This window comes from Anolis carolinensis, unplaced genomic scaffold, assembly GCF_035594765.1.
Source record: "Anolis carolinensis isolate JA03-04 unplaced genomic scaffold, rAnoCar3.1.pri scaffold_12, whole genome shotgun sequence".
NCBI lineage: Eukaryota > Metazoa > Chordata > Lepidosauria > Squamata > Dactyloidae > Anolis > Anolis carolinensis.
In genome coordinates this window covers 8,900,046-8,972,134 of record NW_026943823.1, presented here as the reverse complement: position 1 = coordinate 8,972,134, position 72,089 = coordinate 8,900,046, and the positions used below count along the sequence as shown (strand labels likewise).

General features: G+C 39.9%; 2 protein-coding genes and 1 long non-coding RNA gene across 6 annotated transcripts in view; 2 read left to right on the top strand and 1 right to left on the bottom strand.

Moving 5' to 3' along the window:
- The window catches only part of LOC100561702 (non-histone chromosomal protein HMG-14A), a 10,576-nt gene extending 5,480 nt beyond the window's left edge, over positions 1-5,096 (top strand). For all 3 annotated transcript variants that reach the window (XM_062963771.1, XM_062963772.1, XM_008114631.3), the window contains exons 3-6: positions 584-613; positions 2,778-2,828; positions 2,934-3,077; positions 4,373-5,096. In XM_062963771.1, the coding sequence (XP_062819841.1) occupies positions 584-613; positions 2,778-2,828; positions 2,934-3,077; positions 4,373-4,420 (273 nt within the window). In that variant the 3' untranslated portion in view covers positions 4,421-5,096. The remainder of the gene's footprint in view (positions 1-583; positions 614-2,777; positions 2,829-2,933; positions 3,078-4,372) is intronic.
- A 15,682-nt stretch (positions 5,097-20,778) lies between these two features.
- On the top strand, positions 20,779-63,391 carry brwd3 (bromodomain and WD repeat domain containing 3). Of its 2 annotated transcripts, none has more exons than XM_062963731.1 (40): positions 20,779-21,087; positions 21,165-21,223; positions 21,334-21,363; positions 23,428-23,487; positions 28,588-28,738; positions 29,277-29,375; positions 29,612-29,772; positions 30,702-30,923; positions 33,363-33,463; positions 34,391-34,461; positions 34,901-35,001; positions 35,733-35,773; positions 36,492-36,596; positions 37,450-37,603; positions 38,561-38,695; positions 38,890-39,018; positions 39,709-39,934; positions 40,780-40,947; positions 41,567-41,750; positions 41,955-42,048; positions 42,696-42,845; positions 43,762-43,838; positions 44,463-44,640; positions 44,968-45,084; positions 45,966-46,073; positions 47,303-47,427; positions 47,976-48,058; positions 48,481-48,592; positions 49,005-49,066; positions 49,172-49,327; positions 49,938-50,058; positions 51,539-51,664; positions 52,236-52,314; positions 53,004-53,060; positions 54,601-54,741; positions 55,229-55,381; positions 55,596-55,765; positions 56,103-56,200; positions 56,527-56,685; positions 57,962-63,391. In XM_062963731.1, the coding sequence occupies exons 1-40, from the start codon at positions 21,057-21,059 to the stop codon at positions 58,726-58,728; spliced, it is 5,361 nt and encodes a 1,786-aa protein (XP_062819801.1). In that variant the 5' UTR covers positions 20,779-21,056; the 3' UTR covers positions 58,729-63,391. The 2 variants fall into 2 exon arrangements, with proteins under 2 accessions (XP_062819801.1, XP_062819800.1); XM_062963730.1 differs by having other exon boundaries at positions 41,564-41,750.
- On the bottom strand, positions 50,205-51,333 carry LOC134294042 (uncharacterized). Its single transcript, XR_010001020.1, has 2 exons — positions 50,802-51,333; positions 50,205-50,718 (listed from the first exon to the last, which is right to left on the bottom strand). It is a non-coding gene; the product is annotated as an uncharacterized LOC134294042 (long non-coding RNA).
- Positions 63,392-72,089: the final 8,698 nt, after the last annotated feature.

The following is a 72,089-nucleotide window of genomic DNA, read 5'->3' as shown; positions in this document are numbered from 1 at the left end:
GTCAGTGTTATAATGTCATTTTGTTTATTTTATACCACATTACTACCCAATCAACTCTCAAAGCTTACTTTAGGCTGGATCTACAGTGCTATATAATCCAGTTTTTGATCCCATATTATCTGCTTTGAACTGGATTATATGGCAGTGTAGACTCAGATAACCTAGGATCCTATACTGGGATATATAGCAGTGTCGATCCAGCTTTACCGTGATATTAGGGCCCCTTCCACAACTGAATAAAATGCCACATTATCTGCTTTGAACTGGATTATATGGCAGTGTAGACTCAGATAACCTAGGATCCTATACTGGGATATATAGCAGTATCAATCCAGATTTACCGTGATATTAGGGCCCCTTCCACAACTGAATAAAATGCCACATTATCTGCTTTGAACTGGATTATATGGCAGTGTGGACTCAGATAACCCAGTTCAAAGCAGATATTTTAGGTTATATAGCTGTGTGGAAGGGCCCTAAGTATGCATACATTTTATATTGTTGCAGATAATCTCTGAATGTTTTAAGGGTGCTGTGTTACAATTATATTGATTTCTTGTTGTTGTTGTTGTTGTTGTTGCAGCCAAAGAGACGATCAGCCAGACTATCTGCTGTGAGTAACTCTTGTTTCTTTTTTCTTTTATCCCTTGTTATGCTCCCAGTATACTCAGAGTAATGATGACTTCAGAAATGACAAACAATTTGATTTTAATAATATCTGTGGAACAAAGGATAATTTTGCGTCTGTAGGATGTCTCTTGAAAATGGATGTCCTGCAGTGATAAAGAGTATAGGCTGGTAATTATAATCTGTACTAAATGAAAGTTTCAGGGTTATTTCCAAAGAAATCCCATGCATAGTGCATTACAATAATGCAACTAAATGCAACTACAACAAAACTGGATGGAACCAGGTCATAGTTAGATAATGTAGACCTAACACATCACAAATAGTTGTGCATTCTTAGTATAACATAAAATGTGTTCTTAGTATAATATAATCTATACTTTTATTAAGAAATAAACCTTATTCACCAAACTAAATAAAATATTAGACCAAAAAAATACAAAGAAGACATCATACCAATCTGAGAGCCAGGAAGATAGTTCCATCTTGTTTCCTGTGCCATAGCAACATACTATGCTATTTTATATGCATACATACACACACACATATAATTTATAATAATTTATAAATACAGTAGAGTCTCACTTATCCAACATAAACGGGCCAGCAGAACGTTGGATAAGCGAATATGTTGGATAATAAGGAGGGCTTAAGGAAAAGCCTATTAAACATCAAATTAGGTTATGATTTTACAAATTAAGCACCAAAACATCATGTTATACAACAAATTTGACAGAAAAAGTAGTTCAATACGCAGTAATGCTATGTAGTAATTACTGTATTTACGAATTTAGAACCAAAATGTCACGATGTATTGAAAACATTGACTACAAAAATGCGTTGGATAATCCAGAACGTTGGATAAGTGAGACTCTACTGTATATAATATATTGTATATACATATAATATTGATAATAATATAGAGTAATACAATATTATACTAATAATACAATATAATAATATTAATTATATATTATATATTAAATGTAATATTACATTTAATATGTGGCGCAGCTGGCTAGTAACCAGCTGCAATAAATCACTACTGACCGAGAGGTTATGAGTTCGAAGCCCGGGTCATGTTAAGCCCCCAACCATTAAATAGCCCGGCTTGCTGTTGACCTATGCAGCCCCGAAAGACAGTTGCATCTGTCAATTAGGGAAATTAGGTACGCTTTATGCGGGAGGCTAATTTAAGTAATTTACAACATCATAAAACGGCCAGCAAAACACGAGGAAAGGAATGAGGAAGTACAGCCACTAGTGGACAGTGAAGCAACAGCTCCCCCTATGGCCAGAATCGTGAAGCTGGAAAAAAATGTTAAATGCCTCTGTGTCTGTCTATATATGTTGTTTGTCTGTTGGCATTGAATGTTTGCCATATATGTGTTCATTGTAATCCGCCCTGAGTCTCCTTCGGGGTGAGAAGGGCGGAATATAAATACTGTAAATAAATAAATAAATAAATTACTAATAATATTACCATATAATGATATAGTACAATATAGTAATTTAATGCTTATATTGTGCTGTCCTATTAATATATTGTATGTACATTTGATTTGTAAGCTGCTCTGAGTCCCTTCGGGGTGAGAAGAGCGGGATATAATCTTATAATATAATCTTAATCTTGGACATGCTTAAAATTTTATATAATGTGATTTTATTTTGCAGTGGTATCTGTTTTATATGAATTGTTGTTTTGTAGATTGTTTTATATGAATTGTTGTTTTTATATTGTTTTTAGGCATTGAATTTTTGCCTATTTATTGTAAGCCGCTTTGAGTCCCCTCGGGGAGAAAGGCAGGGTAAAAGTGATGTAAATAAATAAATAAAATAAATAATAAATATAACTGTAATAAGTAATGTAATCCCAAGCTTTGTGTTAATGATGCACACCTTTTATTTATTTTAGACCTTTTCCCAATGAAATAAATCATCCAAGACCCACTACTGACTTCTATCACTTCACTAGGCCTTCTCTATATATTTTGAGTCAGTTTCGTGACCATACAGATGATACTATGTTTTGGAAAAAGAGAAAGAGAGTGAACCATAGGCTTCTGAATCTTATTAAAGCAGCCCAGAGAGCTAAAACACCTATGTTTCTTGGATGGTGTTTGTTAAATATCCAAATGCTTTCTTTGCAGAAACCTGCTCCACCGAAGCCAGAGCCAAAACCCAAAAAGGCAGCACCGAAGGTAAACAAATGGGTGTAATATTAGTGCGGGTTCAAAGTACCGTAGATACGTTTCTTTTGTTAACAATAATGTTCACATAAGCTCACATGTAAATCCTCTTAACAGAAAGAAAAAGGAGCAAATGATAAGAAAGAGGACAAAAAGGTAGCAGCGAAAGGGAAGAAGGGGGCCAAAGGAAAAGAGGAAACTAAGCAAGAAGACGCTAAAGAAGAAAACCACTCTGAGAATGGAGATACCAAAACCAACGAGGTACTTTATCCCTTGTTGTCCTGATAGTTTATAATGTGATCATCTTGGAAATCTGGACAAGACATTTAGTTTTCAATAATTATTTGTGATCGTCCCTGTGATTACATAAGAAATGTTTTTCCTCCTTGGTGGAATGATGGTGATGGGAAAAAATAATGCTTCATCAGTTTTCTTTAGGAAGCTTGGACACTTCTCTTTCCTAAGCTCACCGTTTTGTCCTTGTGCTGGCTGAACTGCTGACCTGAAGGTTGCTGCTTCGAATCCGTGAGACGGGATGAGCTTCCATCTGTCAGCTCTAGCTTGCGGGGACATGGGAGAAGCCTCCCAGATATCACATCTGGGCGTCCCCAGGGCAGTGTCACTGTAGATGGCCAATTCTCTCACACCAGTAGTGACTTGCAGTATGTTCTCAAGTCACTTCTGACACAATAAAAAAATATTAAATGACACATAAACATTCTGTATCTTTGGCCTTGATTTACTGTTTGCCACAGATCTGGTTCATTTCATCCCTTCAATTTCTGAAGCTCACTTGTGTTACCTTGTGAATTTCTATCAAGCGATTTGCCTGACAAATATAATTTTATTCAAATGCACTAATGCCATTTCCATTTATACTTGAGAAATCCCCATAAGCTTTGGGGAAGGGAAATGAAAGTGTTTCTCTCCCAAATAAGAACTCTACCCTCCCTATGAATTTTTGTGGGGTGCCGATTCAGAAAATTACATGGGATAAATTGCATGTGCTCTAGTTTCTTAGGCATGGTTATCATGGCTTTCTATGGGCAAGCATATGGCAACTGGTAGGTGGATATGTTTTGTATCTCAAAAACTAGAGTTGGGGAATCAGTGGGTCAAATATACCCAGAACTAGATCTAACATTTGGGTCATCAAAATGTGTGTTGGCCAGTGTTGTTGTTAATTTACTACCCACTTCTTGTGGTTCAAACTGGGGTCCAACATGGTTAAAACAGAGATAAAAAAACAGAAGCCACTATCATATTTTTGAGTGATCTTGCTATTCTTCCAAGTTGATAGGCACTGAGCTGTTTTGAATTCAATGTTAGTAACTATAAAGTGTGGCAGATAATGCGTGAAATACATTTGGGAGGATAAACAGCGTTCTGTGCAACTGAATTCAGATACCTTCTGAAGGTTATAATTTCTTGGTCCTTTAGGTTTAGATATTTTTGTTTTTAAGGAAAAAAATAGAAGTATTTCCCCCCTGTAAAATGGAATATTTTCCTTGTATAACAAATGTATAGCATAATTATTATTTTTGTAAATGCTGCAGGCACCAGCCGACGAAGTAACTGATGACAAGGAAGCCAAGTCCGAGTAACCAGCTTAGCTCTCTACATTTTCCATCGTTTGGTATCCGTACCTCCATACTGTATTGTTAAGAGAGGAATATTTTTATCAACTATTTTATAAATGCAGGTTTTTTTAGCATGAATTTAATTCTGGAACATCTTCATCTCGGCGACTTGGGACTTGAACCAACAAAGGCAAAACAAAAATCATTGTTTTAAAATTTTCTGTGATTGTCATAGTTTGTATGGTACCTGGAAAGAATCAGTGGTGGTAGCTATTGACCTCTGTCAGTATATAATCCCTTTGTGTGTAAGTCATACAGGCTGCAGATTGTAATTTTCACCCTTGTTCTGTGTTGTACGTTTTCTTAACGTGGGGAGGTCTCAAAATAACGGAAAAAAAAATCACACACAAAATAATTGCGTCAGACATTCCGGTGGTTCTGTGGGTTGCTTTTATAACGAAGGTGAAATATTTTCTTGAAAAAAAAAACCTTAGAAGCTGGAAATCTTGTTGTATCCCAAATGTAGTTTTATTTTGTCACATTTTGGAGAATAATAATAATAAAAATAAAAATGTGTAATCGTGTTTTTAAATGAAATACAAAAAAATCTTTTAAAAAAAGAGACGGCAAGTTGATAGAATATACCCACTGTTAGGAATTTTGCTGGATTTATCTTAATAAAAAAATGGACTCCTCGAAAGATGCCTTGTCGTCTGCTTTTCTTGTGTTATGGCTACGTATTTCTGAAATTTTACTGTTTTCTCTTGTGAAGGCAAAGTAGAGGAGAAAGAAATCTAGCAGGTTGAGTTTGACACTATAAACTGCCCTTTGTTCTGTTGTCTTCAAAAGCAGAAAAGATAAACCTGGGGTCACATGAGATCCTCTGTGTATATAATAATAATAATAATAATAATAATAATAATAATAATAATAATAATAATAATAATAATATACTTTATTTTTATTCTGCCCTTCTCCCTTAGGGAGCGGATTACTGCATTTACATACATAGGCAAACATTCAATGCCTTTACAATCACATGAGACACAAACAAAGGCAAAGGCTTCTCCTTTCATTTCCGGCTTCTGGAGGTGGTGCTCATCTTGTAGGTGCTTTTCTCCATTTCCAAGCTGAAGAGCCTGCGTTGTCACCTCCTGGTCATGTGGCTGGCAAGATTGCTTGTAGCATCTCTGCCTTTTCCCACCGAAGCAGTACCTATTTATCTACTCACATTTGCATGTTCTTGAACTGCTAGGTTGGCAGGAACTAGGACTGAGACAAGAGCTCACCTCGTCTCATGGATTCGAACTGCCAACCTTCAGCTCAGCAGCACAAGGGTTTAACACATTACACCACCGAGGCTGACGACAAGGTTCAGCCTTAACAAATACGTTCGTAATCTGTAGCTTTCTATTTTACCATTTTATTATTTATAGTTTTGGAAAACATTGTAAACGCATCTATTTTTATCCATCCTGATTTGAACGCTCAACATTAGTATGTAAATACGACTAATAAAAATAATGCTGGCAATTGCATCCACAACACTGTCTTACCCTTTGGACAGTGTTGCAAACTTGGGAAAACTTCGGCCCTCCAGATGTTTTGGACTTCAACTCCCACAATTCCTAACAACTTCAGCTTAAGCGGATTGGGGGGGGGGGGGGAGAAGGGGCTTGAGGCTGTTAGGAATTGTGGGAGTTGAAGTCCAAAACACCCAAAAATTTGCCCATGCTTGCTTTGGACCCCGGAATGTATAACACTTTGCTGACAGTCAGGTTTTCAAGTCTTACAGTGTTCCTTTAAATGCATTTTAATGGTATGCCAGTTTGGGAGGAATTCTTAATAAATAAAAAAATACAAGTGGTAAATGCATAAGTTAACAATATAATAATACATACTGTATATACTCGAGTATAAGCCTAGTTTTTCAGCCCTTTCTTTAAGACTGAAAAAGCCCCCCTCAGCTTATACTCGGGTGAGGGTCCTGGTTGGCTTATATTTGGGTCAGCTTATACTCGAGAATATGGTACATTTATTATTTTTCCCTATTATTATTGTTGCTACTATTACATTTATTTTACTCTATTTTTATTTTTATTATTAATACATTTATTATTTCACTCTGATATTATTATTGCATTTATTATTTCACTCTTTATTATTACATGTATTATTTTCCTGTATTATTTATTATTATTATTCAATGTATTATAATGATTATTAAAAGGATACATAAGCACATTGACATTGAAGAAGATGAGAATAATGATTTGATCAGAGTTGGACAGTCTTATCTTAAATTTAAGCTTTGTTTAAATAGTCAAAAACATTTAGCCTACTGATGCCTCAATTCATGTAATTTTATTGGTATCTATTTTTATTTCTGAAATTTACCACCTTCGGCTTATACTGGAGTCAATGTTTTCCCAGTTTTTTTGTGGTAAAATTAGGTGCCTCGGCTTATATTCGGGTCAGCTTATACTCGAGTATATACGGTAATACTCATACTATACTAATATAATATATTGTAAATACATATAATATTGATAATATTCTAATGTAATACAGTATAATAATAATACATTATTCTCTATATATATAAAAGTGTAATGAAATTTCGACCTAGGACAAAACAACAAAACTACACATCCCAGAAACACTAAACGTAGCAGCACAACCCCTCATCCATGCCTCTACGCTCATACAACAAAAAGAAAAGAAAATTAAAGTCCTAATTAGAGGGAGAGGAATAATGGTTTTTATCCAATTGCTGCCAGTTAGAAGGCTAAGCTCTGCCCACTTGGTCTCCTAGCAACCCACTCAGTCCAGGGGACAGGCAGAGTTAGGCCTCACTTAGGCCTCTTCCACACTGCCTATAGAATACAGATTATCTGATTTGAACTGGATTATATGGCAGTGTAGACTCAAGGCCCTTCCACACAGCTATAGAACCCATTTATAATGGACTTAATGCCAGGGGAAAACCTTTACTCTTGACCTTAACTACCACCAATTCCTCAATACTTTATTTCCCATACCACCAGACTTCGCCACAGCAACGCGTGGCCGGGCACAGCTAGTAATTGTATATATTACATGTAATATTACTAATAATATTGCAATATAGTTGTATAGTACAATATAATAATATATTATGCTTATATAGTGATTACATTGTGCTATACTAATAATATAATATATTGTATATGTATATAACTTGTAAGCCGCCCTGAGTCCCCTTCGGGGTGAGAAGGATGGGATATAAATGTCGCTAATAATAATTATTATTGTCAAACAAACACAATATAGATCAATGACATGCTTTTTGCCTTACGGTTCAAAAATGTCTGCTAATAGACAGTATTTGCATTTACAGTGTGGAACATGCACACATCCCTATGAACACGCCTGCAGATTAATGTAGGGCGAGTAACCTTTAGTATCCGCAGCATGTACAAAACATACAGAGCCTCAAATCTGCTTAACTTTCTAAACAGCAAGATCAGGCTTCTTCGGACCCTTTCGGCCATCTGTCTCCGAGAGGGCAGCTGCTGCTGCTGCTCCAGTAAAAGCAATGGATGGTCCTATCATTTATTCATCCCAAAGCTTCAAAAGTATCCGCATTTCTGATATTAATGTGTCTTGGAGATAACACTATTTTAAATGCCGTTCAAAAAGTAACATACCAAATAGATTTTTTTAAAAAAACATTACTAAGAAACAGTATTGCCTGAGTGTGCTAAGGTATGAAATCCAATCAATGCCAATTTTTGGAACCCAGACATCTATTCCAGGCTTTTTATATTTTTGTAGATTTAACTGATGTATTTTTTGTTTTCTATCATGGTTAGGGTGTTTTTCAGAATCAATCAAACAGAAAATGGGATGCCATGGCTCACAATGGGGCATACTATGTGTAAAGACAGACCATCTCTGCTCTAAGCTGTTGGAATTAAACCAAGGGATTTATAAATGTGATTGCTTTGCTGTCCTCATGGCAAGGCAACATGCATTTCGAAATGAAAAATAATATTTCCAGAATCTCTTAGTGGAGGTTTCTGAATCCACACTGAGGCAGTTTAGGATGTATCTTCACTGTAGAATTAACACAGTTCAGCAGCACTTTTAATTGCCATGGCTTATAAAATCCTGGGAGTTTTAGCTTTTAAAGGTCTTCTCTGCCAAAGAATGCTGGCGCCTCACCAAACTGCACCTCCAAGAATCCCATAGCATTGAATCAAATATTATACTCTGCCATGAAAAGTAATACTGGCATGTTGCATTTGCTTATGGAAATAAGTCTATATAAACAGAATGAAGTGTGCACCGGATAGGAAGAGCCCACTCTTGGCTGATGGACACAATGAGCTCATTTCTTTGATTGTCTTTCAACTTGTTCTTTGGGCATTTGAAGGGTTGTTTTGTACAGGCCTTTGTGAAGATAATGACTCCTGGGCTTTTGTCATGTCATTCACTGCCACCCAGCTGCTATTCTCCTTAGTCAATGTATTGGGAGGATGGCAGGCATTGCTAATGATGCAACCATGGTAACATATTTCCCCCTCTTTCTTCCATTTATGAAATGTTGCTCACCGAGAGGCAGAAAATGTTTGGCTTAAAAAAAAGAAAACATGGTTCTTAAAGAGTTATGGCATCAGAAAGGTAAATGGATCAGACTTTCTAATGGGTCATATCTACCTTTCAAGAGAAAGGATGGATCACAATTATGCATGGAGTTGATCTGGGGTAACAAGGGGCAAGACTACCTTAATATGGCTTTGCTCTGTCTTACCCAAAGTCAAGGAAGAGTCTGAATTCTGCCCCAGAATTTGCACAATTCCCTACTTTGGGTCTGTGGGAACAGTAGGGGTGGTTCCAAAAAGGAATGGGCGGCAACTGTCCCCACTGCCATCCCATGTCTCTTCTAGGTTTGCATTAGAGGACCTAGACATCCCTAAAAAGAACATTGCAATCAAAGCCACCAATAATCAAATCTGTAAAAACCAGACCCGCAAATGCAAGGGGCAGGATAATGCAAAAATGCAAGATTTATAGGGATCAAATATGTAGAAGGATAGCTCCAAAACATAGCATTGGCAGGCATTGATTTGGGATTGAAATAAATTAGAAGACCACACTCAATTATTCTGTTGTTGTATGTTTTCCGGGCTGTATGGCCATGTTCCAGAAGTATTCTCTCCTGACGTTTCGCCCACATCTATGGCAGGCATCCTCAAAGGTTGTGCCTGCCATAGATGTGGGCGAAACATCAGGAGCGAATACTTCACTTCACTTCACTTCACTTCACTTTATTTCTTAATTAGTCGCTCTACACCTGAGTGCTCCAAGCGACTTACAATTTAAAATATCGTTCCACAATATAAAAAACATTCATCATAAAAACATTCAACATAAAAACATTCAACCTGAAAATATTCAACAGTGACTATTTGGCAAATTAGATCTGATTTACTTAAATGCACAACCAAACAGTCAAGTCTTGAGCGCTTTTCCAAAAGGTCGCAACTCCGACATTGTTCTAAGATATGGAGGCAATGAGTTCCACAGAATTGGAGCATCGGCTGAAAAGGCTCTATGCCTTGTAGCTTCCAGGCGTACCTCCCTAGGGCCCGGCACGTATAGGAGATTTTCCTGGGAGGATCGAGGTGACCACTGATGAAAAAAAGGAATGAGGCGGTCCCTAAGATATAATGGTCCTTGGCCATTTTGAGCTCTAAATGTCAGGATCAGTATCTTGTAAGAGATCCGATGTTCTATTGGTAGCCAATGCAGTTGTTTCAGAATCGGTGTAATATGGGATCTTATAGATGATCCCGCTAGCAGCCTGGCCGCCGCATTTTGGACCATTCGGATCTTCTGGGTTTTTGTCTTCGGAAGGACCATTCGGATCTTCTGGGTTTTTGTCTTCGGAAGGACCATTCGGATCTTCTGGGTTTTTGTCTTCAGAAGGCCATTCGGATCTTCTGGGTTTTTGTCTTCGGAAGGACCATTCGGATCTTCTGGGTTTTTGTCTTCGGAAGGACCATTCGGATCTTCTGGGTTTTTGTCTTCGGAAGGACCATTCGGATCTTCTGGGTTTTTGTCTTCGGAAGGACCATTCGGATCTTCTGGGTTTTTGTCTTCGGAAGGCCATTCGGATCTTCTGGGTTTTTGTCTTCGGAAGGCCATTCGGATCTTCTGGGTTTTTGTCTTCGGAAGGACCATTCGGATTTTCTGGGTTTTTGTCTTCGGAAGGACCATTCGGATCTTCTGGGTTTTTGTCTTCGGAAGGACCATTCGGATCTTCTGGGTTTTTGTCTTCGGAAGGACCATTCGGATTTTCTGGGTTTTTGTCTCCGGAAGGACCATTCGGATCTTCTGGGTTTTTGTCTTCGGAAGGCCATTCGGATCTTCTGGGTTTTTGTCTTCGGAAGGACCATTCGAATCTTCTGGGTTTTTGTCTTCGGAAGGCCATTCGGATTTTCTGGGTTTTTGTCTTCGGAAGAACCATTTGGATTTTCTGGGTTTTTGTCTTCTGAAGGACCATTCGGATCTTCTGGGTTTTTGTCTTCGGAATACTTAAGGAACATAGCCGTACAGCCCGGAAAACATACAGCAACCTGTGATCCCAGCCATGAAAACCTTCGACAACACACTCAACTATTCTGCTTGACTACTCCGAAAAAGTCCAGCACATAGTTTAGCCATGTTGCTAAAGCATTCTAATCTCCAGGTTAATTCAAGTATTTGCTTTCATTTTAATCCAAAGACCTGGAACAGCAACATGCATGGATTCATTTGCTCCATCTCTTCCACCTGAAACAGTATGGATGCATAAAAAACACCCTTGGCTGGACTGAGGAACTAAGGCTTTTTTCCCAGTCATTCACTGGCCTCACAAAGGCCCCGTTACGTCACTCATTTGGAACATAAAGCTGCTACTGCAGCTGCTTGTGTCAAGAGATGGAGATTTGGGTTAGTATCGTTATTATATTTACATAATACTTGAGGGGGATTCATTCTTTCAGGGCAATTTTCTTTTTAAATTGTGGGGAACTGCATGGAGGAGTGCAGAGAACAGAATGGTGCGGTTTCATCCCCCATGACTTTATTTCTCATCCAAAACAAAAAAGAGAGAGGGGGAAATGAATAAAGACCTTTGCGGAAGAAATTGCCCTGACTATTTTCTACTTACTGTAGTGAAGCATGAAAAGCAAAGCAGATTGCCACAGTAATGGCAGATGGCATATATACACATATACACACACACATATAGTAACAATAAAAGGCAGGACAGGTCAGGCTCACAACGTTCATTTCATTCCTGACCTCAGAGCAGACCACTGTCCTAATTAGTTCCAATAGCGGCATGCAATTAAACTGATGGTTAGGAAAATGAGCACATTTCCTCGGCCAGCGGACATGGAGTGCCAGCAAATTTGTTATTTATTTGCAGCTGAATGAAAGCGTGCCGGTGGCTTAACATCCTGTTTCCTCCAGTTGAGTGTCTGGAGCTTTATACCCCAGACAGATTCCTATTTGGAGGCGATTTCAACCTTCGGCCCCCAGTGCATCAAACAGCCCCAGCATCTTGAAATGCTACTTTCATTCTGAGAAGTCCAATCAAGAGCTTTTCATGGGGGACCAATTGGCTGCTGTGCAACTTAACAGCTAAGGTTTTATTTTGAGCAGAAAATAGAAGGGGCTCATTACAAACTGAAACAAGAGCATGCAGGAAGAGAAATGGGTTTCTTGAAAAAACATCCGAATGGTAAAGTTAGGAGTCGACAGTGTGGACCGGCAGCGAAAAAAAGACAATGTGATTCAAGACTGCACCAACAGTATAGCATCCTTTGATAACAGCAGCAACAACAAAAAGTTTGGACCTATTTCTGCTTCAGTTTGTGAATGTGAAGAATTACATATGGGATAAAAGTTCTGGCACATTTCTACCAAGATATACCTGATTCGCAGCAGGTTAAACCACTGAGCTGCTGAACTTGCTGACTGAAAGGTTGGCGGTTCAAATCCAGGGAGCGGAGTGAGCTACCACTGTTAGCCCCAGCTTTTGCCAACCTAGCAGTTTGAAAACATGCAAATGTGAGTAGATCAATAGGTACCGCTTCGGTGGGAAGGTAACGGTGCTCCATGGATTCATGCCGGCCACATGACCTTGGAAGTGTCTTTGGATAATGCTGGCTCTTCGGCTTAGAAATGGAGATGACCAACCCCCAGAGTCGGACACGACTAGACTTAATGTCAGGGGAAACCTTTACCTTTATACTGTCTGTAAAAAAATTATATTTAATAAATAACAATTTGGTGCATGCATGTTTTCTGAACACATTTATGCATTGTGAATCACATCACAAATCTGTGAAAAAAGATTTTTTTTAAAAAAAAAAATAACAAAATAGATTTTGGCACTGAATTGCCCTGGTCTGCATATGAGGTCCAGGATGTGTGGATTGTATACTTCTGCATAAAAATTCAGATCAAGTGAATGTGTCCTCTATCCCTATTTTACTCTATCCCTATTTTATAGTCAGCTCAGATAGACACTGCTTTTATATGTGCTGAACTGAAAGAATCTTCCATACTGTTTTGCTCCGATGTCTACAAACTTATTTAAGAAGAAATAAACACCAAACTGAAAGCTAAATAAAATGAAAGATCTACACAAACATTGGGCTGATTGATGGAGTATAATGCTACAGCATATGGAAGGCTGGTGTCTGGGCAATGCTGTGGTTTCCGCAGCCCAAACTACATCTGCTACTAATAGATGTTAATAGACTAATTATTTCAGTTTCTAAAGAAGAGAAACCAAGCAAATTGAGCAGGCTCTTCCTTTCATTTCCAGCTATTTTGCTAAAAGCAGCAGCAGCCACCAGCTGACTGGTTGATTCACATAAATAAACACACAAAATAAAATGTATTTTAAGGATTATGGGTCTTTTTAAAAACCACATGCCAAGCTGGAAACTTGGAAATATGCAACATAGAGACACTCTCTCCTAAACCATAATGGACTAGGGATATATCCTAGATAGAGGCAAATGCAGTTGAAAGTTTATGGCTTCATATGGAAAAGCCATGCCATATTGCTTGTTTTACTGTCATTATTCTGAATTAACTCAGTCATGAAATGGCTATACTTCTTTTTTTAGCTACACACACTTCTTAGAACATCTCAGTGCAAAAACATAGCTAACCAAAACCTTTCTTTACCCCACCTCTTACCTCATCATTGCCTGATGAAGAAGCCTATAGCTCTGAAAGCAAGTGTGAGATATTTTGTACATAATAATAATAATAATAATAATAATAATAATAATAATAATAATAATAACTTTATTTTTGTACCCTGCCCCATCTCCCCGGAGGGACTCAGAGCGGCTTACATGGGGGCCTAGCCCGACACATACAGCAATAAAACAATGGAACAAATATTCCAACAATAAAACATCAACATCAATAAAACCATCATAAAAATCAATAATAATAATAATAATAATAATAATAATACTTTATTTCTACCCCGCCGCTATCTCCCAAAAGAAACAGAGCAGCTTACAAAGCACGTGCAATTTAACAATACAATACAGTGCAATAAATACAGATACATCAGTATCAAAAGAAAACATAATTCACATACTTCTTGCTACTGTGTTTCCAGTGTCATTCCTCCTCGGTGTAGAAATGTTTGTACAATATTTCTAAAATGATGTATGCATGTTCAAATCTCATAACTGATGCATGTATGATTAAACATGAGTAAAACACTGAAGGAGTCAAGGATAAGTTCATCAGCGTGCATCTACACAATACTTTGACATCACTTTAACTCCCACGGCTCAATGCAGGAGTTGTCTTTAGCCTTCCATGCCAAAAAGTGAATGGCTTTCAATATTTCGAATCTATTTTTGTGGACTCCACTGCCTTTATGTTTCTCCAAAACCTGACAAATTTGGACAAAGAACAGTTTCTAAAAAAAAAATCACTAAAAGCTATTCTAGAGCTCCACCTAGGGGAAATGTTTAGGTGATGGATGGCAATGAAACTGCAACACATTTAGGCTAAACCTTATTAGTCATGTCTTCCCACCACTATTTTTAAACCTCTTTCTGGTTTGGATGGTGATGGCCTTATTTCATGGAAGAAAAAAAAAGGTTTAAAAACTCATTGTAGGTTGAGAGACAGAGATATTTAGAAGGGAACCTTGGAGGGCTAGGTCTCCTACCACAAAGCTGCTCATGATCTTACACATAGCACACTGTACAAGGCCATAAATGATAGGTTGGAAGAGATTTTGATCTTTAGATCTTGGCATCAGCCTCTGAGGCATTGTATTCCACTGATGAACACATTGAATTAGTCAAGATTTAGTCAAAGCCCATTTATAAGTTTGTAAGTTGAACCCACAGGTTTGGACTCTCTGTGGAGAAATACAAAATTTGTTCCAGAATCAAAACCATAGCCCTTTGGCAACTTCACTACCAAAGAATAATAATCTCTTTTCCAGCCTGGGAAAAAAACCACCACTGCTTCTAAACCTTCACCATCATCTTTGTGGCCATCTTTTCAATACATTCCATTTTGTTCATATGGTAACCAAAGTGGATAAATACGAAAGCTATATGGAATAGTACCATAATGTCTTCTCATCTTGACATCATATTTCTGTTCAAGTAATATATAGTTTTTTCAGATATGGATTCTCTTCTGGCATTAGTGTTCACTCACTTATCATGGGGGTTAGGTTCCAGGACCACCCGCAATAAGTGAAAATCCACAAAGTAGGGACACTATATTTTAATATTTATACATTATTTTAGTAGTTATACACTATTTTAAGTCTTTATCAACCAATTGTGTGTTGATCAATCGCCTCCTCCTCCTGTTGCTGCTTGGGCTCCTTTTCTCTCCCTTTGGATTCTCCTTCCTTAGGCTGTAAATTGTATTTTTTTATGATTTATAATAGTATTCTGGTGTTTATTGAAAATCCGCAAAACAGCAAATCTGCAAAAAGTGAACCGTGAAATAGTGAGAGAACACTGTATATGTATCCTCAAGTTCCCTGATTACTTATGCATTGAGTTTTCTTAGGCAAAGAATACTTGAAGGTAATTTTGCCAGTTCCTTCCCCTGAAATAGAAGCTACAGAACCTGGGATTCATTGGCAGCCTTTTATCCAAATACTAACCAGGGCTGACCCTGCTTCGCTTTCACGGCTGGATCATGCTAGCTGTGCCACTTCCCTCACACTTATGCAAAAAAGGGCAGCAACAGTAGAAATAGAAACCTGCCAGCTTCATGCCATCCATTTCCTGAATTCTCGAGTTCCATGTAATACAGAAGGAATGGCTTAGACAACATCCTGTTTGACACCACACCCAATTTTCCAAGTCAGTCCTGCCATACTGCCTTGGCTCCATGTGTTGAATGGCACTCATTTCAGAACTGGTGCCAAGCCTTTTCCTGCCATCACCACTGGAAGTATTTTCCTTCTCCTTTCTGTGCCTTTGCTGAGTCAACAAGGTCTCTGCCTTGACTCTTACACTACAGTTGACTCATTTTCAGCTTGTGAACTACTAAAACCACTAGATCCTTTTCTTTCATGACAGTTGTTACTCAAATAGCATTCATGCGTCTGATTTCCCCCCCTCCCCCCCAGCAAAATGTAGAATATGAAATTTAACTCTGTTGAAGTTTAGGTTTGTTCCTTTCGTCTATGAAGGGATTATCTATGTGTGTAAAGTATTCATACATTTCCACATTAAACATGAGCCAAAAATGTGATGCGGCGGCAAAAAAAAAAAGCCAATGACATTTTGCCCTGCATAAATAGGAGTCTAGTGTCCAGGGAAGTCATGCTACCCTTCTATTCCGCCTTGGTCAGATCACACCTGTTTTTTTTGTTTGTTTTTCCATGTCAGGAGCAACCTGATAAACTGCAAGTCGCTTCTGGAGTGAGAGAATTGGACATCTGAAGGACGTTGCCCAGGGGACGCCCGGATGTTTTTGATGTTTTGCCATCCTTGTGGGAGGCTTCTCTCATGTCCCCGCATGGAACTGGAGCTAATAGAGGGAGCTCATCCGAGCTCTCCCCGGGTGGGATTCGAACCTGGCAGCTTGCAGATCAGCAGCCCAACCTACAAGTCACAAGGCTTTAACCCACTACTCCACTGGGGGCTCCATCACACCTGGTATACTGTGTCCAATTCTGGGCTGGGAGATGTTGACTCTAAGCTGGAATGTGTCCAGAGGGCGACTCAAATGATCAAGGGTCTGGAGAACAAGCCCTATGAGGAGCGGCTGAAAGAGCTGGGCGGGCATGTTTAGCCTGGAGAAGAGAAGGCTGAGAGGAGACATGATGAGAGCCATGTATAAATATGTGAGGGGAAGTCATAGGGAGGAGGGAGCAAGCTTGTTTTCTGCTGCCCTGGAAACTAGGACGCAGAACAATGGCTTCAAACTACAGGAAAGTTCCTTCCTTCCATATAATCTTCCTTCCTTCCTTTCTTATAATCTTCCTTCCTTCCATATAATCTTCCTTCCTTCCTTCCTTCCTTCCTTCCTTCCTTCCTTCCTTCCTTCCTTCCTTCCATATAATCTTGCTTCCTTCCTTCCATATAATCTTCCTTCCTTCCTTCCAAATAATCTTCCTTCCTTCCTTCTAATCTATCTTCCTTCCTTCCATATAATCTTGCTTGCTTCCTTTCTTCCTTTCATATAATCTTCATTCATTCCTTCCTTCCATATAATCTTCCTTTCTTCCTTCCATATAATCTTGTTTCCTTCCCTCCTTCCTTTCATATAATCTTCCTTCCTTCCTTCCTTCCTTCCTTCCTTCCTTCCTTCCTTCCTTCCTTCCTTCCTTCCTTCCATATAATCTTGCTTCCTTCCTTCCTTCCATATAATCTTCCTTCCTTCCTTCCAAATAATCTTCCTTCCTTCCTTCCATATAATCTTCCTTCCTTCCTTCTAATCTATCTTCCTTCCTTCCATATAATCTTGCTTCCTTCCCTCCTTCCTTTCATATAATCTTCATTCATTCCTTCCTTCCATATAATCTTCCTTCCTTCCTTCCATCCATATAATCTTCCTTCCTTCCTTCCATCCATATAATCTTCCTTCCTTCCTTCCATCCATATAATCTTCCTTCCTTCCTTCCTTCCTTCCTTCCTTCCTTCCTTCCTTCCTTCCTTCCTTCCTTCCTTCCTTCCTTCCTTCCTTCCTTCCTTATAATCTTGCTTCCTTCCCTCCTTCCTTTCATATAATCTTCATTCCTTCCTTCCATATAATCTTCCTTCCTTCCTTCCTACCATCCATATAATCTTCCTTCCTTCCTTCCTTCCATATAATCTTCCTTGCTTCCTTTTTTCCTTTCATATAATCTTCATTCATTCCTTCCTTCCATATAATCTTCCTTCCTTCCTTCCATCCATGTAATCTTCCTTCCTTCCATCCATCCATATAATCCTCCTTCCTTCCTTCCTTCCTTCCTTCCTTCCTTCCTTCCTTCCTTCCTTCCATATTATCTCTGGGGAGGGAACACCCTCCCCAGAGATATACGGCAAGCCCCAACCCTTTTGAGTTTTAGAAAAGCCTTAAAAACATGGCTATGTTCAACAAATAAATGATAAAGACGACCCAGACTGTTATATGGATAAAGTTGGAGGATATTGGACGAACGGATTTTAAGCATATGTTTATGTTTTATATTTTATATTGTATTTAATTGGTTGAAATATATTTTTATATGTTGTTGTTTTTAATGATGTATCGGCATCGAATTGTTGCCAATTGTACGCCGCCCTGAGTCCCTTCGGGTGAGAAGGGCGGGATAGAAATATTGGAAATAAATAAATAAAATAAATAATCTTCCTTCCTTCCATATAATCTTCCTTCCTTCCTTTTTTCCTTCCTTCCTTCCAATCTTCCTTCCTTCCTTCCATATAATCTTCCTTCCTTTTTTCCTTCCTTCCTTCCAATCTTCCTTCCTTCCTTCCATATAATCTTCCTTCCTTTTTTCCTTCCTTCCTTCCAATCTTCCTTCCGTCCTTCCTTTTTTTCCTTCCTTCCTTCCTTTTTTCCTTCCTTCCTTCCAATCTTCCTTCCTTCCTTCCATATAATCTTCCTTCCTTCCTTTTTTCCTTCCTTCCTTCCATATAATCTTCCTTCCTTCCTTTTTTCCTTCCTTCCTTCCTTCCAATCTTCCTTCCGTCCGTCTTTCCTTCCTTCCTTCTTTTTTTCCTTCCTTCCAATCTTCCTTCCTTCCAATCTTCCTTCCATATAATCTTCCTTCCTTCCTTCCTTCCTTCCATATAATCTTCCTTCCTTCCTTCCTTCCTTCCGTCCTTCCTTCTTTTTTCCTTCCTTCCTTCCTTCCAATCTTCCTTCCTTCCTTTTTTCCTTCCTTCCATATAATCTTCCTTCCTTCCTTCCTTCCTTCCATATAATCTTCCTTCCTTCCTTCCTTCCTTCCTTCCTTCCTTCCTTCCTTCCTTCCTTCCTTCCATATAATCTTGCTTCCTTCCTTCCATATAATCTTGCTTCCTTCCTTCCTTCCTTCCTTCCTACCATCCATATAACCTTCCTTCCTTCCTTCCTTCCTTCCTTCCTTCCTTCCTTCCTTCCTTCCTTCCATATAATCTTGCTTGCTTCCTTTCTTCCTTTCATATAATCTTCATTCATTCCTTCCTTCCATATAATCTTCCTTCCTTCCTTCCATATAATCTTGCTTCCTTCCCTCCTTCCTTTCATATAATCTTCATTCATTCCTTCCTTCCTTCCTTCCTTCCTTCCATATAATCTTGCTTCCTTCCTTCCATATAATCTTCCTTCCTTCCTTCCATCCATATAATCTTCCTTCCTTCGTTCCATCCATATAATCTCCCTTCCTTCCTTCCATATAATCTTGCTTCCTTCCCTCCTTCCTTTCATATAATCTTCATTCATTCCTTCCTTCCTTCCATATAATCTTGCTTGCTTCCTTTCTTCCTTTCATATAATCTTCATTCATTCCTTCCTTCCATATAATCTTCCTTCCTTCCATCCATATAATCTTCCCTCCTTCTTTCCTTCCTTCCAATCTTCCTTCCTTCCTTCCATATAATCTTCCTTCCTTCCTTTTTTCCTTCCTTCCTTCCAATCTTCCTTCTTCTTTTCCTTCCTTCTTCTTTTCCTTCCTTCCTATCTTCCTTCCTTCTTTTTCCTTCCTTCCTTCCTTCCTTCCTTCCTTCCTTCCAATCTTCCTTCCTTCCTTCCATATAATCTTCCTTCCTTCCTTCCTTTTTTCCTTCCTTCCTTCCAATCTTCCTTCCTTCCATATAATCTTCCTTCCTTCCTTTTTTCCTTCCTTCCTTCCAATCTTCCTTCCGTCCTTCCTTCCTTCTTTTTTTCCTTCCTTCCTTCCTTCCTTCCTTCCATATAATCTTCCTTCCTTCCAATCTTCCTTCCTTCCTTTTTTCCTTCCTGCCTTCCTTTTTTCCTTCCTTCCTTCCTATCTTCCTTCCTTCCATATAATCTTCCGTCCTTCCTTTTTTCCTTCCTTCCTTCCTTCCAATCTTCCTTCCTTCCTTCCTTTTTTCCTTCCGTCCTTCCTTCCTTCCTTCTTTTTTCCTTCCTTCCTTCCTTTTTTTCCTTCCTTCCTTCCTTCCTTCCTTTTTTCCTTCCTTCCTTCCTTCCATATAATCTTCCTTCCTTCCTTTTTTCCTTCCTTCCAATCTTCCTTCCTTCCATATAATCTTCCTTCCTTCCTTCCTTTTTTCCTTCCTTCCTTCCAATCTTCCTTCCTTCCTTTTTTCCTTCCTTCCTTCCTTCCTTCCTTTTTTCCTTCCTTCCTTCCTATTTTCCTTCCTTCCTTCCTTCCTTCCATATAATCTTCCTTCCTTCCTTCCATATAATCTTCCTTCCTTCCTTCCTTTTTTCCTTCCTTCCTTCCTTCCAATCTTCCTTCCTTCCTTCCTTCCTTCCTTCCTTCCTTCCTTCCTTCCTTCCTTCCTTCCTTCCTTCCAATCTTCCTTCCTTCCTTCCTTCCATATAATCTTCCTTCCTTCCTTCCTTCCTTTTTTCCTTCCTTCCTTCCATATAATCTTCCTTCCTTCCTTCCTTCCTTCCTTCCTTCCTTCCTTCCTTCCTTCCTTATAATCTTCCTTCCTTCCTTCCTTCCTTCCTTCCTTCCTTCCTTCCTTCCTTCCTTCCTTCCTTCCTTCCTTCTAATCTTCCTTCTGATCTACCTTCCTCCCTCTCTCCCTCAACAAGGCCTCAATCCAGCGCAGATTCCCAAGAGGATGCTGTCAAGTGAGCGCAGGCTGCGTCTCCGGAACTAGGCCGCGTCCTCTGTCGTCTCTTCCGCTTCCGCCCTGTGGCCTGTTTCTAGGGCCGAGGAGGAAGTCGGCCCGTCGCCATCGCCCCCGCGCGACCGGAGGCTCTCCCTCTCTCTGCCTCCCCGTTGCCTGCCGTTCTCCCCCGGGCTGCTTCCCTCCGTCTCGCCCTCCTTCAGGCCGGCCTCCTTCTCTGAGGAGAGGGGGCTCGCTCCATGGAAGAAGAAGAAGCGAGAGCAGCAGGGAAGGGCCGCTCCTGAGGGGCCTCGTCCGCCTCTTCCTCCTCCTTCGCCGCCTGGTCCTTCTTCCCTCGGACGGGGAGGAGGATGGCGGCGGCCCCGACCCAGCTGGAAGCCGGTGAGGATATCCCCCTTTGCCCCCCTCGCTTTGGGGCCTCCCCTTTGGCCTCCTTCTGACCCCTTTCTCCTCCTCAGAGCTCTACTACCTGGTCGCCCGCTTCCTCCAGGCAGGGCCCTGCAAGAAGTCCGCCCAGGTGAGGCAGGGGATCAAGGCGAGGGGCCCCAAGGGCCCTTCCTGGGGGGCTTGGTGGGAGTTTTGGGGCCTCGTCTCACACCCTTCGTGGGCCTTTCTCTCCCCTTTTAGGTCCTAGTGGAGGAGCTGGAGGAGTACCAGGTAAGAAGAAATATCAATAATAATATTTATTTATTTATTTATTTATATACAGTCTTCTATATTCTGCCCTTCTCACCCCGAAGGGGACTCAGGGCGGATCACATTATATACATATAGGGCAAACATTCAATGCCCATATACACATAGAACAGAGACAGACGCAGAGGCAATTTTTAACCTTCTCCTGAAGGGATGTTCGATTCTGGCCAAAGGGGGGAACAGCTGCGTCATCATCCACTGTGACGGCACTTCCTCATTCCAACGTCATAAATTGCCTCCCCACTTTATAAGTGGTACCTTATTTCCTACTTGATAGATGCAGCTATCTTTCGCTGTCTTTAGGTCAGCAACGAGCAGGGGCTATTTTTTATTTTTTAATTGACGGGTGCGCACCCCGCCACGGGCTGGCCTCAAACTCATGACCTCATGGTCAGAGTGATTTATTGCAGCAGGCTGCTCACCAGCCTGCGCCACAGCCCGGCCCCAATAATAATAATAATAATATCCCCATATGTTATCAAAGGCTTTCATGGCCAGAATCACTGGGTTGCTGTGAGTTTTTTGGGCTGTCTGGCCATGTTCCAGAAGCATTCTATCCTGTCCACATCTATGGCAAGCATCCTCAGAGGTTATGAGATCTGTTGCAAACTTGGTAAGTGGGGTTTATATATCTGTGGAATAATGTCCAGGGTGGGAGAAAGAATTCTTCTCTGCCTGAGGCAAGTGTGAGTGAAATGTCAGGAGGGAATGCTTCTGGAACATAGCCAGACAGCCCGGAAAACTCACAGCAACCCAATATGACCATAGTTTAAAAGAGATATTGATTCTAAGCTGGTAGGTGTCCAGAGGAGGGCAACGCAACAGATCAAAGGTCTACAGACCATGGATTCCACTGAATCCCAGCTTAAAGCTCTGGGCGTCTATAGCCTGCAAAAGAGAAGGTTGAGAAGAGACATGATCACCATGGAAGCATGGCAAAATGAAGAGGGAGCAGGCTTGTATTCCGCTTTGCTGGAGACTAGGACTCTGAGCAATGGGTTCAAATGACAGGGAACGAGATCCCACCTGAACATTAGGAAGAACTTCCTGACTGTAAAAGTTGTTCAAAGGTGGAGCTCTACCTTGGAGTCTGGTGGAAGCTCCTTCCTTTGAAGCTTTTAAACAGGCTGAATGGCCATCTGTTAGGGTGTTTTGATTGTGTCTTTCCTCCATGGCAGAAAGGGCTTGGACTGGATGGTCCATGTGGTTTCTTCCAACTATGGTTCTGATAATGAATGATGGTGATGTTACAGTAGGTCTTCTCTTGAAAGCAAGTGGTGGAAGGAACCCTGAGGACATGTCCTCTTCCTGAAGGAAAAGGGGGTACACCTTACATGCGAGACCCTCAATTGACATCCAAAGGGTCTAAATCCCTTCTCATCTCAGAAGCTAAGCAGGGCTGGCTCTGGTTGTTACTTGGGTGGGAGGCCGCCAGGGAATACCAGACGGTGTACGTTAGAGGGAGGAGCTGGCAAAACCACCTCTCAGGGTTTCTTTCCTGAAAAAATCCATAGAAAAGCTCTTTCTTACTAGCAGCCAGGACTGCTTTTCTGTGTCACCTTCGGAATAACTCCGCATTATAAAGGAATTGTGAAATTGTGAGTCATTAAAACTTTAAAAAAAATGTGTGATGGGTTTATAGGAATTTGGCATTCTAAACCCTAAAATGATCATACGGGTTCCCCCCCCCCCCACAACATGCTTTGAGTTTCTGTGCAATAAGATGTGATCAAATGAAAATTATATTGAAATTAGTCATGACATTTGTGAGAATACAGGGTGCAGCCTGACATTTTTTATTGTGTCTTTTAAATTCCGCTCCCCAAAAGATAGTAAGAGCAGCTATAATACTAAAAAACTAATCGTCACAGACTTGTGAATTATTTTCCTGCTGCATACGAATGTTCATTCTGGACCCATTGAGGGGTGGGTCCTGAATGTGTAGGGCCATGGAGGGTCTTCTAAGAGGTGGTCCTTGTGGTGGCTAACAACCCACCTTCTTTTTCTTCCTCTGCCTGACCCCAGTTGATCCCACGGCGTCTGGATTGGCAAGGCAAGGAGCACCGGAGAAGCTTTGAGGATCTGGTGAGTGAAAATTGGCTTTTAAATTTCTGTATGATGGTGGTAGTGAAATTAAAGTTACTCCTCCCAGGAAGACTGGACAGAGCAGGGGAACTGCTTCTCTGCCTTTCTTTGCAGGCTGGAAAATTAAAGATAGTTTCCTGGTATAAATAGCTTATTTGTCTGTATGAATTCTTTCTTCAGTAAGTGTCTGTTTTAAAGGGATATGTGTGTGTGTGTATGTGTGTGTGTGTGTTTATATTCCCGAGGGAGGGTTATTTGAGGGCACGTACAAGGATTTTAGCTCAGGCCAATAGTGCGGCACCTACGGGGCCTGGGATCCATGCTTGCAAATGAGAGTAGCTTGCTGATTGGCTGTTGCTTTACAAACCAGACTTGAAGAGGGGGGTGATTTTTTTTGCTGCATTTAGGAAGGAAAAGATTGTTCTTTGTGGACCCAGTTTTTACTAGATGATAGCAGAATTTGTTGGTATGGACAATGATTTACACAGTTTAGAGATTCTTAAAATGTGATGTAGAGAGTGTGCATAAATATAACCTTAAATAGACAATTGTATTTTGCTTATTCATACGGGTAATTGGTGTGAATATTCAGTGTTAAAGATTGAAAGCACCCAGGTTTTACTTCTGAAGTGATACAGTGGTAGCCACGATTTGCAAAAAGCAAAGTAGAAAGAAAGAAGGGTGAGCAGAGCTAGATTCTTGTTCATTTTATCACTGAATATTGTGCCAATGGATTCAGAGCATAGACATGCAATGAGAATGTGAAGCAGAAGGTATATTGGTGCAAACATTTTCTACTGGGTGGAAAATGTGATTAATATAGTACCTTTCCATTTTTAATCTGTTACAGATTTTACAAACAAATAAATACTTCTTTACACTAGTGTCATTTTCGGATATGATGCTTTGATGGTACTGTATAAAGTTTTATTTGCCTAAGGAGGTACTGGAAGTGTATGGCCAACTTCCAATGTTTTTGTTTTGATGGATTATAACTTCTTTTTGGCAATATTTATCTCTGTAACTATTTTTGTCTGTATTCATTTCATAATGCTACAATGATATTTCTGGTGGACAGAAGAGGTGGAATGATGTTATTATGTTTGTGATACTTATTTGAGGAGAGCAATGGCCAACCTTGATAAAATAGTGGAGAGCAGAGACATTACACAGGCAACAAGGGTCCACATAGTCAAAGCAGTGGTATTCACCATAGTAACCTATGGTTGCGAGAGATGGACCATAAGGAAGGCTGAGCGAAGGAAGATAGACGTTTTTGAACTCTGGTGCTGGAGGAAAATTCTGAGTGCCTTGGATCGCAAGAAGATCCAACCAGTCCATCCTCCAGGAAATAATGCCCGATGACTGCTCACTGGAGGGAAGGATATTAGAGGCAAAGTTGAAGTATTTTGGCCACATCATGAGAAGACAGGAAAGCTTGGAAAAGATCATGATGCTGGGGAAAATGGAAGGAAAAAGGTAGAGAGGCCAACCAAGGACGAGATGGATGGACGGTATCCTTGAAGTGACTGGCTTGACCTTGAAGGAACTGAGGGTGGCGACGGCCGACAGGGAGCTCTGGCATGGCCTGGTCCATGAGATCACGAAGACTCGGAAGAAAGAGAGATACCTATTTATGCCCTGAATGTTTCTAAAAGTAGAATCAACATGACCTACCTCTGTAATTCATGTTGTATGTGTTTGTGCACATAAAGACTTGGCACCCTTATGTGATCTGGCAGCTACCAGTATTAGGGCGGGTAGTCAAAAAGCAAGGTCTACATTGTTATAGTTGTTGTGTGTCTCCAAATCATTTCCTGCTTATGGCAATCCTAATAAAAAGGTAAAGGTTTTCCCCTGACGTTAAGTCCAGTCGTGACCGACTCTGGGGGTTGGTGCTCATCTCCATTTCTAAGCCGAAGAACCGTCGTTGTCCGTAGACACCTCCAAGGTCATGGGGCCAGCATGACTGCATGGAGCGCATATGACCCCATAATGTGGTTTCCTTGGTCAGATTTGTTTCTGAGGTTGGGAATGTGTGACATGCCCAAGGACATCCATGGGATTTACATTGCCGAGTGTGGATTCCAATCCTGCCCTAGTCCTACATTTAAACCATTTTACCACATTGGCTCTTTACCCATGTTCTGTTGTGGCTTACTTTCTGGCTTGGAGGCAAAGCATAGCATTGAGGTTAGCACTAGAATGGTACTGTTTCAAACTCTCAACTTGGGGAGCCCTTGCCTAAAGGATTGTTCTCCATCTGAAGATAGTAGCTTCTGGTTTTCAGAGGTGTTAATGCTAGCTCCATTCTCTGCATTCAGTTGTTTTTGCAAACCAAAATGATTTCCTTATTGGGTTATGGCCTTGTCTTTAGCAGAGGTGCTTGGCAGTCCCAGCACTTTTAACTCTCTGTTCATTATAATCTCTGACTGGGTCAGATGGCCTTAATTTGCAAATGAATTGGTGCTGCTCCCTCCATTAGTGTTTCCTAGAGATGAAAATAAGGAATGTGAAAAGTAATTACAGTGTTGTGTTGATAACTTTCTACATAGTTTAAAATGACTATTGATTTGAATGAGGGCATTTGTTTAGAAGATGGGGCCATCAGTAGCTGCTAGTCAGCCCCAACTGCTACAGGCCATCCAGTGGTTTGAATGGATGGTCTAGACACCAAGGTTTGGATCCCTGTCCTCAGAATAAACCTTGCAGAGAAAGCCCCCTGAGGGTTGCCAAGGTCAGAAACCATTTGAAGGTGCACAAAAACAGCAGCAATGGGATAAAAGAACTAAAAGTCTCCTCTTGAAGGGGTTCATGTCCTCGTTATTCAGTTTCCTGTTGCACCTGGCTGGCCACTCTGGAAAAAAGGGTTATTTTAAAAGAAATATATATAAGACTAAAACATATTAAAATCACTTCCATATTGGTTTTGGCCAATGTCTGATGTGTACAGTTAGTAAATTATGAATTCTGCCTTCAAATTGTCTTAGCCACAAAAATCAGTCAAGTGCTTTGGACTGCCATTAAAACTCACCGTGCAAGCTCCCCACTCTAAGTAGTAACATTGCACTTGGTCTGGGCTTAAAATCCTGCTTCAGCAAGACATCACTTTATCTCAGCCTAAGCCAACTCCCTGGATTGTAATAAGAAATAAATGGAGTCAGAACCCTGTACAGTGCCATGAGTTCTTCAGAGGAGAGTTGAAATAAAAATGTGATTAGCAGCCAGGTTCAATTGTATTTCCTGTGGCTCAAATAAGGATAAAAGCTTTTTGTCATTCTACCCCAGTTCATCCCATCATAAGTTTATCAACGCAGGATGTCACGCTGCAGTTGCTGGTTCTTTCATGGCTGGCTTTAAGAACATTATCACTGTCTGTACTCTGTAACCTCTGGCCCCACTGCTTTAATCTCATCCTGTGTGCAGACCCTCCTCCGTCCCATGGATTTTGCATCCACAGAGTCAACCACCCATGGCAAGGCAGACCTTGATTTTGTTAACATTATATAGGGGACTCTATTTTATTATGCCATTGTATATAATGGGACTTGGGCACCCATGGATTTTGATGTCGGCAGAAGAATCCTGTAACCAAATCGCAGTAAATACCAAGAGCCCAGTGTGTGTCTCTACCCATCTGGAAGTATCATTTCATCTATCTGATGAAGTGAACAGAACTGGTGATCATATTTTTTTACAATAAAATGGACTAGTCTTTAACATACTGCAAGTCTCTTTGGTTTTGCTGCATTAAGCCGAAGCTGCTGTCCATGAAACACCACTTGGAATAGCATTGTACTACCCTGTTTCCCCTAAAATAAGACATCCCCAGAAAATAAGACCTAGTAGAGGTTTTGCTGAATTGCTAAATATAAGGCCTCCCCCGAAAGTAAGACCTAGCAAAGCATGTCCATCGAACAGAACACCAGAGCATGCAGGATCGGTAAATGTACGTATGTACATGGAAATATTGGTAGTAACAAGAAATTCTTGATAGGATTCACAGTTTGTCTGGTTATGCTGGTTTGTGATGACAACTACTGTACAGTATATAATAAATGTTCATTTTTTGTTCAATAATAAATGTGAATTCTTCTTCATGGAAAAATAAGACACCCCCTGAAAATAAGACCTAGTGCATCTTTGGGAGCAAAAATTAATATAAGACACTGTCTTATTTTCGGGGAAACACGGTACAGTAGAGTCTCGCTTATCCAACATAAACGGGCCGACAAAATGTTGGATAAGCGAATATGTTGGATAATAAGGAGAGATTAAGGAAAAGCCTATTAAACATCAAATTAGGTTATGATTTTACAAATTAAGCACCAAAACATCATGTTATACAACAAATTTTACAGAAAAAGTAGTTCAATACACAGTAATGCTATGTAGTAATAATGTATTTACGAATTTAGCACCAAAATATCATGATATATTGAAAACATTGACTACAAAAATGCTTTGGATAATCCAGAACGTTGGATAAGCGAGTGTTGGATAAGTGAGACCCTACTGTATATGAGAATAGTTGCTTGTATCTAACTGCTTTAGATAGATATAATCTGGACCATTGAGAACTCACTTTTGTTCTTATAGAAAATATTTTCTAAGAAGCAAAAGACTCCCACATGTCTTCATCACCAAGTGTGTATTCAGTATTCCTCATTTACTTTCCTATGTCGATCTATTCAGCATTGCTGTCGTTGTGTGCCTCCAAAAATTTCCAATTTATGACAACCCTAAGATGAGGTTATAATGGGGCTTCCTTGGGAAGATTTGTTTCCCTTTCTCTGAGGCTGAGATGGTGTGACTTTGCCTGCAGTCACCCATTGGGTGTCTATGGCTGAACCAGGATTCAAGCCCTGGTTTCCAGAGTCATAGCCCAGTATTTAAACCACTACTCTGATCTGGCTGTCACTTTTCTTTCCTTTGGAAGACAGGAATTAAAAGCCCTTTCCCTATTTTATAGTCGGTTAAGTAGGAAGATGTAAGCGGTCATTCCACAACAAGAAACCCCTAAGCAAAAATAGAAGCTCCCCCGCCGCCCTGTAAATTAGGGAAAAAATTCAAAAGTGGTGTGCTCTTTTAAAACTACAGGTAGCAGCCAATGCTCACATCCCCCCAAATTACTTGCTCAAGATTTGTGAGCGGATCGGACCCTTATTGGACAAGGAGATCCCACAGAGTGTTCTTGGGGTGCAAACTTTACTTGGAGTGGGTCGCCAGTCCTTGCTACGAGCAGCCAAAGGTAAGTGCTGAACAAGTTCGTTCATATAAGTTTTTTTATTTCAAAATCTCTAGTCTGCCTTTCATAAATTCTGAATGTTCCTTTTGAAAATGTCACTTTTGTTAGAAAAACTAACAGTACATAAAAGAAACAGTCTACAGTAATTTATTATCTGAGAAATAGATTGCTCTCAGTTAGGCCTGAATACTGTATTATTTTATATATATATATATATATTATATATATACACACATACACACACACACACACATACACACACACACACACACACATACACACACACACACACGGATGTAGACAAACAATATTATTTTAGAACGGCAACACTGATTCTCATGACAGATTCCTGTCTTTCTTTTCTTGTTTTTTTTTAAAATAAAAACAATATTCATAAATAGTGTTATGCAAAAAGAAAGGATGGGGAGAGTCTCAACGACATTTTTGGCTTCATCGTTTTAGCAGGAAAAGGTAAGATTTGTTTCAGAACCTGACTATTCAGTTTACAGTTTTGACCATTTTTTGCATCTTGTTTAAACAGACTGCAGGCACACGGCATGGAAGGGATCAACCTTTGCAGCACTCCACAGAGGCAGGCCTCCAGAACTACCTGTAAATTACGGAAAACCACCAAATGTGGGTAAGGAATACTCTTATCATATTTAAGTACCCATTTTAATGTAACATTTCTGTGTCAGCGCTTTGGGAACTGGGCTTTTCTTTAGCTCAGATGTAACGTTGACATTTTTTTTTCAACCTAAAAAGAATACTAGTGCAAGGATAAGATAAACTTTCTGGACTAAGTTGTCTGTAGTATCAAGTTAAAGACAAAAGGAATTGTGACTTTTGTTTTTTGTGTATTTCCCTGCTTTTCAGTAAATATAATCTGTGCCAGGCAGACAACTGGATATGGACGCTTCAGCCATTTGTTCCCATCATCCTTCTATCAGCACATTAAGATGCACAAAAGGATTTTGGGACATTTGTCATCTGTATATTGTGTAGCGTTTGATCGCAGTGGGAGAAGAATTTTCACAGTGAGTTCAATGAAAGTGAAATAATCCATTATAATGAGTGACTTGAAGAGGAGTGTAAGGTCTTTCTAGACATTTCCTAAAAGAAATAGTATGAATACTTCATTTAGGAAGAAAGTGCAATGTTTGTTTGTTATATTTATACACTATTTTTAAAGTTCGTACTTTTCCAAAAGGGATATTGTTTCATATTCTTGGTTTTATGTCAGATTTTTAAAAAAATAACTACCGTATAAACTCATTTACTTTGTGCATAACTTACATTCAATCCAGGTTTGGAGGGGTTGATTTTTTGACTGAAATTTCTAGACTTATATATGAGTACATGGTGTACAATATGACTCTGTTATCCATAAGGGATACACTTCTGAACTTAGATGGAAACAGGAAATCATGGATAATAGCAATCCCTATTGAAATGATCAACGTCTTCTGAAGTTGCCCCAGAGGGCCCCGAGAAATCTTAATGAGGCATCCTCTACCCTCCAACACAACTCTGTGGTAACTTCCAGTGTAAACATGCTATACAATCATCTAGAAGACCTCCACAATTCCTAGATGACTAATTTTATTGGATGCAGATAGGCGAAACCAGTTCCATGGGTATGGGGATTCTGTTATAATAAGAGATATAATAGCAGTTTCTAGATTTTTTTTAATTCTTGGACTTATTACCTGATTTGCAGGAAAATAGATAACTGCCTTTTAGGGAAAGATATAAAAAGATCATCATAATCAACTTAAGAACATCAGGAGAACCCTACTGAACCAATGGTCCATCTTATTTAGCTTATTTGGCAAACTGGGTATTTAATCAGAACCTAAAGGCAGTAGGCTAATAGTTAGCTGGAAGATAGGGATACAAAGAGAGTGATGCTTCTGCGTGTTACACTTTGGGTGGTGTTTTTTTTTTATTTTGTGTGAAATATTAGGGTTCAGATGATTGCCTGGTGAAAATCTGGGCCACAGATAATGGACGTTTGCTCTCAACACTCCGAGGACATTCAGCTGAAATTTCGGACATGGCTGTCAGTTATGAAAACACCCTCCTTGCTGCAGGCAGCTGTGATAAGGTGGTCCGAGTCTGGTGTCTTCGAACCTGTGCACCAGTCGCGGTGCTGCTGGGCCACTCGGCTTCCATTACTTCCATCCAGGTAAGGCCTGCAAATGCAATGGTTGTGTGGTGACCTTGCTCAGATTAATTCCAAAACTTTTTTTTGGCCTGTTTCCCTGTTGATATTATTTCAAATATTTTGAGAATTTGTCTGTTAAGTGATGTGTTTTGTGAAATGTGTTACCTTTTAATGTTTTAAATTGTATTGCTTTACCTATAAGCTGCTTTGAGACTCTTTTTAGAGAGAGAAAACAGTATAAATGATGATGATGATGCGTTTCAGCTATGTTTTAACCTGCCTCGAGCCACAAGGAGAGGTGGGTAAGAAATAATAATAATAGGTAGAGGTGGAAAACAAAGATATTATTATTATTATTATTATTATTATTATTATTATTATTATTAGTAGTAGTATTTTGCTGTGAGGAGGCATTATTATTATTGCCTGCTCATAGCAAAATACTACTACTAATACTAATACTACTAATAATAAGTGTAGGTGTGGAAAACAAAGATATTATTATTAGTGGTAGTATTTTGCTGTGAAAAGGCATTAATGATTGTTGCTGTTGTTGTAAATGCTTCTTCACAGCAAAATATTACTGCTACTAATATAATAGGTAGAAAACTAAGATATTATTATTACTAGTAGTAGTATTTTGTTGTGAGGAGGCTTATTATTATTATTATTATTATTATTGCCTCTTCACGGCAAAATGCTACAACTACTACTATTACTACTACTACTACTAATAATAATAATAATAATAATATCTTTGTTTCCACGTCTACCTATATATTAAAGCAGGGAACAGCAGGTTAAAATACAACAATAAAAAAGACACATAGCAGTTAAAAACGCAAATGGCAATTAAAAATACATAATCAGTTAAAACGATTGGTTCAGATTTAGAACTCAAAATTTAAAACTGGATAGTCTTGCTGGAAGAGATTGGCCCCATGGCTCTGGATGATCTCCTCCTGCAGTTTCATGCATGGCGAATGTTAAAGGGTATTGGAGATAGGAAGTATGCTGTGTGGTGTGCTATATAACAGCTTTCCTCAAGCAGAAGCATTTGGAACTTACCGGAGACATAGGGTCAGAATCATTGAAGCATCATGGAAAGAAGTGACAAGTGGAGTGCCGCAGGGTTCCGTCCTGGGCCCGGTTCTGTTCAACATCTTTATTAACGACTTAGACGAAGGGTTAGAAGGCACGATCATCAAGTTTGCAGACGACACCAAACTGGGAGGGATAGCCAACACTCCAGAAGACAGGAGCAGAATTCAAAACGATCTTGACAGACTAGAGAGATGGGCCGAAACTAACAAAATGAAGTTCAACAGGGACAAATGCAAGATACTTCACTTCGGCAGAAAAAATGGAAATCAAAGATACAGAATGGGGGACGATGCCTGGCTTGACAGCAGTGTGTGCGAAAAAGACCTTGGAGTCCTCGTGGACAACAAGTTAAACATGAGCCTACAATGTGATGCGGCAGCTAAAAAAGCCAATGGGATTTTGGCCTGCATCAATAGGGGAATAGCATCTAGATCCAGGGAAGTCATTCTCCCCCTCTACTCTGCCTTGGTCAGACCACACCTGGAATACTGTGTCCAATTTTGGGCACCGCAGATGAAGGGAGATGTTGACAAGCTGGAAAGCGTCCAGAGGAGGGCGACTAAAATGATAAGGGTCTGGAGAACAAGCCCTATGAGGAGAGGCTTAAAGAACTGGGCATGTTTAGCCTGCAGAAGAGAAGGCTGAGAGGAGACATGATAGCCATGTACAAATACGTGAGGGGAAGTCATAGGGAGGAGGGAGCAAGCTTGTTTTCTGCTGCCCTGCAGACTAGGACACGGAACAATGGCTTCAAACTACAGGAAAGGAGATTCCACCTGAACATCAGGAAGAACTTCCTCACTGTGAGGGCTGTTCGGCAGTGGAACTCTCTCCCCCAGACTGTGGTGGAGGCTCCTTCTTTGGAAGCTTTTAAGCAGAGGCTGGATGGCCATCTGTCGGGGTGCTTTGAATGCGATTTCCTGCTTCTTAGCGGGGGGTTGGACTGGATGGCCCATGAGGTCTCTTCCAACTCTACTATTCTATGATTCTATGCCCCCAATTCCCAAACCCCTCCAGCATTGCAGAGTGATAGCATGTGTCAAATACTGCAGAAAGATCCCAAAGCGCCAATAGATAGACTTTCCCCTGCTGATTCCCAGGGAATAGAGCATCCACTAAGGCAACTGTAGTGGTCTCAGCTCCATCTCTTCCTTTGAAGCTTGTTTGAAATTAGTCTAGAAAACCTCAATAAGCTCAAGGCAGGCCTTTCAGCTTAAGATAGTCCTTTCTTTGAAGCCAGCTACATTTACTGTGGGATGCAGACAACTAAATATCTGCTGCTTATTTTTAATGAGCCGAAATTATTTTAAAAGCACTCATATAGACTCTTTGGAGTATTTTTTTTCTTATCTTTAGTTTTCTCCAGCAAGAAAAGGAACAACCCGATACCTCACTTCAACTGGTGCTGATGGAACCATCTGCTTCTGGCAATGGCATTTAAACACAATGAAATTTAAGTATGTATAAAGTAGTTTGTTACTTTTAGCTGCCTTTCCCATGTAAGGAAACTACTGTAACTATTGCTTCAGCTTAGTGTGTTGAGCAAAATGGCTTAGTTCTCTTTCTTGAGTCAATACATAATTGAAAAGTGTGCACATCAATGGCTCCACTTCCTTTATCCTGAGGCTTTATGTTTTCAATGAAGATCACAGTGCAATGAGTTGTCGAAGGCTTTCATGGCCGGAATCACTTGGTTGCTGTGAGTTTTCCGGGCTGTATGGCCATGTTCCCAGGCAGGGAACATGGCAGGAAGTAGCCAGGCTTTGAAGCTGCAAGGCTATTCAGTGCTAATCAAGGTAGCCAGTTGCAATTTTCACAATTGCTTCAAACAGACAAGAGTTTTTCTTCCAACCTGGACATGATTCCACAGATATATAAAACCCACTTGCCTGGCATTCAAGAGACTTCTGAGGATGCCTGCCATAGATGTGGGTGATATGTCAGGAGATAATGCTTCTGGAACATGGCCATACCACCCAGAAAACTCAGAGCAACACAGTACAATGACATTGAGGGAAAATACAAGTCTATTTTGGTAACTGGCACTAATGGAACAGGTATCTTCCCCCTTCCTTAGTTCTTTTTGGCACTAAAAAATTGCTTCAGAGGGGTTTTCAGCCTTTCAAAGGTTTTTAATCTACATCTTCAGAAGGGAGGAGGGAATTCTGATTTAGGAAAAGCCATGACTGGCAACAAACTGAGATTTTTTTTCTTTTTGCAAACATTGAAGCAGGTTTGTTTTCACTTTCATTGGTAACCATTTTCATAATCTGTGAGTTGCAACAGTTTCCAGCAATAAATATAAATTGTGTTTCTAATTGGGTTACAGTAACCTTTGTACCATTCAGTGTTGTCATTAAAGGTGCTCCATATTTACATTTCAGGGATCGGCCGGTCAAATTTGCTGAGCGGTCCCGGCCTGGTGTTCAAATATCTTGTTCATCCTTCAGCTCTGGTATGTAAACATTTTGCTTAAACAGAAATTACTTGGATAGTACAAAAATGTCTACGTGAGAAATATTGCTCCTTATTTTTCAAAGAGATTGTAGTGAAACAAGCAAATGAAAGCAGTTAGATAGCTTACATATCTGATATAATGTAAGCTGCTGAAAGATGCTAATCAGAACTGATATCAATAGCCAAAAATGTATTTGCTGTGCTTTGGAAAGACCATTGATAAAAGGTTCAGCTTCAGGTAAAACAGACGAGGGTTATGTGTTTGCAGCACTATACCAATAAATGTATATTGAGTCCTAAGGAAAAAACTACAAACATTAAATCTTTGCCCCCTCATTCATTTAACATTTTGATTATAGAATGTGACATTACAGTTTGCTTTCGTGAATGAAAAGTTTAAGGTTGTTTGCCGTTTATGTTTCCTCTCTCCTTTTCAGGTGGTATGTTCATTGCAACAGGGAGCACTGACCATGTCATAAGAATATATTATTTGGGCTCTGAATCTCCAGAAAAAATAGCTGAGCTGGAATCTCATACGGTAAAAGCACTGATTTATTTGCTTATTCAGACTTCTACCCAGGTTTAGATTTTTTTTCTGCCCAAGACTTTTATAACTGCATTGAACACCATTATATAAGTCTACATTGACCATATAATGCAGTTTTAAACTGCATTATATTGACAGTGTAGATGGGGCCATAATTGGACATGGTGTGGTGAATAGACCAAAGTTTGGAGTAGCAAATAGAATATATTGTGCTCTTCAATATACAGCCAACACTTTAGACTTCTAATTTGAGCGTGTATGGTATCAAAAGAAGGGATGTTAGATGGAAAATGTGTCAGAGGTCTCTAGCAACTATATTGAACAAACTTATGATCTTGGAAAAATGATTGCCACAGGACCATCTGACTTTAATACTGGCCCCTGACTATACATTGTTTGCAGCAATTCCTTTTTGTACCCTGCAGTGGTTCACATGTAAGCCATGGGTCAATCATAGAGAGAGGAATACTGACCCACAAATCAAGAGGCTTGCTGCTAAAATAGGTAAACAATATGTTGCTATACTACAATGCCCATCAGCCCCAAAGAGCATAGGAACACTAAGAGCTGCATCCCCACACTATCTGGAATACCACATTTTGCCTAGCCGTGTCCTAATAAGCTTGGAACTTCTAGACAATTTTCGTTGGGAGAAAAATAAATTATAAATTGGGAGGCTTTGATGAATTGTCTAAAATAATGTTTTTTTCCTAAATTTAAAGGACAAAGTAGTTGCCGTTCAGTTCTGCAATAATGGAGATAGGTAAGCATCTGTTTAGATCTTCTTATATTGCAGTGGTGACATTTTTACATATTCTATTTTAAGATTTTAAACAAGGAACTGAAATAATTGGTTCTGAATCCTTGAACAAAAGCAGCTTGCCAAAGAGGAGTAGATTTTCCTTTTGCCATGGATATACATAGGGGCAATCCAACTAATCTACATTTTGTAGATAAGTTCACATATTAGTATCTTTTTATAGAAAAACAGATAGATGGTATTTCAAAGAAACCGTTGAATTATTATTTGTCTTTTTCACTCAGTGTTTTCCTCCTAAAAGTTTTCAAAATATGCTTTTAAGGGGGGGGGGGGGCATTGGTTTCATGAATGTCAAGGTGGAAGTGCATCTAATGCCATTTAATAGATATTAAGAAAATGTAAAATATGTTGACTGATTTGTGTATTGTACAATATCTAACCATAATATTTAGAAATGATTAAATTAAATATTCCAGACCACTAATAGAGTCCTGTAAAGTGTCTATTATACCTGGACCATCAAGTAAAGTATGATACTGGCCTTAAATGATTCCTATGTTAGTGATTTTCCAAAGATGATAGGATATATGTAAAATCACGTGGACTTTTACTGCTGTGTTGATAGTTCTTGGGTTCTTGTAAGAAATAAAGTAAACCTACCTCCTGCCAATGTTCTTTACAGGTCTAATTGTTTTTGTTTTGTTTTAAATCTTCAATGCAGATTAAGATTTGTCAGTGGAAGCCGAGATGGAACCGCCAGAGTATGGCAATATCAGCAGCAAGAATGGAAGAATATAGTGCTGGACATGGCTACAAAGATGACTGGGTAAAAGAGAGAAGCATATTTATAATTTAGCCTTTTACAGCTAGAGGGTTGTGAATAATTCAATAGGATTAGTTTCTGCAGCTGCAGTGTGCAAATACATATACACTCACATTTTTTTTATCAACATTGTCTAAATTCTTTATGTGTACTTCTGCTCTGGCTTTTATGCAAACTTCAGAACTCTGAGGAAAGGAAAATCACTCTCTTGTCTGTCATTTGTGCGGATGTTTTGTACTAGTATCCATGGCAACACCATGCTGTTCCAATGTTAACCTCCATCGTTCTGGTGGACTCACATCAACATGTTACGTGTGGCACACAGACTTTGCTGTTCAGGATTTAGGAAGCGAGAGCAAAGTACATGTGTTCCACTAGGGAGCAGTGCTGGCCTACTTTCCAAACTGTGTACCTGAATTAGTTGTCAGTCCAACGCATGCTAGGAGTTGCTCTTGGTCCATTGCAAACTCAGCTTCCAGTGAGCAAACTCTGCAAGGCATGAAACACAATGAGACTACTTGCAGGAATGTTTCTTATTGAGAAATCTCAGATCATTTGTTTGGTACAAGATTATTTCGTTCAAGATCTAACTATATATTGTAAAGTTCCTTTTTCTGGTATTCAGTTGCTTCCTTATGAAGTTGTTTTGTTTTGGTTTTTTTGGAAGTAGAGGGAAAGAAAGCAGCTGGAGTAGTACTTTTTCTTGTTCCCTTTTCTAAAGCAAAAATCTTCTGTGCTTTCAACTGCTGCCTGTATTGCCTAGGGATGTACTAACTAGATTAGAACAATAGATGTGGGAAAGGTGTGTCTTCAATCAAGGTAGAGTAAAAGGATGTGTTTTTCTGAATTTTCTTAGGAACAGCCTGCAATCTGGTGAAGACAAGGTGTCAAAGCTCAAGGTTACTATGGTTGCTTGGGATCGATATGACAGCACTGTAATAACCGCAGTTAACAATTTCCTTTTGAAAGTGTGGAACTCTTCTACGGGTCAGCTTCTTCACAGCCTGTCTGTAAGTGGAAGTTCATTCAGCTGGCTTTTTAAAAAAAATCTACATTTTGTAATGCTGTGTTTGACCTGTCGAGCAAATATTCACATACATTTTGGACCTGTTGAGTTGAAAAGAAGTGTGATTGAAATGATCAAAGGTTTGGAAACCAAGCCCTATTAGGAATGGCCGAAGGAGCTGGGTACATTTAGTTTGGAGAAAAGAAGGCTGAGAAAAGGGGACAAGAGAGAGTTATGTTTATGTATTTGAAAGACTATCCCATTGAGGAGGATGGGGCAAGCTTGTTTCCTGATGCTTTGAAGACTCTGACACGGAGCAATAGATTCAAATTGCAGAAAAAAAAAGATTTCATCTGAACATAAGGAAGAACTTCCTGATGGTATGAGCTGTTTGGCAGTGGAATATGATGCCTCCGAGTCCAGTGAAATCTTCTATGTAGATTCTTAAGCAGAGGCTCGATGGCCATCTGTCAAGAGGGCTTTGATTGTGTGTTTTTGTGTGGTAGATTGTTGGACTGGATGACCCTTGTGGTATCTTCTGAATCTATGATTCTATGAATAGTCATGGCAAACCCAGCAGTCAAGGGGGTTGACTGCCCTTGCCTTCTCCATCCTTCTCCCAGTAAATTGACTCAGGGAGAGGCCAAACAGAGGTGGATCATGGGACCTGAAGCCATTTTCTCCTTGTTGGGATTTCCTCCTGTTTCATCTATCCTACAAATAATGGAATAGAACTTCAAGTTGTGTTGTGTCTAGATTTAGCAGCGTCAGGATTTATTTATTTTTGTTATATGTGAAGGAGTAATCTACAAAGGCATATTGATTCAGACACTGGTTGAAGAGCTTCATTGGAGCAAGGAATTTGTCATATATGTATGAGAGAAAAAGAGAGCACTTACTTCACCTCTTCACCCCTAAATGTCTTCTTCCTCAAATATTACTTTTTTTTCACTTGTTTTAGGGGCATGATGATGAAGTATTTGTTTTGGAAGCACATCCCTTTGACCAAAGGATCATGCTTTCTGCAGGCCATGATGGGAACATTTTCATTTGGGACCTCGAGAAAGGAACAAAAATCCGCAATTACTTCAATATGGTAAGGCATGCCATGGAATATACAAGCAGATCCTGTGGCAGTTATGATTTCTCTGTGCGTGAGAGGGGAAAGCAATTATTGCTTCTTATAAAAGAGATAAAAACTTGCAACTTAGAGCATTTCCGCATCAGAAATATCATCTTGCTACACTCTATCTGGAGAAACAAGGCAATTTTGATATATGTGTTTTACAGATTGAGGGCCAAGGCCACGGTGCTGTCTTCGATTGTAAATTCTCCCCGGATGGTCAGCATTTTGCCTGTACGGATTCACATGGACACCTTCTGTTGTTTGGCTTTGGGTGCAATAAATACTTTGAAAGAGTAAGTCAGCCGTCTACTGTTGCTGGTTTCATGGTCCCTGGGAATATGTTAGCAGTGTGTGTAGTCCAGCCAAAACCAGGCTCTTTTGAATCCTGTCACACAGTGGGAAGTTAAAGCATATGTTTATAATATCTTTCAAAGGCAACAGGACTTTGAAATGATTAACCTTGTCAATGCATTATGTTAGCTCCATTTTTTTTTTACTTTGTGGTGCTTCCAATAGCAGTTAGATCAGATTTTCCTCAATGTGAGGTTTTCCAGATATTTTGGGCTACAGTCCCAATCTTTTTCAGCCAGTATAACTTGGACTGAAATTACTTGTACTGGGATAATTCGAGTTAACAGAATTTATGTCAAAATCCACAATTTTGGCTCCAAAAATCTGCCCACAACTTATACATGAATATGGATGTCACTTTCTGATTGCAGAGGGAAGTTTTGCATAGTGTTATTGGATGTGTCTTCAGGAATATGCAAATGTTATGGAGAGGAAGAATATTTAAAAACGTTATTATTCTGTACTGTAGGAATGAGTTAAAACATCTTTAAAAATCTTCATTAAGGCATAGTTCAGATATGTCCCTCAGCCTATTTAATGTAATTAACCTTTTTCTGTAGACTGTGTTGTTTAAAGCGCAATGAGAAATGTCCCAACCTTTGCACTGATTTCCAAGTTTGTGTCTCATGTAGATTCCAGATCAGATGTTCTTCCACACAGATTACCGTCCCCTCATCCGTGATTCTAATAACTATGTGCTAGATGAACAAACCCAGCAGGCTCCACATCTCATGCCTCCCCCCTTCTTGGTAGATGTGGATGGCAATCCTCACCCCACAAGATACCAACGACTGGTGCCGGGGCGGGAAAACTGTAAAGACGAACAACTCATTCCTCAACTAGGATATGTGGCAAATGGTATGTGTTCTTTAAAAGAGCTGTATTGAATTGCATGGGGGTGGGGAAAGTTGGGCATCATTTTTTACAAACCTTCTTGCAAATACTTAGTTTAGATTTTCCAGTTGCAAAGACACCATTTTCTATTATAAAGGATGGATTAATTAAAAATACTGTAGGGATTTTTAAAGGACGGAAAGCTAGCATTAATGTCTTGGTAACTGAGGTCATTTCTTAGGAGAAGTGTAGCAATGCTTTCAGTAATAAATCCACCTACAAAAGAACAAAATGACCCAAGATTAACCTTCCTCAGCTAGACCTGCTTATTGTATGGAGCAACAGGTTTTTCTACGAGAGAAGTAGTAGTGAATAAGCTGCAATGGTCAAGAGGTACAAAAGATAATTGGATTAAATTGCTATTCCATTTTAACGCAAGGTGAAAATATTAATAAATCCCTGTAGACCAGCTACATTTCTGCATATCATATCACATATTACAGTAAGCTGCCTATAACTGCGGAATCCTTGTCTATGGTTTCACTTACCTACATCTGGGGGAAAATGCTATTTTCTTCAGGTGATTCTATGTTATACATCACCTGAACGTTACAACGGAATTGTATTTGAGGACATAGCAGCTAGGAGGATGCAGATTGCAGAGGCGTACACAATTTTCCTCAGTTTGCCTGTAATTCCTTTCTTTTGAGTCCTCTTGAAAAGCGTCTACTGTTGAATAAGTTCTTGGTGTCCCTTTCAAAGCTCCTCTTGCACCTACCGAAATCTTGATCTTATATGAAGGCTCTCCATGCTATTGCTGCAAAAGGTACATCTCAGGTGGCTTACTCTGTGTTTTTTATTCCACAAAGGGGATGGTGAGGTTGTGGAACAAGTGATTGGGCAGCAAACCAATGACCACGAAGAGAGCATCCTTGATGGGAGGATTAGGGAGCTGCAACGTGAGCAAGATAGGAGGAGGCTTAATGATGGCGAAACTCCACCAAATCCTCCACAAAGCAGATTGCAGTCTGTTAACAGTAAGTATTGTCTCCTCCCATCCTTCATAGATTTTGAGAATGTATTTTGGCACCACTACAGGAAGTTGGTTGTGTAGGCTTGTTCTTAAGTTGGATTTGTTTACAAGTCAGAACGGGTACATTTTTGAATTGTAATTCCAGCTCTGTGTGAGTGTGTGTATAAATATATATACACACATACATACATATATATACATTCGCATAGCACCCTGTGGTATTTCCTTTGCTGCCTGTGCCCCTGTTCAGAAGATTTCACCTCACTTTCTGTCCCTGTGATAATTGGATTTTGAAAAAAAATTGACTTGTTGTGTAAACAAGGATTGGTGACATAGCTTCAGTGGAGATCCCCTTTCCCCAGCATAATAACTTCCAGGAGTGAATTTCCCTTCTGAGTCTAGATTTCTCTCACTTCCTGTTGTCTTAGTGCTGTTCTTAATTATGAGTCATTTGTAATTTGGATGTTTATAACTCAAGGACTGATTGTATTGTGAAAAATGAGATCTAGGTAACAGCACATTGTCGGAGTATGATGGACCAATCCAAACATTGCAATTACTCGGGTACTGCCTGTAATTTAATAAATGGTCTTATGGTCTTTTTTTGTGTTTGTTTTTAGTAGCTTTAAGAAGCCCAAGTTTGGATATTGCTTCCCCTCCAAATGTTGGGCTTAGGCGAAGTGGCCAGATTGAGGGTGTTCGGCAAATGCATCACAATGCTCCCAGAAGTCAGATGGCCACAGAAAGAGACCTCATGGCATGGAGTCGGAGAGTGGTTGTGAATGAGTTGCACCCAGGGATTAGCAGGTAGGTCTTCTTTGGACATGTTTGGTGTGTAATCTGTTTCAAGGCAAATGCTAACTCAGACTATTCTAGGATCAGACAGCTTGCTGAGTTAAGTGGGTAATATTCCCAGCCAATCTCCCCACCACAGATTTAGAACTAAGCATGATAGAAGCCTAGGAAGTTAAAGTTATAGACAGTAACCAAAGTCTATTTTTTCTCTTCAAGAGTTCAGGAGGAATGCCGAACGGCCAAAGGCGAATTAGAAATCCATCTGTATACACTTGAAAAGAAGAGAAAACCTTCCCACACTTTGCAAAGGGTGAGTAATATTTGCAGGAGTGGGCTGTGTTTCACAAACAGAGCTACTTAGTCATGTGGAAGAGTGGGATCTCAGTGTATTGATGAGACCAGCAGCATTGATCAGAATAGCCCATCTCCTCTTTTAGACTGCCTTGAGTTCCTCTTTGCATGTCAACTCATGGGGACTGGTTAGTTTAAACCTTGATTTGTTCATTCAGTCCATATCAAACTGTGGCTTACAATCGTTGTTCATTCTCAGACTGTAGTTCATGCTAAACCAAAGTCAGACATAACAAGAAAGGCTGGTTAGCATAAAATCAGAACTGAACTGCTCCTTTTCTCCTCCTTGTTGTCATTTTAGGGGAGGGAAGGGAAGTAGTTGAGCCTGAGTAGCAAATCTTTAAACTTGTGATCAGACCTTGAAGGCATCATCTATATCAGTGGTGTTAAACCTATAGCCTTCCAGATATTTTGGGATTTCATTCCCAGAAGTCCTGATCATTGGACAAGCTGGCTAGGGCTTCTGGGAGGTGGAGTCTGAAACATCTGGAGGGCCACAAGTTTGACACCTCTGATCTACAGTAACCCATAGATTTGTTTAATTTTAAAATATATGATACTGTGGCTTACTCTCTAAAATCATCTTCTTTCCTGATATTGTGAAAGAGTGAATATCCACCTGGCAGTGGGAGGTCATTGCGAAGAAACCAACGTAAGCGCCAACATGCTTATCAGACACGCTCCACCATTGATCATCAATCCCAAGGTGCAAGGAGAAGTTCACATACCCAAGAAGACTCTGAAAGCTCCTCTGAGGTTTGCCATCAGACTTGCATTGTTCTTCTGTCTTCCAGATATTTTAATTGCCATATATGATTATTATGTATCAATGTTAGGTGTTTTACAACCAAGAGTCAAGACATTCTTAGTTTAAGACCCATTACCATATGTTCCATGGATCATGATATGCAGACATACGATGGGAAGGGTTGTTGTGTGTTTTCCAGGCTGTATGGCCATGTTCCAGAAGTATTCTCTCCTGACGTTTCGCCCACATCTATGGCAGGCATTCTCAGAGGTTGTGAGAAGGTTGTGAGGACCTCACAACCTCTGAGGATGCGTGCCATAGATGTGGGCGAAACGTCAGGAGAGAATATTTCTGGAACATGGCCATACAGCCTGGAAAACACACAACAACCCTGTGATTCCAGCCATGAAAGTCTTTGACAATACATACGATGGAAAATTGAGCATCTCTGAGTAGGTGCTTAGTTATTTTTGCCCAGGTTTGCTCCCATTAATCATTGTGCAGGAGAATCTTATAGCACCTATGAGGCTGAGAGAAGTTGGTTGCATAAGTTTTCGTAGACAAACTTATGAAAACTTTTACTATCATCTTTTCTTTCCATTAGTCTCAAAGTTGCCAAAAGACACGTTATCTGTTATTTATGTGAAACTGTTTGTTCTGGAAGGCTCTAAGAGCAATTTGGATGTTTACGGAGGGTCTTCCTGCAATTAAAATCTGCACTTCCATGGTTAGTTTCTGATTTTGTAGTTTGACATGAGAAGCACTTGCAAGGTGTTCATTGGACTCTGCTAGTTCTTGAAAGTTTCCTGTTGATCTTACAAGCGTGTCATTTAAAGGTTTTTTGGAGAAGGTGTGTAACATAAAAGAAAAACAATTCTTTATGCTAATTGTAGAGGTGATGATGCACACACCTTCTCTTTTCAGGAAGATGATACTGCTGGCACCAGTGAGGCATCTGTGGATGATAATGTGGCTGCCTGGCAAAGCGAAAGCAGCTCCAGGTAATATCTCTGATCTACTTAAGGACAGTATTTCAGTAACTGGATTTTATCACTGGAAAGAATGTGTGCACAATATCAAGAATCGGAATTGTGTAGCCAAGTGTTAACATTTGCTTCTTTGGGAGCCCTAATGTGGCCCTTGACCACACTAGTGAAACCATCATCCCCACCAAATTTGGGGTAATGCAATGAAAAGGTATACAATTGTACCAAAATGGAATGGAATAAAAAGATCCTATATCCTAACCAAAGAGACTCTTCTAGCTGACACAAAAAGCTATCACTGTGGGTGTCTAGGGTCTTGGGAGAGAAAAGTTATTAGACTATATTCAAATAGCCAAGCCTTCTAATGGTAATCAGGGAGGAAATAATGAAGAGTTTGCCAAAAATGGTCCATTTACCACTGTCAACTTTGACAGGTATTCCCATGTGGACTTTCATTGACAAGGTCAGGGGTCAATAGGTGCTCTTTTGGTTTGGGATCGTGAATTCATTCTGAACTTTAAAAGAGATCCACAGTTCTGAATGTATTTTGGGGATAGATTCAGCACTTCAAATGCTTCCTGTGAAAACAATGGAGCCAATGACGACTATTCTCAATATTTTATTATGTGATGCTTTCAGTGATTCGTCCAGTGAATATTCCGACTGGACTGCAGATGCTGGGATTAATCTTCAGCCTCCAAAAAGGCAAACGAGACAAGCAGCTCGCAAAATTTGTAGCAGCTCTGAAGATGAAAATGTAAAAGATACAAAGGGACCAGAAGAGAAACGCAAGAAACCCAAACAAGCTCGGAAAAAAGTGAGGTTTTTTTTTTAAAACATTTCTTTAAAAACTTTTTTCTTAGATTTTATTTATTTATTTATTTACATCATTTCTACTCCGCCCTTCTCACTTGTAGGGACTCAGGGCGGCTTACAACAGTCGGCAATTCCATTGCCCCAAAAACACATTCAATAAACAATGGCAGTTCAATAAAACAATAACAATACTAAAATCAATTAAAAGTTATATTAACTCTATTTAAACATGAATTATAAAAAAAATATTAAAATGCGTGAGTAGATTCAGTAGATAGCCATTTATTTGCTTCATTGTATTTATCGTCTGATACTTTTCTGTTTTAAGAAACCCAGTGGATTCCTTTCAACGGATGGTGAACCCACAGAAGAATGGTTTGCCCCCCACTGGATACTGGACACAATCCCACGGCGTTCCCCCTTTGTCCCACAAATGGGTGATGAGGTACATCTTCATTGATGTACTTGCATAAGAAACTTAAGGAAATATAGCCTTGCTTTTATAAAATTAGAATGGGAACCATTTATATAATTCATAAAGAAAAGGGGAAATGTTAAAATGTTGGCCAAGCAGGAAGAAATGGTCGTGTCCAGAGAACACCGGGATTCCGCACCATCAGATAGGTTTCCATTTAAGTGGCAAAATACGTGATCATGTCAGGGGGGTAGGGTGGTTTGAGCTATGAAGAGGTCTCTAATTGGTTGTAAGGATTTTAGAAGTTTATTTTGATACTGTTCATGTTTAATTCCTTTTTAGTGTTTGTATATTTTTAGGTTTTAATTGTATTGCTTTGGTTTTATTGTGAGCTACTTTGTGTCTGTTTTTTTAGAGAAAATGTGGGATATTGATATTATTATTAATATAAATGATACATATATTATTACTATTAATAATAATATCAATATCCCATTTTTTCTCTTTAAAAAAGAAAAAAATAGATTCAAAGCTGATACATGGAGCACCCGATGGCGCAGTGGGTTAAATTGCTGAGCTGCTGAACTTGCTGACCGAAAGGTCGGCTGTTTGAATCAGGGGAGCTGGATGAGCTCCCGCTGTCAGCCACAGCTAAAATGGAGATGAGCACCAACCCCCAGAGTCGGACACGACTAGACTTAATGTCAGGGGAAAACCTTTACCTTTACTTAAGTGATACATATTCTCAACCTAGCAAGTGAAAACTTGTTAAATAAATTAAAAACTTTAGGACATTTATTTTCAGGATCTGACAATTCAAATGTTTTGAAGTTGAGCTGCTTCCTGAAGCCAAATTTGGTGAATGACTTTCTTTCCTTCTTACCTCCCTCCCTTCTTCCTCCCTCTCTTAGGTGATCTATTTCAGACAAGGGCATGAAGCTTACGTGCGTGCCGTCAGAAAAGCAAAAAATTACAGTGTTAACATACAGAAGCAACCATGGAATAAAATGGAACTCAGGGTAAGCAGAACTTTATTATTTCATTGCCAGTCGTGCCAGGACCCTGTCTTACTCCCAAGTCCAGCTATTGTTCCATCTAATTCAGTATTATGCATATTGTTGGGCACAGTTTTTTGTTTTTTCAAAACACAGGCCATTCATATAGCTGTCTCTAAAAACTGAGAGGCTTCTTGGTTTATTATTTATTTATTACAATACTTATATCCCGCCCTTCTCACCCATAGGGGACTCAGGGCAGCTTACAATAAAACACAATATAAAAATATTACAACAATTCAATCAATCAAAATTAGATACATTAAACATTGATAAATATATATAAATATACAATTGGCGCATTTCGAGTCTGATAGCTGGTCTGTCATTGAGTTATAGGATGGTAATAATTGATGCTGCTGTTATTGGTCGAAGGCTTGGTCCCACAATCTATATTTTAAAAAATATATAAAATCATGAGATATGTCATGACCCCATACAAAGCAATATTTAAGAGATGCGGACACCTACATAGAATCATAGAATCATAGAATAGTAGAGTTGGAAGAGACCTCATGGGCCATCCAGTCCAACCCCCTGCCAAGAAGCAGGAAATCGCATTCAAAGCACCCCCGACAGATGGCCATCCAGCCTCTGCTTAAAAGCCTCCAAGGAAGGAGCCTCCACCACAGTCCGGGGGAGAGAGTTCCACTGTCGAACAGCCCTCACAGTGAGGAAGTTCTTCCTGATGTTCAGGTGGAATCTCCTTTCCTGTAGTTTGAAGCCATTGTTCCATTGCGTCCTAGTCTGCAGGGCAGCAGAAAACAAGCTTGCTCCCTCCTCCCTATGACTTCCCTTCACGTATTTGTACATGGCTATCATGTCTCCTCCCAGCCTTCTCTTCTGCAGGCTAAACATGCCAAGCTCTTTAAGCCGCTCCTCATAGGGCTTATTCTCCAGACCCTTAAATCGTAATATTGGATTTAGCCTCCAGTTTGCCAGTAAAACCGAATAACTGTGTCACGAAATTAAGCATGTCTAAAAAGTGTGTCACCAACTTGAAATGTTCAGAAAGCTCCGTCTTTTTCTGTTGGTTAGAAAAGGGAAAATGAGAGGTTACTTGTAAGTATATTGTATTTATACTTCATTCACAAAAGGAGTATCCATTCTAATGCCCCTCATTTTTGTATGTGCTTCATGTTTTGAAAAGTCACACCCTAAAGTGTTGACCTCAATTGCTGTTTGACAAATAGGAACAAGAATTTGTGAAGATTGTGGGAATTAAGTATGAGGTCGGACCGCCTACGCTTTGCTGCCTGAAGCTTGCCTTTCTGGATCCAATCACGGGCAAAATGACGGGGGAATCATTTTCCATCAAGTAAGTGGATGACTAAAGGCCTGCGAGGCTGTTATGACATCAGGCTACTACTTGCTTGCATTCTTCCCCTGCTTCTTAAATCACTCTCTCTAATAGAATATAGGAAGACAGTGTGTGATATTATTCTGTAGCAGCCACTTGAAATGGAACAGGGCATGATGAGATTATGGATACTTTTTTGGAACTGTTTTTGGGAGGATGGTGAGAGATGGTTTCCAAACAAACACTTAGTATCTATTGGACAGTGGTAGATTTTTCCTGTATATCCTTATGTATAAGTTTATACATTTTAGTGAAAATAATGCCCAAATTACCAAGGGCTAATGGCACCTTCCCCCCTCTGTGAAACAACTCTTGACTTGCCCACAGATCATTCCAAAATCTTGGCCCATAACTTGACCTTTACTCATACATAAAGTTGATTTATACACAAATTCAGGGCCCATGAAATTAGAAATGGCTTTTATAGATGGCAGGGAAGTCATCTATAAATGGCGTTGAAGCTGTATTGTCACCTTCTTGAGAGTGATTTCGTTCCTATTTCACAGGTATCACGATATGCCAGACGTTATTGATTTCCTTGTGCTCCATCAGTTTTATAATGAAGCCAAAGAAAGAAACTGGCAGATCGGTAAGTCTAGATTATCCACCTGGTAATTTCCTTTTATACCTGTAAAAATCATTCCTTTTGCATCACAGATATAGTTGCTATGCATGTTTTAGCAAGGAAAAAATGAACCAAAGAATAAATACTCACTTGCAAGGGTGACATGCAAATTTGTGAAGCATTCCATATTTTTTGTTTTTATGGATTTAACTGAATTGTCTTAATATTAATGATGTTTCATAATGTTTTGATATTTGTATATTTTAAATTGTTTTGTAATGCTTTTAATGTTAGCCATTTTGAGAGAGAGAAAGCGGGATATAAACAAACATAATAATAATACTAATAATAATAATAATTGAATGTTTCTGCAGAAAATACAAGATTTCAATTTTTCTCTTTTGTGCAATTATTTTCATGCATCACTCTGACCTTTTCTGTCTCAGGGGATAGATTTCGCAGCATAATAGACGATGCCTGGTGGTTTGGGACAGTGGAAAGTCAGCAGCCATTTCAGTCCGAGTATCCGGATAGTTCCTTCCAGTGCTACAGTGTTCAGTAAGTGGAGCATACTTCTCCAGCACAACTCTTTGGTCAATGTCTGACAGCTTGATCAGAGAGTCACATGGGAGTAACTAGAGATTATTAGACAAACCTAAATAATCAAATATTCAAAAGTTCAACTTGTAAAGGTGGAGGGCTGAGTGTACATAAAATAAACCATGTTATGAATGAGCCAGGATGTGGAGGATAATAGAGAATACTCCCTTCATGCAAACGGCCACTTTGGGCAGATACTGTGATGGTTGCAGACTGTGAAAGTGTTAAACTCACTCCTAAGCTGTTCAGGCTTTGTGCCACTGTTTGTAGGAGTATCCATAGAGTTAACTAGGGCTCTGAGGTACTATTCTGTACTAGATGTCTGTATATGTAAAGTTATTTAAACCCCTTTGTTTTGTTCTCTTAACAGCTGGGACAATAATGAAAGAGAAAAAATGAGCCCTTGGGATATGGAGCCAATTCCAGAAGGAAGTAATAATACTTTCTGTTTCACTTTTTCTCCCTCATCCCATGTCCTTGCTTATTATATCCACATAGCAGCATGAGGGGTCTAACAGGACTCTCTCTTCTCTGCAGTAGCATATCCAGAGGAGATTGGGGCTGGCATTCCTGTGACCTCAGAGGAGCTGGCGTCCCTCTTGTACAAACCCCAGGAAGGCGAGTGGGGCTCCCATTCCCGAGATGAAGAATGTGTGCGGGTTCTTCGGGGCATAGATCAACTGTTGTCTTTAGGTATGGCAAGACTTATGTGATCAGATAGATGTGTTACTGCTGTTCTGCTGGACCACAAATACACTACAAAATTTCACTTTAAGCTCATTTGCTGTTTAAGTTATGTAGTTTGAGGGCCATAATTGTGGAATGTGAATGGATCCCCATTTTTTGTATATTCCACACACAAACAAGCTCTCTATTGATCTATTAACTGTAACTAATAGATCGATAAAGAGCTTGTCTGTGGGTGGTATATGCACTGAAAATCCGGGCAAGATTAATTACTGATATTGCAGTTGACTGTCCTGGGGATGCTTCTATCTAACTATGCGGTTACTTATATTCAAATCTTTCTTGTTTATTGAATACTACTTGATTTCTAATTGTGCAAGGGCTAGTTTATGTAGTATTTTTAATGTTGCATTGCTTTGTATTTTATAATTGGGTTTATACATATTTAGTTGTTTGCTCTGTATATGAATGACCCATAGTCTCAGCATTAAATAAAAAAGAATTGGAACTAAAACAAACATCAGCTAGATGATCATGATGGGCTTTTAAAGTAAAGCTTTTGACTTCTGCCATTCAACCACTGCATAGCATCCACTTTTATTGCCTTCTGTTTCAGATATGTCCAATCCATTTGCTGTCCCAGTGGACCTTAGTGCCTATCCTCTGTATTGCACTGTGGTTGCTTATCCAACTGACCTCACCACAATAAGGAGAAGACTTGAAAACAGGTTTTACAGGTCAGGTTCTATTATGTGTTACTAAATTGTATGTTATTAAATATCTATTATTATTATTATTTTAATTAGGAAGCACTTTTAACCCTTTTGTTCCGCAAGACCATGACTTTACAGACACTTGTTGTCAAGGACAGAACACCACAAGATAAGATATAACAAAGTTTATTGGAGTTACAGAACCAAAAATGCCCGTAAAAGACAAGGGCTAGGCAAACATTGGCCTTAAAAGTAAAAAGACACAAGGAAAACGTTCAAAAGATAAACCGGATTAAACCGGAGTTTAATCCGGGTCAAACCAAAAAAGCTTACTTCAGCCTGGGACTAAAACAAACAAAAGCTGGTGAACAAAAGGTTCAAAGGAATACAAAAAACTGGCAGCAGATGCTTCTCTGCTGCCAAAAGCTATGTTTGAGTAACTAAGAGGTTACTCCTCCACACAGCAAGCAATTTCCAGATACAAACGCAGCATTCAAGGGCAGAAGCGGTCAGCGAAGTTCCAATCCGGTCCGAAGGTCGTAAGGCAGGTACAGACGTTTGTAGTTCACCAGGTCCAACGATAATCACAGGAAGGAGAGTCCGAGGCCGTAGTCAGTCAGTCAGTCAGTCAGTCAGTCCAGAATAAACAGATGGCGTCCGTCAAGAAGACGACGGAGGTCCAAGCTATTAAGATTAAGCACAGGTTGCACAACAAAAGCCCACACAGTTCCTCCCGCCGTCTATGCCCAGTGTCCTTGGTAACTTACGTAGTCAGCAAACGAATCACACCCGTCTTCAGGAATTTCCCACACAGAGCCCAAGCGTTCGTCCAGATTACCTTGCCCAACGCAATTAGCCATTGCTTCCAAACCCCATTTTATGCCAGTTTACAGCTCCTCATCGCTATCAGCTGTTACCCTAATTCCAGGCGTTTCCTCATCACTTTCCTCATCAGAACTGAAACACCTTTGACTACGCCCCACAGCATCCCCAGCTGTGGATCCCGTCCCATCCCTCCAGCTTGTCCACGGGTCTAATCCTGAAGGTCCCCAATCGCCTTCCATACTATCATTGCCAATGGCACCCAAATCCTCCCTCACACGAGTCCATTCCATGTCATCCTCCTCTGAGCTAACCATCTCTTCCTCCATTCTCTCAGTAAAACCCTCAAAGGAATCCTCGTCAGATGGTTCTGCAAATAAGTCCCGCAGCCGCTTCCTTTCTCGCTCCTCGAGAGTATCTGACTCCCGAGGAGTCTTACGACCACGTCTCCCGGTATCGGAGCCATAAGGCTCAACCATAACACTTGTAGTATCAAGGCTAACATCTTCAGTATCTGACACTTATTCCAATGACATAAGTGAAGTTGTGATTTTAAGCTCTTCCACTCTGGATCATGGTTCTGTTCCCATAGATCTTTTGTCATTATTGCATTCAATGTATATTAATAGCCCACATGCAACTTTGTATCAAACATTTTCTGTTACCACTTATTTATTTCCAGGAGGATATCCGCTCTGATGTGGGAGGTACGATACATCGAACACAATGCCAGGACTTTCAATGAGCCCGATAGTCCTATTGTTAAAGCAGCCAAAATCGTAACAGATGTCTTACTGCGCTACATTGGGTAAGTGGCCTGTTTCCTTTTGACATTCAACTCTTATATTGTAGGCCCTCCACAATTGCTGGGTTTAGAAACCAGGCAAAAATGGAGGGAAATGCAAACTCTCACTTCTCTTGGAATCTCCATGTCCTCCAATAAGAAGGTATCCTTGTGATAAGGGCTAATAAATTATTATTATTATTATTATTATTATTATTATTATTATTATTATTATTATTATTATTATTAAGGTATCCATAGAGTTGTGCTGCAGGATCTAAAGATACTTTTTACAGGAGTCTTTGCACAATTATTTGGTCAATCTTTGGTAAATTCATGCTGGGGGACATAGAGATTCCTAGAGAGACCATATTACTGAAATCCACTAAGTTTAACTTGCAGATGTGAAAGGCTGGCTGCATTTTCCCCATGACTTAACTGTTCCATTTGATATAGAGATGGTGTTGTATCTGGCATGGGAATGCTGGAACTATGATGTGCCAATAGCACACAGATATTCCTAGGCAATAGTTTTCACAGTCTACCCAGCATTTATTTCTCTGGCCATAGTGCTGATAACACTTTTACCTTTTAGGGATCAGAGTTGTACGGATATTCTGGAAATCTATAACAAAGTGAAAGCTGAAGACCTGAGTAGCACAGATGAAGAAGAGGTAAGAACAAAAAAGGCTCTTTGTAAACAACCCGATTATTGTACTCAGACTAATTATTAAAACTATGAGGACAAATCACTGTTTTCATTTTTCAAAACTTGAGAATCTCATGAAATTGTGTTCCTAGCACTATATTACCTTTTTGCATTGCACACTATGTTCCTTTAAAAAAATGGAAATTATACATTCTTATCCCATATTAACCCATCTATTCTTTTTGTAACAGCAAAGCAGGCACATGGAGTTCTGCATAAAGTGGACTCCCATGCATTTCCACCAGTATAGCTAATGATCAGATAATATGAAAATTATCGTTGATGTATCTAAAGGTTGCCAATGACTAAATGAGGCTTTATTTCAACTATTCGAGACTTGAGAGAATGTTTGGGATTGTAGTTTATCATATATAGAGGGTGCAGCTTTCCAGGGTTTCATCCCCAGTTCTCAGAACTTCTCTCACTTGTTCTCAGTATTAATAATTATCCAAAGATTTGAATCTACTTTCCAATCTTTTGAGAGACAAAAAGGCAGAAACAGATTTTTCCCTCAAATGTATTGTGCTTGGTTTTAAATTACCAGATTCCGTAATTACTGGAAATTATTTGAATCCACAATTTTGTTTTGCAAAGAGTTTTCAGTATCGGCTCTTCTTTAGCACATAATACAATATTTATTATGCTTTCCCTCAGGTGGCAGAAGCATACGCAGATTCAGATGGTCCCGGAACCTCATCTGGGAAGAGAACGGTGAGTGCTGCTTAGTTACCATTCAGGGCTGGCTTTTGGAGAAGAATCAAGAAATCAGGCTTAATTGCATGTCGCTGCTTTCGCAATTCCATTGAATTCTCTGGGACCGTTGATGCCTTTTGTGGGTACAGTGATTGCCATGGCTTTGATGATGCAAATCGCTTTTAAAAGCTTAGAGCTTTTAAAAAAAATGGATGAAATAATTAATCACCAATCACTTATCCTTCCCTTACCATATTAGAGCTCCCAGTAGTATATTATTGGGCTTGGGTACAGGAGGGAATAAGTCTGTATGGAGTAAAAAAAAATGTGAAGGATGAAACTAAGATTTCATGTTTCTTGAGACTGCTTGCTGTTTTTACTTTTTTAAATAATTAATTTAGCAATTAATGAGGATTTAAAATCTTGCTTTTATCTCATCCCTCTTTTCCCGAAGTCGTAGACATTTTCAAACTGCTTCCCTGTCAGTCCTCATACTAATAAAGTATCATGGATTCAATTCTCTAATTTTATCAATAATAGTCATATCTCCCCCTAGTCATTTATCGAAAAACTCACTTGATATAAATGCCTCCTCACACTAGAGAAAAAAAATCCACTTAAAATCTAGTTTCTGCCTCCTGCAAAATTCTGGGGTTTGTAGTTTAAAGAGGAGCCTGTAACAGCCTCACTAAACTACAAACCCCAGAATTCTGCAGGAAGCAGAAACCGGATTTTAAGTGGATTTTTTCTCTAGTGTGATGAAGTAGTAAGAGTGGTTTAGATTTGCTATTGCTCTGGCACATACAGCTAATGGTTTTCATGTAACATCAAACAAATTATCTTTTATTTCTCTACTTTATTCTGGAAATAAGGCATAAAAAAATTCAGTGATCAGATCTATCAGGGTGTACCTGGAAATAGTCCTGCAACATTGTGTATTAAAGTTGGGATTGCAGGCTTCAAATGCAGGCACATCATCCAATTAGTTAAAATAATACGTTTTTAAAAACAATAAACATTGTGGCTTCCTTTACACCTCAGGTATATAGGTTTCATGGTCCCCAGACTGGCTCTGAGAGACAAACACCACTGAATTATTTTCATTTGTACTGTTAAGCTATTCAACCAGATGACATGTGCACATTGCAGACAAATTAAATACACAGTGACAGCTGACCCTGTAATTATATAAAAACTCTGCAGAAGTTTGGTATCAGAGACATCGATCTCCTTGAGTGTATCATTCACATGTAGTGCATTGTTATTAGGTGAACACATCTTTTAAAAATATCCAAACTTAGAATAATAGAGTTGGAAGAGACACCATGGCCATCTAATCCAACGCCTTGCCATGCAGGAAAATCACAATCAAAACACCCCTGACAGATGGCCACCCAGCCTCTGTTTAAAAGTCTCCAAAGAAGGAGTTTCCACTGGACTCTGAGGCAGAGATTTCCACTGTTGAACAGCTCTCCTTATCATCAAGAAGTTCTCGTTAATGTTCAGGTGGAATCTCCTTTCCTGTAAGTTGTATGTTCTTCCCTTTAAAAACCTTCAGGTAAAGCGGCAGGTGAAAAAGCAGCCCTCCAAAGCCCATGTTGATGCTTGGAAAGAACAGTGCAAGCAGTTACTGAGCCTGATCTACGAACGTGAAGATTCTGAACCATTCCGACAACCTGTTGATCTCTTTTCTTACCCTGTAAGTTCTGTGATGTTTTGGTTCAGAACAGAGGCATGCTTTTGGATACTGTATTTATATGCTGTGGCTTTCTAAAAACAAACTGCCCTGCCCTCAACCTGGATTTTAAATATGGTTGTCCTCTATGTCCAACAACCTTTCTAAGTTTTAGAAGAAGAAAAACATTATGGAGCTTTATGATGCCATCTTCTGCAAATGCAGTATGAGGTGCTTTCTATGTGGTCAAAATTTGGCTCATTCCCCACTGCCACTAACCTGCCCCAAATAGAAGCTGAACATTATTTATATAAGGGCCATCTAGTCCAGCTCTCTTCTCTTCTAACATTGGATACTTTGAAATGTTACTTGGAGAAGAAAATCTATTCACCCTCAAAAAAAATTCCATCTATGTATTTAAGTTTCAGCTTTTATGACGGATGTGCATAAAATGTTGCTCACAGGATTATTGAGATCTGTGTGTTTTGGTTTGGTTCATGGCTGCTTGCAGGATTATCGGGATATTGTCGACACTCCAATGGACTTCAGCACTGTGAAAGAAACTTTGGAAGCGGGTAATTACACCAACCCCCTTGAATTCTACAAAGACGTCCGCTTGATATTCTGCAACTCCAAAGCATACACACCGAATAAAAAATCAAGGGTAAGATGCAGAAAAATGGTAGGTTACTTGGTCTGCTTTAAACTGCAAGTATAGTCTTGATGTTCCTGAGTCAGATCCCTATATGTGCACATTACTTGGGTTGCGAGAACTTTGTAGCAGAGCCAGGATTTGAACCCAGGTTGCTTCAATCTAAAGCTCACCCAAAAGCATAGATTTTGTGATATAATTATGCATTTCTTCCTTGCTGCTTCAGATCTACAGCATGACACTCCGACTATCTGCCTTATTTGAAAACCATATTAAAACCATCATTTCCGACTACAAGTTCGCTGTGCAGTGCCAAAAGAGACAAAGGCCGCGGTTAAGGTACCGAAAACGGCTCCGGAGCAGCAGCAGTTCTTCCTGTAGTAGCAGAGCGCCTAGGTAACTAACTAGCAACGTTGGCTAGTAACATTAGTAAAAACGTGTTTTAGAGAAAAGAGGAGACATAATGTGCATACATATATTAATAAAGCATATGAGCTGCACTGAAAGGCACAGCTGACCTTAGTTGGTAAATGTTATGAGTGTATGTTATGCCTGTCCTTCAGTCTTCAGAAAGATGAGAGAATAAGGTAACCACCCAAAGCAGGCCTTAGCTTTGAAAAGTACATTTTTGGTGCTGCTTGCAATGAAGTTCCCCAGAACAAGTCAGTTTTATGTGAGAATTAGATTATTCCTTGTTGAAGGCAGTTTCTTCATTTGTCTCCCCTGCATTTAGTCCAAAAAGAAAACAAAAGCAACTCAAGACGCAGCCTAAAACAAACCTTGATACCTCATTGCCTGTAACTAGGACTAATTCTTCAGTCTCATCTCACGGTAAGTTGTCTCTTCAGGAATTAAAGATACATTGAGTTAAAATGCCTATAACAGTCATGCCTGATTTTGTTTGATTTTTGTATAACACCAAGTTACTTTGATGGCACTATAGAAATATAAAATAAAATAAATAAACCTAAATCTTGCAGTGAAAAGGGACTTTAAGATACTTTTTCAACAAGCGTAACACCCCCCCCCCCCCCACACACACACACACACACATTCTGGTAATTGAGTTAGGGCTCTCACTTTCAAACCCATTTTCTCCACATTTTCCCTGAAAGGTACTACTTTACTTGTGAAATCTGGTGATATCTCCTCTAAAGTTTCAGATACTACTGAGGAATTGCCTGGCTCCGTTGCTGCTGAAGAGATGGAAAGTCATCCATCCTCATCTAGTTCAAATACCCAGAATCGTAGTGGAAATGACATCGAACCAGGGAAAAACAGACCAATCAGAAATAAATCAACACCAGTTAAACAAGGTAGGAAATAAAGAAAACGGGGACCTTTATCTTGTTGTTTTACTAAGATTGCTTTTGGTTGCAGAAGCCAGCGACGTATATAGCTTGATCAATAAGTGTGGTGTTAAACCGTGCTTCAGAAAATAAAATGAAATTAGTGATCCTAATGCTGTTTTTCAAAGTAATATCTACCTCTCATTTCTATAGCCACAGGGCAACCAATACTATGGCAGATTTCTCTTTGGGAGGAGCGTAGGTTGGACTTCCTCACAGGAGCTCTTGGCCGTAGTGCCTTGACAAGCCTGCGTTGCACATAAATATTCACTCATTCTAAGACAGCTGCAAGAATTATCCTATTTTTAACATAAGTTTTTTTCAAGGTTGGTAACAAACAAAATTCTCTCAGGTTGCAGAAGTGTTGTGATAATGATTTCCAGAAGGAACTGCTATAATATGTTTACACTAAATGGTGGTCTTCGCATGTTATCATCTTATTATTTTACTGTTTTTATTGTATTATATTACTATCGTTTTAATGTGTTTTTATCTATTTGAAGATGTTGTTTTTCTATGTATTTTATTTTGTTTATCTTGTTCCTTGGGCTTGGCCCCGTGTTAGCCGCTCCGAGTCCCTGTGGGGAGATGGAGGTGGGTTAGAAAAATAAAGTATTATTATTATTATTATTATTATTATTATTATTATTATTATTATTATTATATAACTGTGTATTATATATCTTTAAGATCATGTCATGTATTGGACTGCATGAAATGCTTCATAGTGGGATTAAGGCCCACTGCTAAGCCACTGCAGAGCCATGTGTTTGATAGGCAGTATGAAAAAGATGTGAGTAAAATGTTACTGAGAAGAAACAGGATTTTTTGCCAAGATTTGAGAGGCACATCTGAACGTCACAGAGGCCCTGTGACCCCTGGGATGAGGGGTGATAGTCACAGAATAATCCACTTACAGCAGTGCCTCACAAACAGTGGCTTTGCAAGTGTTTTGGGCTTTAGTATTAGCTTCTGCATTAAAATACTGTTTGAGCCCTTTCCCTGCCCCACAGCCCCCCAAACTTTGAGGGGACAGAAATGCCCTCAAAAGCATTTCAAGAGTGATGGAATGTACAAGGTCAGCAGGCAGCAGAAACAGTTATTTGCCCCTGCTATGTTTCCATTCCATTTCTAAAAGTAGTTTTCTTCACATTGAGATAAAACACTATTTTCTTCCAGGAAATTTCAACTATGCCGTGTATATGTCCATGTGTCAAAGTATGTATATATTTAATTTCTATAGATCAGCCTCCTGATAAACCCCTGACAAATGGTGATGGGAGAGAACCTCGCTCAACGATCAAGCGAAAGCTGTTGAGTGCATCGGAAGACGATGAGCACACAGATGAGGAAAAGGAGCGAGAGCCCAAAGAAAAGCCCAGTTTGTCCTCCTCGGAGAGTGGGGATTCGCAGTCGAGCTCAAGTTCTGAAAGTAGATGTGCCTCTGACTCAGACTCCGAATCAAACTCGAAGACAGACCAGGACTACATAGATGGGGATCACGACTACAGCAAATCGGTTCAGGTGAAACCAAGAAGAAAACTCCAAAGGAGCGTCTCCAGGGGACAAAGGAACTGGCAGGGCAGAGGGACGGCGAAAAGAGGGAGATGGGGCCGATGGGGCCGATGGAGCAGAGGAGGACGAGGCAACCGGGGAGGGAGAGGCCGCAGCCGAGGAAGAAGAGGAACCCGGGGAGGAAAGAGGGGGCGCAGGAGAGGGGCCTCCAGAGGGGCCTCCAGGGCCAAGCGCCCGCGGATGGTGGAGGACGAATTTGAGAACCTTTTTGGTGGCCGCTTCAGCGAGAACGCCTTTGGCGGCCGCTTCAGTAGGCCCCCTCGGATTAAAACGAGGAACGAGGGGAGGAGAACCGTTTTGTATAACGACGATTCGGACAATGACACTTTTGTGCACACTGAAGATCCCTTGAACCTTGGCACCTCTAGGTCGGGCAGGGTACGGAAAATGACAGAAAAGGCCAGGGTCAGCCATCTCATGGGATGGAATTATTGACCGGTGGGAAATGACGGCGGGACTTCAACGGCTTTCTTCTGCAGGGATTCTTGCCCGAAAATCTACTTAAGCAAATGGTGGAGGGACTCCACTCACCTTTTTTTCTGTGGTGCTTTTCCATTTTACGTGTTTGAAGACTTCTGATTGCCACCCATCCTTGGCCAAAGAAGCCTTACCCATGCATTTCTATTTTCTGTAGCTATGCTTTCCCACACTACACCTTGAATTTGTCACAGGACTGTGGCAACTCAATCATGTTTTTGAAGTCTTTCCTCGTTCCGTTGTGTGCGAATGTGTGTGTATGCGTGCATTATAGAAACAGCACCTTCTTGCATCATTCTGCCATGAATTCCTTACTTACCATAATAACTTTTGCACAATACATCAATCCTAAAGGCAGCTATAAAATGTTTACAGTTTCTCTCTTGTGTGCAGGATCTGGATTATGTTAATCTTCCCAGGCCAAACTTTCATGAACTTTAAATGCGTTCCTCTTTGGGTAACTTGAGAATGTTTTTCCCAATGTTTTATCATTCAGAATTTTAAACAAGAGGAAAGGATTGGTGCCTTGTAAATATGTAGCAACCTTTTGACGTGAGATGTCTAACAGGTGTTAACATTAATATAGTAGAAAGCATACTTGAGAACAATGAATATCTAGCCACACTGGTGCCAAATGCAAAAGTTGACTTGTATCTATCATCTTTTTTGCCACTCTCATCTCTTTATAACATTGATCAATTGCCACTCAGATATTAACATCAGTGTTGAGGTGGTCACATCTCGCCAAACATGTTTCTTCTAGTAGCGTAGCTACCTCCTGACTTGCAAATAATAATAGAAAAGCCTTTACAGAGGGAGGATCTCATCTGGTTTTCTTCATTAATGGACCCTTCATAGTTTATGCGGCAGGGGCAGACGCCCAATAATCCACGAAATAACCACAAAATGGCCTCCAGTCTGACAATCGTACTCAGCATGTTTTTCACTGTTTTGCTGGTTAGATGGTCAGTTGCTCTTGCAGACTCTCCAATCCCACCACAGTGTTTTTGGCTTTATTTAGCCATCCAAATATTAACAGATTTCTTTTTGCACCATTGTATTTTTGGAAACTCTTATGTCTTTGTGTTGTGTTTGTGTGTTAGACACTTGTAACATCTCAAGTGTCTAGAAAATAATGTATGCCTTCGCATCCAAAGTCTGCTAAATGGCATGGGACCTCCTATATATACTCTCAAATCTGTTGAATGGCTTTTCCGTTCACTCGAAAATGGAGGCACTTTCATTTCTCTGTATCTGACTTTTCCCATTGATATAAACAGGGAGGCTTATAAATGGAGTACATCTGCATGTGAGTTATGTCATGGATGCAATGGCATATAATTTCATACTGGAAAAATGCATTGCACGGTGCTCTAATAATGGTGTTTAAAGGTATATCAAAATATATCACACCATACGAAGTATTATTTTCTTGTTATTCAAGGTTGGAACATATTAATGTGTTTTCTCCCTCTTGAGATAAAAAATATTGCTTTATTCCTTTGAGGAAAGTATAAATCATAATGTACAATATGAAACCTTACATAGGAGGATTGAGGAAATACCTGAAAACCATGATGAATTCAAATCTTCCATTTTTTAGTCTTGCAGAAAGATATTTTACCAAGCAGGCTTGGTCTATAACATGATGGTCACAAAATGATAGCAGTATTGTTTATATGCTGTATGTCATAAAATACACATACAGTTTTGATTCAATAACTAAAATAAATATTCTAAAAAGTCAGATGGACAGACATTTCCCACATTGATAAGGATTGCTAAAGGAAAATAAAAAGTCTTAACAAATAATAAAATTTAGATAACCAAGCCTGAAAGATCGAGACTGGAGAATAAAACAAGATTCCCTGTGCTTCTCCCCTCTGTAAGACCAGGAATATATTGACGCTTGGTCTTCATTTATTTTGCATCGATCTCCGCAATCTCTTCACTTCTGTGACGTTTCACCCTGAGTGTTTAAAGCTTGAGTTGACTCTCAAAATTCTGAGTCTTTTGTCTTGGTTTTTTTTGTATGTTTCTCCAATCCTTCTCTGCCTGTATTTCCTGGTCCCCGCAGATTTTATTATTTGCCCTCACTTCTGCCATTTTGTATGTGTCCTAGTATAAACCCCCAATATTCCTACCTGGCAATAACTTGATTTCATTATGCCGATACCAAATTAACATTTGTCCACAAAAAGCATATGTATATAGAAAGGAAGATGTAGTGGCTTTTGTTAGGGAGCCGTTGAACAAACTGAACTTTATTGACTTTATGTGGTTGGTTATTCAAATTACAAAACCTGAATTCCATATTTTTTTTCTTTTCTGAATTGAGTTAAGACTTCTGCCTTCCTGGTTCTTAGGCTGCTTGGGCCATTTGGCAGATGGAATATTATGGCTTTGGGCTTTCGATTAGGACCACAATGTGACATCTTCTGTAATACCTAGTCTGGCATACCTAGTCCCTACAGATTCAGAGATGATAGAGAAGAAAGCTTTGAATTTTAAATGTAAGCTTTGTCTTGTACAAAGAGCTCCTGTTGAGAGCAATACTGGACTTCATCTGAAATATATTTAACGCTTGGGAGAACATCTTAGAAGTCCAATCAAATGAAGTGCGTTTAATCAATTCTCTCTTTTTCATTTATACAAACGTTCTCTTGTGTCATCAAGAAGGTTTATAATTGTGTTTGCTCACTGTCAAAAGTGAAATCCAGGGTTTTTTAGTTTCATTTTCTCTTGCAGAATCAAAGGCTGAGAGGTTCTAGTATTTCTGTGGAGGGAACAAAGCTGCTTACAGATCCCTGCATCTGGTTGGTTTGTTTTTGGTAATCATAACTGGTTCCTGGGTATGTTTAAAAGCATTAATTCCAATAATACTTTACTGGACTCATAAAAATTGAATAATGTATCAATCGCCGCTCATAACATATTGAGATGAATGGAGATGGACTCGATTTCGGTAGAACACAATTCACCCTCTTTACCTTGCAAACAACTGCGAATTGCAATGCCATTTTCATCATCCAATGTTATGAGGACCCTTCTTTATGTTAAAAAAAAAGTTGAATATTTATAAACTGAAGAGGTTCTTTTAAATACTCAAAGGCGATCAGATGATAGAAATATCCAAAAGGCTTCATGCTATGTTCTTAAAGGTTATATATTCTAAAGGACTGCACCTTTACAAGAGGTCACTTTTCAAATACTACATGTTTACACCTTTTTTAAAAAAAGATTTTAAAATAGCGATAGTCTGCAATTTTTTAGCCATTATAGGTATGTATTTTAAGCGATTCAGATACAAATTGGACAGTTGAACGTGCACAGCTTAATGTATTGGAAACCAGCTTTTTGGAACATTTGCGTGCTATGGATTCCTACAAAACGCTATCGGCACAATGCATGCCCATTGGCTGTGTGAAAACGCAAAGAGTGAACACATGAGCTTTGCCTTGGCACTCTCCGTGTACTTTAAAAGCTGGATTGTGCTCTACATTTTCCAGCAGAGTTGCTGTCATGGCCTTAACTTATAGTATTATATAAGACGGTGCTTATAAATATATGTATATGCATGAAGACGGTCGTGTCGTTATTGGTCTGAGTCTTTTAAGTGAGCAAATTAGAAAGTAATAACCTTGCTATGTACCATCACTAAGGATTTGTATTTATTTTTTTGGCATTTTCCATCCAAATGTTTACGCTTTCAGCAGTATGATTTTTAAAAAGGAGACTTCAACCTTGATTAAATCATGCTTCATATATCCTTATCCCAAAAAAAAGAAGTGTGCGAGAAAGATAAGAGTGTGTGTCGGGTATGATAGGATGACAATAATTTATTCAACTTCTTTCAGTTCAGTCTAACTACAGTAGAGCCATTGCATCAATGGTGAGTCAACACAAAGGGAAAGCCCATTGATCCAATGGTTATCCTATAGTCCACATTGGCAATATGACTTCGTCCATTATAAATAATTACTTCTACACTTGGCAATATTATTTAGTGGGTGTCTTTCAGTAGCCAAACAGTTTGCATTTTTGTAAAAAAAAAATGCTTCTTTTGGTTCTTTTCACTAAAGCATCACAAAAAGCCTTGTGTAGGACTACTGGGGTGCGTATGTTTGCAATTGAGCTTAGAGACACATGGAAACTTGGTGCTGTCTGAAGGGTCTCATGTGTTTGTGTGTGTGTGTATTGTGATCTCGACAATGTAAAACCCTCCACCAAAAACAATACGAAAAAGGTGCACGCGACTCGTTGAAACAGATCCCGTCTCGCTTCTGTCTCGGTTTCAGGGGGCCGGGGGTGCTCTGCGTCCGTATCTTGACATCTGCGATCTCAGGTCCCTTTAAAATGAAATGTTTCAGGGATTTTTAATGCCACTTAACGATGGCAGACCAAATGTAATATTTATATGCAATGAGCAGATTTTGTTTGTTTGGTTTTTTTGTATTGTAAAAATGTAAATTTGTAAAGGTTTCTCTCTTTTTTTTCCCCTTAGTGGGTTTTGGAGGGAGGCGGGTGGGCAATGCGAGCGGGGAGGGAAGTCACTTAATGTAATTTAGGATGTTTCATTTTCCAGTTGTGGGATTCTCTTAATAAAAAACATCAATTTTGAGAGGGTTTTTTGTTGCTTTATTTAAACTAATGTGTGAAAGTGCAAGATTGTAAAAGGTAAAGGTTTCCCCTGACGTTAAGTCCAGTCGTGACCGACTCTGGGTTGGTGCTCATCTCCATTTCTAAGCCAGAGAGCCAGCGTTGTCCATAGACACCTCCAAGGTCATGTGGCCAGCATGACTGCATGGAGCGGCGTTACCTTCCCGCCAGATTGGTACCTATTGATCTACTCACATTGGCATGTTTTCGAACTGCTAGGTTGGCAGGAGCTGGGGCTAACAGCGGGCACTCATTCCGCTCCCGGGAATTGAACCTGGGAGGGATTTGAACCTGGGACCTTTTGGTCCACAAGTTCAGCAGCTCAGCGCTAAAACACACGGTGCCACCAGGGGCCCCTTTGCAAGAATGCATGGATTCTAAATTACATCAAGGAAACAGTCGAAGTTGTGGCCTGCCTCTGATCAGCAGCCCAGCCCTGAAATAGTTAAACCAGATTGGCTCTTAGCTTTGTTGTTGCCTACCATTAAGTCAGCTTTGACTTCTGGCCGCTCTATGGCAGAGATAACTCCAAGAGCCTTGGGCCTCAAGTGTTAACTGGCACTTGGTTGTTTGCTGTCTGGAATCCCCCTGTTTCTGAGTGGTGTTCCTTATTTACTGTCTTGATTCTAAGTTTTTTAAAATACTGGTAACTGAAAATGAACAAAATCTAGTTACCAGTTTGTTTGTTTTTTCAAAAAACCCCCACCAGAATCAAGTTAGTAACGGGAACTGCAGACAGCAAACAACCAAGTGCCAGTTAACACCTCCCAAACAAAGGATACCGCCGGGCAACAACAGCCAGCCTTTGCAGTTGCAAGCCTACTCAATGCTAATCAAGGTGGCTAATTGCAATATTCACACTTGCTTCAAATAGACCAAGCTTCCTCCCACCCTGCACATTGTCCCACAAATATACCACTCCACTTGCCATCTGAACATTAGGAAGAACTTCCAAACTGTGAGAGCTGTTCAGCAGTGGAACTCTCTGCCCATAGTGTGGTGGAGGCTCCTTTGAAACAGAGGCTCGATGGCCATCTGTCAGGGGTGCTTTGAATGCAAATTTCTTGCTTCTTGGCTTGGCCCACGAGGTCTCTTCCAACTCTGTGATTCTATGATTTCCAACAAACGTCATAACAAACCTGTAAAAATGCCTGCCACAGATGCAAGCAAAACGTCAGGAGAAAATGCTATTGGAACATGGCCATATTTATTTATTTACAGCATTTATATTCCGCCCTTCTCACCCCGAAGGGGACTCAGGGCAGATCACATTACACATATAGGCAAACATTCAATGCCTTTTAACATAGAACAAAGACAAGACAAACATAGGCTCCGAGCGGGCCTCGAACTCATGACCTCCTGGTCAGAGTGATTCATTGCAGCTGGTTGCAGCTGGCTTGTGCTCCCATCTGCGCCACAGCCCGGGCCCATACAGCCCGAAAAACTCACAGCAACCTTGTAATTCCAATATTGCAAGCCATCGACAACCCATCACTACTTTTCTCAGTGAGTCAAATGTATTATTATGTTCAAAGAACAATAGCCTCATACTTGCACCCATGGCTGGATTTGCTCCCATGTTTTTGTCCTTTTGGTAGCACACAGTATCCGAAGAACCTGCCACCAGCACTATTTTTCCATGAGCAGCTTTCTTCCAGTTGCTTTTCTTCTTTATCCAGCTGTCACAACCCTTACATCGCTCCTTGTAACTTCTTTGCCCAAGTAACATGGAAAGGGCACGATGAATGGCTTCCACTATTCGCCTCCATAATTGGAGCAAGCGAAGGACTTGTCCACAGCCGTCTCCAACAAGCAGCATGGTGCGCTGACGTCAAAAGGAGACCCGATGTACTTCCACCTCGAGTGTCCTATTGGTTTCCAATTAGCTGCCTTCCCTCTTGCTAAATATCAGAGATAGCGCTGTTGAAATAAGGATTTCCACCCACGCAGCATTGCCTCCTGGGCTGAGCTTGATGGGGCTTTCACATTCAGCACAAGCACTTTCCCTGAAGAATTAACCTCCCTGGTGACATGTTGTGAAGTCCCGAACACAGCTTTTGGAGAGAGGAAGCATGGGTTGTTGCATTTTGGGTTGAATGGAGAATCACAGAGGCAATTCCTACCTTTTTAAAAATGTCTATATATGTGCAGAACAACTCTTCTCCACAATGTTCAACAGAATGATACAAAATAATTGGGATGACTTTCAGATCCATCTATCTCAGCAGATTGGAGGAGGGCAAATGTGGTCCCGATCTTCAAGAAGGGAAAAAAGAACGACCCAAACAATTACCGTCTGGTCAGCCTCACATCAATACCAGGCAAGATTCTGGAAAAGATCATTAAGGAAGTGGTCTGCAAACACTTAGAAACAAATGCGGTCATTGCCAGACCTGTAGCGAGGGGGCGGTTTTAGGGGTTCAACCCCCCCCCCCGCCCGAAATTTTTCAGGTTATAAAAAAAACCTGGTTTACTCATGAATTTTAACTGGTTAACCAAATCCCCATGCTAAGTCTATGAGACACAAAACATTAAGAGTCCCTCCAGGCACTATCTCAAGCAGATATTGACAGGTTTGTAGCAGGGAGGGGTGTGTGCTAGGGGTTAACCCCCCCCCCCCCCGAAATTTTCAAAACCCCTCGCAAAAATTTTTTCTGGCGACGGCCCTGGTCATTGCTAATAGTCAACATGGATTTACCAAAAACAAGTCATGCCAGACTCATCTGATCTCTTTTTTCGATAGAGTTACGAGTTGGGTCGATACAGGGAATGCCGTGGATGTAGCCTACCTGGATTTCAGTAAGGCCTTCGACAAAGTCCCCCACGACCTTCTGGCAAACAAACTAATAAAATGTGGGCTAGACAAAACTACGGTTAGGTGGATCTGTAATTGGCTAAGCGAACGAACCCAAAGGGTGCTCACCAATGCATCATCTTCATCTTGGAAAGAAGTCACGAGTGGAGTGCCATCAGCAGGGCTCCGTCCTGGGCCCGGTTCTGTTCAGGATCTTTATTAACGACTTAGACGAAGGGTTAGAAGGCACGATCATCAAGTTTGCAGACGACACCAAACTGGGAGGGATAGCCAACACTCCAGAAGAAAGGAGCAGAATTCAAAACGATCTTGACAGACTAGAGAGATGGGCCGAAACTAACAAAATGAAGTTCAACAGGGACAAATGCAAGATACTTCACTTCGGCAGAAAAAATGGAAATCAAAGATACAGAATGGGGGACGATGCCTGGCTTGACAGCAGTGTGTGCGAAAAAGACCTTGGAGTCCTCGTGGACAACAAGTTAAACATGAGCCAACAATGTGATGCGGCTGCTAAAAAAGCCAACGAGATTCTGGCCTGAATCAATAGGGGAATAGCGTCTAGATCCAGGGAAGTCATGCTCCCCCTCTTTCTATTCTGTCTTGGTCAGACCACACCTGGAATCACACTGGGTCCAATTCTGGGCACCACAGTTGAAGGGAGATGTTGACAAGCTGGAAAGCGTCCAGAGGAGGGCGACTAAAATGATTAAGGGTCTGGAGAACAAGCCCTATGAGGAGCGGCTTAAAGAACTGGGCATGTTTAGCCTGCAGAAGAGAAGGCTGAGAGGAGACATGATAGCCATGTACAAATACGTGAGGGGAAGTTTTAGGAATGAGGGAGGGAGCTTGTTTTCTGCTGCCCTGGAGACTAGGACACGGAACAATGGCTTCAAACTACAGGAAAGGAGATTCCACCTGAACATCAGGAAGAACTTCCTCACTGTGAGGGCTGTTCGACAGTGGAACTCTCTGCCCCGGACTGTGGTGGAGGCTCCTTCTTTGGAGGCTTTTAAGCAGAGGCTGGATGGCCATCTGTCGGGGGTGCTTTGAATGCGATTTCCTGCTTCTTAGCAGGGGGTTGGACTGGATGGCCCATTAGGTCTCTTCCAACTCTACTATTCTATGATTCTATGATTCTTAACCTGGGGGTCGGGACCCATGGGGGGTCGTGAGGGGGTGTCAGAGGGGTCACCAAAGACCATCAGAAAACACATATTTCTATTTTTGAAGTTTCTGTCCCGCGTTAGTTTTTGAGTAAATAAATCCATATTCATTATGTCCAACACTTTATAAATCCACTAGCTGTGCCCGGCCACACGTTGCTGTGGAGAAGTCTGGTGGTATGGGAAATAAAGTATTGAGGAATTGGTGGTAGTTAAGGTAAAAGGTAAAGCTTTTCCCCTGGCATTAAGTCCATTATAAATGGGTTATATAGCTGTGTGGAAGGGCCTTGAGTCTACACTGCCATATAATCCAGTGCAAATCAGATAATCTGTGGAAGAGGCCTAAGAGAGGCCTAACTCGGCCTGTCCCCTGGGCTGAGTGGGTTGCTAGGAGACCAAGTGGTCGGAGCTTAGCCTTCTAAATGGCAGCAATTGGATAAAAACAATTATTCCTTTCCTTCTAATTAGGACTTTACTTTTCTTTTTGTTGTATCAACCTATACAACGTGGATGATGGGTTGTGTTGTCAAATTTCGAGGTTGGGGGGCCTGTAGTTTTGTTGTTTTGTTGGTCGCCGTGATGCCATCACTCATTTATTATATATAGATTTCTTTTCAAAAATAGAACTGACTGGAAACCTATGAAAGAATATTTACAAAGGGAAAAAATAAATTTTTACATAAAGTTAGACTAATGAAACTTCCTGGGATCACAACATAAAATTAAGGTAGTTAATTTTTTCTTAACTACAAACTTAAAACGTATGAACAAAGAGAAAAAACAAAGAGGAGCACATCCAGAGCTCTGGAAGTTATAGGGAAAATATAGCAACTGTTGAATTATATATCTTCTTCCTTTTTACCTCTTTTCTTTGTTTTTTTTTTGTTTTTTTTTTCCTCCTCTTCTTCTTCATTTCTTTTTTTTTTCCTTCTTTTTTATTAGTACTGCTTTGGTTAGTTTTTCCTTCACATTATTCTAGGTGATGATTATCGTGATGTGATTTTATTAAATTGAGAAAAGAAAATGATTTCGTTTTATGTAACAAATATACAGTTTGCTTGTAAAATGCACAATGAAAAATATTTGCAAAAAAAAGAAAACACATATTTCTGATGGTCTTTGGCAGAGAAGGCCGAAAATCTCTTCGCCTGTCCTTCTCTTCCTTTTTGGAAACAGACGGCAAATCTTCCCACCAAAAGCCCAATTTGTCCAATTCTATTGTTGATGGGGAGCCCCGCTATGCAGCTGAACTTTGCTGACTGAAAGGTTCGTGGTTCAAATCTGGGAAGTGGGGTGAGCTCCTGCTGTTAGCCCCAGCTTCTGCCAACCTAGCAGTTCGAAAACATGCAAATGTGAGTAGATCAATAGGTACTGCTCCAGCGAGAAGGTAATGGCGCTTCAGGCAGTCATTATCTGAAAAATATGCATCACAGTAAAGGTTCAAAACATAGAACCCAACACAGTATATTTGAGCATCATATACATAATAATGTTAACGATAATACAAATAATAATACAGCTGATGATCCAATTCTGTCAGCTGTAGTGGCACACAGTCGTAACTTACAGAGTATAAAGATTTATAGACTGCAATCATCCAGATTTAATTGCTACACAGAGTAGTTTTCAGTATAAAATATATATCAGACATATATCAACAAGACTCCAACTAAAGTTTGTTAGCGACACAATATGTGTACATTCAGTCTCTTCAAAATGGTATGTAATATGCTGTAAAACTAAATATATCAGTGTACAAATCAATTGGCTCAAACCTGGCTTGGAGTCAAAATAAATCAAAGTCTCTGTAGTCTTGGAGTAGTTCTATAGGACTCCTCAGGATGTAAATGCAGTCAGTTAGCTGTAGCTTCAGTTTGTAACAAATGTTGCAGTCGTTTACAGTTCCCAGCCAGGAAGCCTGGTCAAGAAAAGATATAGATACTAAGAAAGATGAGTTAGTGATGAAAAAGGAAAAGTAAGGCAGGGGAAAAAAAGATAAAAAATAAAATAAAAAATAAAAAAATTAAGAAGAAAAAAAAAGAGAATTTTTTTTGGAAATAACCAGGCAATGGGAAGTGACTTCCATTCGATTCCACAGGGTTTAGAGTTCCTTGAAATTATAGCACATATTTCCTAGGCCCTCTTCCTTGCTTTCCACACTGCTCTGTTTCCTAGCATGACTAATGTCATTAAAGGAATCTACTCAAAGGTAATGTGGCGTTTTTCTTGTAGGAACTTTTTGACTGGTGTCCAATCTGTCCTTTGTTTTTTTGTACTGTCTTGTAATAAAAAAGTCATAGTGTCCATGTCCATGTAATCCCTTAATTTGATGATCCAAGAGTCTTCAGACGGAATTTCCTTCGTACGCCATTTTTGAGCTATTGAGGTTATTTTAAAGTGGCTGGCTGTGAGCCAAAGTTAACATGCAAATGTGAGTAGATCAATAGGTACTGCTCCAGCGAGAAGGTAATGGTGCTTCATGCAGTCATGCCAGCTACATGACCTTGGAGGTGTCTACAGACAATGTTGGCTCTTCGGCTTAGAAATCGAGATGAGCACCAACCGCCAGAGTCGGACTCAATTCCTACCTTGATCTAACTAAAACAGACTCATAGAAATTAAAAGGATATGTAGAAAAGTGACATCAAGTAAGTGCCATTTGTTTTGATGGGTCTCTTCTAGTTGGATCTTGATTGGATTCAGGCTCCAGCCTTTCCCCCGCTGTCCATGACCCAGGTCATTGAATGATATATAATTGTGGGGGTGAAACTGGAAGAGACAAACAACAGCCAAACCCATTTTACGCACAGCAAGCGGATTTCCAAGAAAAGCTTTCTAAAATGAGAGCGAGCCATCCACCTGCCCCCTTGAAGCATTAGATGCCCAGCAACCTTGGATCAAGCGAGCGTGTCGTTCATTGTGTTACAGGAAGCTTTTTGCTCAATAGCTTTTGATCTCGATGGTTGGAAAATTAATGGGAGAAGCACCTTTTTGTAACCTTGTCTTTTGAAAATCCAGTTGGATTTCCAAGAACGTAGAATTTAACTCCAACCATACATGGGTTGGGAGCTTCAGAATAAATGTTTTCCTACCCCAAAATGCCCATTATTTTCCATATAAAGGACAGAACTGGAGGTCTTGTATACCTGACTTCCAGATGTTTTGCAGGGATTACAATGCCCATAATCCCTGCTGCTAGACATAGCTAATGAGATAATCCAACACTGGTAAAAACTGACAGTGGTCACAATTTATTTATTTACTAGCTTTGCCCGGCCACGCGTTGCTGTGGCTAATGGGAATCCTTTGTTGGCCAGGTGGAATAGCAATGAATAGCCTTGCAGTCTCAAAGCCTGGCCGTTTTCTGGAGTAGCTGGAGCTGTTTATTGTATGAACGTAGAGGCATGGATGAGGAGTTGTGCTGCCAAGTTTAGTGTTTCTGGGATGTGTAGTTTTGTTGTTTTGTCCTAGGCCGAAATTTCATTACTCTTTTATATATATATATAATAATAATAATAATAATAATAAAACTTTATTTATACCCCGCCACCATTTTTATTTATTACAATATTTATATCCCGCCCTTCTCACCCGAGAGGGGACTCAGGGCAGCTTACAATAAACACACATATAAAAATTATACAGTACACATAAATCAGATTTAAAAATTATTAATTTACATCAACATTCATAAAAAAAATACTAACAATGAGTTTGTGTGGTATGTCCAATTTTTATTCTCGTGTCAGGAGCGACTTGAGAAACTGCAAGTCGCTTCTGTTGTGACAGAATTGGCTGTCTGCAAGGACGTTGTCCAAGGGATATTTTACTCTCCTTTTTTTTTTGTAATATCTTTATTAAAGATTTTATATATTGAAAAGAAAGAAAAGAAAGAAAAAAATATATCTTAGTAAGAAAATAATATTTTCACATCGAAAGTGGGGGAACATTTGTTGTTATTAGAAAGTAGGAAAAAAGAGTAAAGAGGAGAGAAAACAGGGGAAAAAAGAAGAAAAAATTAATAATAAAAAAGAATAAAGTAAAAGATAAAAATAAAAATAGTAATATTATAAAATAAAATAAAAATTGTTGACTTCCATCTTCGTTTAACTGGTTCTGAAAAAATTCTGAAAGTCAGTCAAATCCGTATCCCCTTCGTCCTCATCAGATTCTAAGATTGTATGATATTTTACTCTCCTTGTGGGATGCTTCTCTCATGTCCCCGCACGGGGAGCTGGAGCTGACAGAGGGAGCTCACTTGCTCTCTCCCCGGTTTTGAACCGGCAACTTTCCGGTCAGCAACCCAACTTTTATTATTGTATTGTCGAAGGCTTTCATGGCTGGAATCATTGGGTTGCTGTGTGTTTTCCGGGCTGTATGGCCATGTTCCAGGAGCATTCTCTCCTGACATTTTGCCCACATCTATGGCAGGTATATTTATTTATTTATTTTATTTACAGCATTTATATTCCGCCCTTCTCACCCTGAAGGGGACTCAGGGCGGATCACATTACACATATAGGCAAACATTCAATGCCTTTTAACATTTGACAAAGACAAACAACATAGCTCCGAGTGGGCCTCGAACTCATGACCTCCTGGTCAGAGTGATTGATTGCAGTTAATTGCAGCTGGTTTGCTCTCCCGTCTGCACCACAGCCCCGGGCTTACCTCAC

Excerpts from the sequence above, each read along its gene's own strand:
- brwd3 (XM_062963730.1), top strand. The coding sequence starts at position 21,057 with ATGGCGGCGGCCCCGACCCAGCTGGAAGCCG. Across the intron at positions 55,766-56,102 it reads TGTAGTAGCAGAGCGCCTAG|TCCAAAAAGAAAACAAAAGC; the intron begins GTAACTAACTAG and ends CCCTGCATTTAG. Across the intron at positions 56,686-57,961 it reads ATCAACACCAGTTAAACAAG|ATCAGCCTCCTGATAAACCC; the intron begins GTAGGAAATAAA and ends TAATTTCTATAG.